Source organism: Beta vulgaris, chromosome 9, assembly GCF_026745355.1.
Source record: "Beta vulgaris subsp. vulgaris cultivar EL10 chromosome 9, EL10.2, whole genome shotgun sequence".
Taxonomy (NCBI): domain Eukaryota; kingdom Viridiplantae; phylum Streptophyta; class Magnoliopsida; order Caryophyllales; family Amaranthaceae; genus Beta; species Beta vulgaris.
In genome coordinates this window covers 3,673,325-3,734,272 of record NC_079210.1, presented here as the reverse complement: position 1 = coordinate 3,734,272, position 60,948 = coordinate 3,673,325, and the positions used below count along the sequence as shown (strand labels likewise).

Below are 60,948 nucleotides of genomic sequence, written 5' to 3'. Positions count from 1 at the left end.
TAATACTTGATACCTAATTTTGGGAAAGGAAGGAAATAATAAATTTATGGGCAAAAAATAAAGATTGAAATATTGAAAGCACAAAGCAGGGGTAATAAGTCATAAATGAAGAAGCCGAAAAAGTTGGTTCGTATGAGTACATACCTGATTTTGGGGAAAGAAGGAAATAATAAATTTATGGAAAAAAAATAAAAAAGAAGAGGAGGATGAGGAAGTTAACAGATGTAGAAGTAGAATTGTAGAAGTGAAAATGACAAAGAGAATGGGTAAAGTAGCTGCCAGTTAGGTCTAATTACGCAACTAGTGTACAACTTCCTTTAGAAGCTTGGTACAAAAAAAAACTAATTTAATATTTACCATGATTTGATTCCTTACCTCATATCAAAAAAACTATTTCTATCTATCCTACTTTACCACCAAAGCAAGATTTTTATTAACATAAAGCCCAAACTAATAAGATTTAACTTAAAATCCTGCAGGAGCCACTTTAAAAATATATAGGCTGTGAAGTTGGGCTACAGGGGCCGACCCCCGCCAGCCCCCTTGTAAGCTTTGCTCCTGGTGGAAAATAGGTTTACTCAATAAAATCCGATATAAGGTAGTGCTCCGTTTGCAACAAAAAAATAGTGCATCTTATGAGATAATTGTTGACATATTATGATCTTTTCATTTTATTTTGTCATTTCATATCTTTAAATTATGAATTCATGATAACTAAACTAGAAAGAAGAATTTCTCACGATCCCCATATTTTTCTCTTTCATGCATTCCTAACCATTAATTCATGAAATAAACATCCATTTCTTTTAAAAATTAAAAAGGATTCTACTCATTTTTGACAAACTTTTTTTTATATAAGTTAGTTTTCCAAAAAAAGTTAATTAAGTATTATAAATATAGTTTCTAACAATGTTTTAAAAACTAAAATTCAGAGAAGCCAGTTCTATTAAAAAAATAAAAGAATTACAAACTAAGAAGCCCAGTAGGCCTCTCAAACCTCTTTCATCAGCCCACCACCTCCACAACCCAAGTCTACAAGCTGCATATCTCCGATAACTCCGTAAAACCCTCATCAATTCTGAAAATTAGGGTTTTAGCAAAACCCTAAAAATCACATAGCGACTCCATTAGAGCAGAGCTCAAAACTCAGAAATTTACAGATGGGTAAGAAGAGAAAGCACACGGAAACCCTAGATGCAGCTGCAGCAGAAGCAGCAAAGAAAAACGATTTCGCACCAGAGAGGCCAAATAGAACGTTAACTGGTTGGAAAAACAAACCTCAGGAGGAGAATGTAGAGGAGAAAGAAAATGGTGAACATTTTTTCCGTAACAAAGAGAAGGTTCTTATAACTTGTTCTCGTCGAATTAACTTCAGGTTCTCTATAATTACTTCAATTGGATTGTGTTTTGTTTGTTTCTCAAATTTGTAGACATTGATTATATTTAGTTGGAAGTTGATTGATTCTGGAATTTTGTTTTAGGTATCGACATTTGATGTTGAACATAGCGTCGCTTTTGCCGCACTCTAAGAGAGATAATAAGGTTGAATCGAAGGAGAGTAAAGGTGCCACTTTGAATGAGCTTGTTGAGCTTAAGAATTGCTCTTCCTGCTTGTTTTTTGAGGTACTATTAGTTTTTATTATTATTGCTATTAAATACTGCTTGTATAGTTCATTTGTATGTATCGAATATCGATACATGGTAAGGTTTTGATTTGAATTCTAAGGTTGTCCATGTTCTGGGAAATGATTTCCATTGGGTGAATTTCATCCAGGATGTAAGGGATTCAATTATAATCAAATTATGTGCGTGGCTTGACTTAATGTTGGCCAAGCATACATTAAAAGAAAAAGAAAGAGTTGCATTATAATCAAATTATGTGTGTGGCGTGACTTAATGTTGGCCAAGCATACATTAAAAGAAAAAGAAAGAGTTGCAAACTCCTGTTGTTGCATCACTCCTAACTACTGAGGGCATGATTGGATTGCGTGTGATGCATTAAGGGGTTAACGAATAATTAAAGAGACAGAAGTTTGGTTTAGGTTGTGATAGAAGGATATGTGTAGTGATAATGCAAAGAGGGGGTATGAAAGGGAATTATTACGATACATTGTCTTAGGGGGATGGTGGATACTAATCATACCATTACCCCAAAATGAGGGTATCTTTACATAATTCTACGACCTCTATTGACTACAACTCTCTTTATTATTCCTTTTGATTACCCCCGTAACACAATTCTCTTGATTTAGCATGCTCAAAAAGTAGATGAGTTCATTGCATGTAAAAAAATCATATGTACAATTGTTTGAACTGTCTTCTTGATTCACTTACATGTATCACTTACAATTGTTTTCGCCATCTATTCCAGTGCAGGAAACATAAGGATCTTTACTTATGGATGGCCAAGAGCCCAAATGGTCCATCTGTTAAATTTTTGGTTAATGCAGGTAATTGTTACCAATAGATTTTTTAATATGCTTGTAAGATTGCATTACTCGTACAGTTATTACAGTCTGTTGCCTCTCACCATCTGCATGTTGGTTCTCTCTGTCTTCTTTGCTGTTGTGTTAGTAGAAAATACGTTGTCTTATGGTTGGGATAATTCTAATGAATTATTATCATTTTCTCTGTGCAGTGCATACGATGGAAGAATTAAAGCTCACTGGGAATCATTTGAAAGGTTCACGTCCTTTACTAACATTCTCAGCTAATTTTGACAAGGAACCACGCTGGAAGCTTTTGAAGGAGTTGTTGTTGCAGGTACCTTGATTTCTTTATCCCATTTGCGATTTCTGTTAAATTTTGCCTGGCAATGGAAATACAATGTTTTACACTTATTCCACGTATATGAACTTTTTGTTGATTTTTGGTTCCGTGACCTTCATTATTTTTATGTCCTTGTTGTGAGTAAAACCTTTTCTTATATATTATCCCCACTAACACTCTGTATAACATTATGCATTTGTAACAAATAATAAGTCCTATAGAATTGAGACTCCAATCATGTAGTTGTTTCATGGTCATTATGTGTATGTCCTTGTTTTTGTGAGTACAACCTTTTCTTATATATTATCCCCACTAACACTATGTATAACGTTGTGCATTGTAACAAATTAAAAATTCTACAGAATTCGGACTCCAATTATGTAGTTGTTTTATGGCCTTGTTTAGCATGCCCAAAGTCCATATTGTTGAGAGTTTCTTCGTATATGTGCACTTATTTTGAGTGGTATTTCAGGCGTGTTTGTATCATTGTATGTGCGAGATTTTTTTTTGTCTCGGTTGGTAGAGTTATATTACTTGTGGTTCGATTTCTTTCTTTATCCGACTAGTCTTGTGATCAATATTTACCAGCTGTTTTATTGGTAATTTTCATTATTGTAATGATGATACACATGCTTATAGTTGCATGTTCTTTGATGCCATATCATGATATCACTTGATTTCTGCCTCTCTTTTTTTACCCAGATATTCCAGATTCCAAAGGATCACAGGAAATCAAAGCCTTTTCATGATCATGTATTTGCCTTTACAATCCTTGATGACCATATTTGGTTTAGAAACTACCAGGTTGGTTATTTATTTCTGTGTGATGACTACTGTACATCTTGGTGAAGCTTTAATGGATCATATGCTAACATTATAAAAAGAGCACAAACAATTCCTTTAATGCATGCCCTAGTGGTTGTAACTATTAGCGTGAATTTATGGTTGATGACACTTGCTGCATCGTATTACTTAGTAAAGTGATAGGAATCTGTTTCTCACCTCTTTTGCATTGCTGGTCATTGTCTGGGCGATGGTGTTTTTTTTTTTTTGATTGTTTGTCCTTTTTTATTGGCCTTATCAATTTGGAGACCTCCTCCGACCTTTCAAGTTGCCGGAAGTTCCGTTGCTCGTCTTGTTTGGTTTGTTCATTTTAGTTTTTTGGGAGTATCAAGTGTCTCTCATGTTGATTCATGCTTGCTTTGTTTCTGAATGATTAAAGCTGATTATGTGCAATGCTGGTTGTCTTTGTATTCCCTGCATTGAATGACTTCATTGGGATGAAGAGGGTATCATTGTGTATCATTGTAACTCCTTCGCTGCAACTGTGTTAGTCAGACATGTTGAGATAATGTACTTCCTCTTTTTTTTTTTTACTTGCAACACTTTTTTAAAAGGGAGATCATTAATTACTTGCAACACTTTCTACTTTTGCTTTTCCTTTCTCTCTATCTCTCTCCAATCACATGGGGCCCTCTCTTTTTTCCTCTCTACCTCTCTCCTACCCAAATTTTGCATTGGAGTTGATGAAAAAAAAAGTGTTGCAAGTAAAAAAAAAAACGGAGGAAGTATCACAATTCACATGTAAACCAATCTTACAAAAGATATATACCAGAGTATGAGACAGTCTGATCCTTTAGGATGGAGAAATAACCCTCCAGTATTACTCACTCTGCGTGACTGTTTTCCTGGCTGATCAGCCTCCATTAGAAGTGCTTTTATAAGACAATGTCCAGACTCCAGATATAGGCTTGGATGAGAAAGCCCAAATTTGCGAGTTAAAAACACGCAAAACAAACAGTCAAGACATTTGGTTGTCCAGGGGTGAAGTGTAAATGTCTCAAGAGTATTTTATTTTTTTCACTGATTGGCACTGTCAGCTTGTTGGCTGTCCTCTCTCTAGAATTGAAGCATATCTTTAGTCCATTTCACTTCCCTCTTTTTTGAACCTTTGATATTTCAGAGATTTTGATACTATATGCTGCTTTGTTTTTTGGATTATTTGATTTTAGTAATGCAACCTTTTGGCCGTAATGAATAAGCTAATTTATTTTTGAATAATGCAACCTTTGAACCCAAAGTTTTTGGAGTAGGCTAAATGACCGGTTACTTGAACAATTGGTAATTTAATTTATATTTACCATTTCACCAGTCCCCAACACTTTTAACCATTCACCTAACCATTCTTACAACCAAAACCCACCACCCCATCCCTAAAACCAGCAAAACCCACCCACCCCATCCCGAAAACCACTGAAACCCACTCACCCCATCCTGAAACCACCTAAACTCACCCACCCAACCCTAAAATCACCGAAACCCCACCCACCCATCCCAGAGTTCGTGCGTTGGTTCGTTGTGTATAGTGGTTCGCGTTTCGTGGGATGTTTCGTGTTTTGTGGGGTGGTGCTGTTGGTGATGATGATGATGGGGTGGTTTCGTGAGGGTGGTTCATGAAACGAGGAGGTGAGTGAGTTTTGGTGAAAGAGAGAAGAAGGTGGTGATGGTGGGGGTTGTGGAGGAGGTGAAGGTGGGAAGAGGGAGAGCATCATGGCAGCCACTGCCAAGGAGGAGGCATTTTTTTTTTGGTCATTTTGATTTTTGAATTTTAATTTAGGAACCAATTAATAGTTACACACGTGTCCCTTTTTACTCGTTGAATAAGTTGCATCCGGTTTTTACCCATTCAAATAATCTTTTGTTAAACATTGTATTATTCAGGAATAATTTAAAGGTTAGTTTATTCGTTGCGAATGGCTAAAAGGTTGCATTATTAAAATCAAATTTTTTTTTCTTTTTATTAAATGGCTTTTTTTAATTTGATTTCTATCTACTAGCCTAAATAACCAGAGTATGAACTCTTGAAAGAATGGAAACAGTCAAGAATGAAGGTGCTAAAATATTTTTTACTTTTATATTGAGGCTATCCAACTATCCATTTAATTTTGTGTGTGTGCGGAGCTCACTGATCTTTTTTTTGCCAAGTCAATCAATTCTCTTTACGAATTGGCACAATATTTTTTCTCAAAAAACTTACCATTAGCTACTAGAAGCAGTTTCCGAGCGATATCTATAACTTGAAATTAAAATGTTGAGTGTTCCCTGTATGGCTGTCTCCTTTTAATGGGAATGCTTCTGTAATTAGATGCTTGAATTGCACTGGTATCAAGCCCTTATTCCTTAGGCCAACTATTGTGGAGCTGTGACATATCTGTTCCCCCCCCCCCCCCTCTTTATAGTATTAGCCCATGATTTTTATATTCTTTATGGAGACTGTGAGCTGACTGTTACTTGGGTGGGTGTGGTGTATTGCATGGCTTGTAAATGATGTCTCCTTTCATTTGTAGACCTCTGACATCATGAGCTTTCAGGATTCTGGAAGTGTTCTACTTGTATTTCTGTATGGTAGCTAATAATAGCAAATCTTGTCATGCACTCACAAATTCCGATAGCAGCCTCTTTCATGAAGATTGAGGTTTGTGGGTGTTCTATAAGTGAATTGAAAATAAGCTACTTCAATGACAAAGTGACAATACTTTCTGGTGTCTGAAGTATGTCTCAGTGTCTGAGTTAATCTTGATAAATACTTGAATAGCTTATGTGGGTTAGCTAGGTGTGCTTCAAATGTAGCAATGTATTTTTTTCCATTGTGGATTTTGGTCTTGAACTGGTAGTTTAACTATACTTTTCTATTTCTTAACAGGTAACTGTTCCACATAATGAACCAACGAAAATGGACAGAGGCGGCTTGGACAAGATGACCCTTACAGAGGTTGGAATTCTTTTTACTTCGCCTATTGGATACTCTCTTTTCGTGACAGTGTGATTGATTTGGCTCTCTCAACTGGTAGGTCGGCCCAAGGTTCTGTTTGAATCCCATCAAAATTTTTGGTGGAAGCTTTGGTGGTCCAACTTTGTATGAGAATCCCTTTTATATTTCACCAAATCAGGTAAAGTTTTACCTTTTCTTTTAATTGAAAGTATAGTTTTTTTTTACTGTACTTGCATTTCATTATAGATCAAGCAAATAAATGAACTCTTGGATGCCTCCAGTTAATATTCTTTTTTCCGTTCATGTGCGTGTAGATACGATCTTTGCAGAAGAAACAGAAGGCTGGCAGATATGCTAAGAAAGTTAAAGCAAAGACTAAGAGAAAGATGCATGAACTATCAAACCCAATGGAGCGTGATGAGCTAGCAGATATGTGGAAAGAATGATGAGTGATATGCTACATATAAGTTTTTGCTATGGTCTTAGATTAACAAGGATTATGTTATATAGTTGGAAATTCATATTCTGTTGTACTTCCAATAGAAGGATGGACTGGGAATTTTTTTTCCAAATACAGTATATGAGCTGAGGTGCAGGAGGGGAAATTCAGTTGAGTAAGCTTGTGCAAATTCTGTACCGAGTTTCACTTCTTTTTGTAGCAAATATTTCAAGTTTTGTGCAGCAAGTGATGGCTTATTTTTGCTGTTATTCATAACTGAAACTGTAACACAACCTGCGGTATCTGAACCTCATTTTCGCATACAGAAAGTGTGGGAGGTAGCTGTAACTCATGAATTAAGCAAAGACATGATGGCTTATTTCATGTTTTTGATGTACTTCATATCCTAAGAGTTGCTTATTACTCCCTTGCCAAAATCATAACATATTCCATGTTATCTGGAGTCTGGACAGCTGGACTTCTCATTCTCACACGGAACGTGTGGGAACAGGGAAGTTAGCTGAACTTTGTGAATTGGGCAACAACACAACTTGGTTCGAAATGCGTGAATCAGCTAGTTCTCTTGGTCGATGTAGGATCTCAGTGAAGAAGCTGAGTAAAGATGGTTGTGAATATCTATGAAGTGTGGAAGAGTTTCAAGAAAATGATCACTCGGTCTCGATTAAGGCGGAAGAGTTCTGCTGATGATCAAGCTCCAACGGAGCAAGAAGTTGTGGTAATGGGTCATATAGTTTGCTGCGATGATCTCTTCAATAGAATTGTAAAGCGAAATGTGAAAGAAGCAGATGCCTGCAACTCTCTTCTAACTGCTCATATTGCTGCCCAGAAGCACTTCTGTTACAGGCCTAATATCTTCATTTGAAATATGGTCTTGGATCAGGTTTTTCTGCCAGTAGCTTCTCTCTTATTTCTTTGGCTGAGCAAAAAGTATAAATTAAAAATAATGAGAACCTCATTTTCACTTTACAAGTTATCAGTTTCTTCAATAAAGAAGCTATTATCTTAAATAAAATTTCCTTGATCAACTGCATACATTTTATGACCCTGCTGATGTAATTTTTTATTTTAACTGTTAGGTTTGTAGTTTAATAAATTGGTAGATCTAAAATCCACCTCGAATCCATAAGGTATGGGGTTTAGAAATCCAAAGGGGAGATGGGTATGACTCATACCAATATGATAGTACCTCTAGGTATTAAATAAAAAAAAAATCCCAAATAAAGGTATCAAGTTTCAAACCTATACTATTATTTCAATTCTGATTCAATATTCATACCACTTTATGAAACAAACTCACCCTAATAGAGTAGTTTTAAGGTAATAGAGTTTCAACGAATGTTTGTTTAACCCGTATGATAAAACCTATCGACAATTCAAGAATAGTTGTTTAACCTTGACGAATTACTAATTATAAGTTAACGATAAATGTAATACCACGTGTTGTGATGTTATAGCCTTGTAGGGGAATGCCACCCTCTCATTCTCGAAATGCTCTTATTTCCATTCCCACGAGAAATTATTCGACAAAAATAATTATTGTTGCTAGTTGCTATTCGTTTTATAGTTTGTTCGCGCTCAGATATTAGTTATTAGAGATTAGTTGGGGAATCAGGAAAAAAGATAAATCTTTAAGTATAGTCTATCTTTTAGAATTACATATACTATCACTATCTTAAAAAGCTAATTTTACATAAGATAGCCCAAGCCCACCTTCAACCTTGGATTAATTGGTTGTAGAGTGTGGGTTGAAGACCCTCCATCTTGCATCTTTGAGCTTTGTTTAACAATAAATGTGAAGTTCAACGATAATGTTAAATGTGGATCTGAGCCGTATCCATCACAAGGAGAGAGAGTTCACTCACAAGATAAAGAGGGTTTCACCTTAAAACTATATGACGATAAGGAGACTAAGAGAGAAAAACTTTTGCATTATAAAATGAACTCATCTATCTTCTTTTACGAAGATGGGACACTCATATGTATTATGTATTATAAATCACAACTTCAACAAAGAAGTGTACGACTCAAGTAAATGATGCGCCATATTCAAGAAGAATGCAGGTTAAATGCAACAACGAATACTTCAACGATAATTTATGAAGATTATACTGCTTATATAGCTATATCATCCAAGTAAATGATGCATCAAAGGAGATAGACTTAACATTTATCACCAAAACTATTCTTTACACATAATCACCAATTTGAAAAAATATAGTATAAACCACAAAAGTACACAAAAGTGATTACTCCCTCCATTCCTAAAATACTGATCTACTTTCCTTTTCAATTAATCCTTAAATTTTTTAAAATCTTTATTATATAAGGCAACACATGGGGGACACCAAAAAAAAGAAAAAGAAAAAAAAGAAAAAAATTAGAGACATAACTAACTCTCTCATTTGAATGAAAAAAAGGGGGAAAGTATGACATTTAAAGTAAACATCAATTTTTTGAAAAAACAAAATGTAAAGACAGTTTTTCTACTCCGTAAAAAAAAAAAAGACGGTTTTTCTACCCAATTAATTTTATTTTCTACTTCACATGCTATCGCACGCATTGTGTGCATATAAGACTAATTTATTACTCCCTCCGTCCCTTAATAGAGTGCCCATTTCTCCAATGCACGTTTGCCAATGCACGTTTTGTATCGTTAATATTTTTAATTTCATATTAGTAAAAATTATAAAAGTTTGATTTTCTTAATGTACGTAATGAGACGAATCAAACAAGACCCCACATGACTATGTTTTTTCTTATATATTGGAAATATTTTTTGAGGGCTTTCTTTACCTTTGAATAGTGTCCAAAAAAGAAATGGGCACTCTATTAAGGAACGGAGGGAGTACAAAGGTAACATGATCCACACAATATCTCGCAAATATAACTATCTACTCAATTTCACTCAATGAAACACTTAATAATGAAGTAACAAAATGATAATGGAACCATCCTTGAATGAGTGAAGTATACGCAACAATCTGAATTCTCACATACATATCTTAGGTAGGTAGTTGAAGACTTTTTTCATTTTTTTCTCAAGGGGCATACCAATTTAGATTATTCAGTTTCAACTTTGAAGCATGTGTGGAACAAAGCCTCCACGTGTCATCCCTGTTGAGTGTTCAACAGATTGTGCTCTTAATCTTTTTATGGACCCCACTTCTTCTCCAATCGTAGAGGAGATTCTCACGAATCTTATTTTTTTATTCTCTTTCTTCAAATATTTCATCTTTCTTTCTTCTTCACAACTTTCCTTTATATTTTCCCAGATTTAATACTACTTGTATTCTTTGTACATATTTATGTAGCAAAAAACCCATTAAAGAATCAAGTAAAGAACTTTACTTTTTTTCATTTTTCAACTTTTTCTGATTGGTGTAAATTAGAGAGTGACACCCAAAAATTATAAAAAATAACCCAGAAAAATGAGAGCTTTGAATTTTGGGTTTGAGCTTGTTGATCTTCATAATTCATGGCCATCATTAAATCAAACCCAGATATCAAATTTTTCTTACTTGAATAATAATGCTCATTTTCTCTCTCCTGTCTCTGCGGCATTTCGTCGAACATGTGGTGTGCGTAAATGTGTTGCACCCTGTAGATCGGCAAATAAGTCGCCGGAGATCCGGCGACCGGTAGAAAGGTTGTTTTCTGGTAATGGGTTGTCATCAAATTCGGTTATTTTTACTCAAACAAGTCTTATTTCAGCAAATGAGAGGATGGGAGAATCAGCTTCAGAGTTGGAATTGTTTCTTGAATTGGTACCTTTTAGGATGAGAGATTGTTTGGCTTGTCATGATGAAATTGAGGATTTGATTGAAGTTGTTCTTGATTTTGGTCGGAAACCGCTTGCTCGGTTTCCGACTGGTGATTGGGTGATCTCTCAGGAGCCTGTTAAGCGTGAGGATTTGCAGCATGCCATTTCTAAGGTAGTTTTATTGTTTTGTAATTTGTGTGTATATATTGTTTTTAGTTGGTCATAATTCATAAATGTGAGTAATGTGATTGTTTTTTTAGTTACTAGATGAGTCTTAGTTCTTCATTAGCTGTCAGTAAATGAGTTAAATTGGTAAACATTAGATAATTTGATGATTTCATGTTGAATTATAAAGGACATTATATGGAATATGATTTACACCAAGGATATCATTGTATAAGCTCTGAAATATATGGTTTTGTTGTTCATTTAATGCGACTGAAACTTTTCTGTTATTGGCTATAATGTCATGCTCTTGTTTGATTGCAATTAGATATGAAAGTCTTTAATCTCTGGCATTGTTTGGTATGGTGGAAATATGATTGAATTTTATGAGTAAGCTGCATTGTTCAGGTGGGTGATTTTTCAGATGACAATCGATCAGGTATCGATCGTTCACTGCATCGTATAAGTGCCATTCGGAATCGTAAGATGCAAATAATTGGGCTTACTTGTCGGGTGGGTAGAGCGGTTTCTGGAAGTGCTGAGATCATCCGTGATTTGATTGAGGGGGGAGGATCAATTTTGGTTATAGGACCTCCTGGAGTTGGCAAAACCACCTTGATCAGGTAGTTCCTTTTTTAAATGTTTCTATGGTTTGTGACTCGTTATCAGAATTTGTTAGAGATAAAGTAAGATACTAAAGATATGATAAATATCTGTAGTATCCTACTTTATCTCTAACATAACAGAATTACTTATTGTCTGATATCAATGCTTAGAGATATGAATGTTCTGCTTTAGAAATTGGAAGCTTCCTCTGCCTTGGTTTATCATTGGAGGTCATTCCCTCCTACTGTGTGTGGTTATGTGATTGCAATTTGTGTGCATAAATATGATAATGTAATGGATCATGCAACTATCAATTATTTGTGATGAAATGTAGTGGTTGATTGCAATACAAGTTCCTATGAAATTGTACTACTTGTAGGTCATTTTGTCTATAAATTTCAAACATAACATTGTGAGAAAACTTTCTTGCAGAGAGATCGCAAGAATGCTGGCAGATGAGCACAACAAACGGGTGGTAATTGTCGACACATCGAATGAGATTGGAGGTGATGGTGATGTCCCACATTCGGGTATAGGTCGTGCAAGGAGGATGCAAGTGCCCAATGTCAATATGCAGCATAATGTGGGTGTTAAATAGCTCAATACTTTATACCTAGCCAAGAATTTACATTGTTCAACTTTTGTTCTTAAACTTTCTCATTCTGAACTTGTATAGGTGATGATTGAAGCTGTCGAAAATCACATGCCTGAGACAATTATAATTGACGAAATTGGAACAGAGCTTGAAGCTTTGGCTGCCAGCACCATTGCTCAAAGGGGAGTTCAACTTGTTGGAACGGCACATGGTATGACCATAGATAACATAATGAAAAATCCTTCTCTTCAGCTGCTCGTTGGTGGCATAGAGGTGTGTTTCTAAATTTCTTCTCCCTATTGTTGAGCATTATGTAGTTTTAGTTTAATGAACTTCGACATTCATTCTGCTGTTTTTGAATTCTGTACCTCTTTTTTTGACTTGAAGAGCGTCACCTTGGGCGATGAAGAAGCAAGGCGAAGAAAAGTGCAGAAGACAGTTCTTGAGAGAAAAGGTCCTCCCACATTTACATGTGCTGTTGAAATGATATCTAGAACTGAATGTCGTGTCCATCACCGATTAGATGCTACTGTGGATGCAATACTTTCAGGTATAGTACATTCTTTCCGGACCAGTTTGACATCAAAGCAGATGCTGGAGATGCCTTTTTATATTTTATTTCTGTAACAGGAAAATCTCCTTTGTTTGAAATCCGTCACATGGATCCTGAGGTGAAAAGCTCAGATGATTTGGCCAAGATCTCAGAGAAGCAGCAGCAGAAAGACACTGATTTCGTTAAGCTTGCTAATGAAAGTACTACTGAAACAGAGTCAGAGGATGAAGACATGGCTGTAGCACATCATGCCAAGAGGAGAAGCATGAAAGCTCCAAGGAGGAGCAGTGCTCCAATGTGTGTGTACACTTACAAGGTAAGATAATATATTAGAGATAATTACTTTTTTGCATTATATATATACCTTTGACACTAAACGTGAACATATATATAATAGTTGGGTTATCATTCTTCGTTGAGGAAAGGAAGCAGGATCATCCTCTTGCCTTTTGATCTTGAAAATTTTGTTGCATCCCCTACCAGAAGATTAGTCCAATTTTCACTAATAAACATGATGCATTTATTTATTGGATTGATGATAATATTTTGTGTTTGAGTGAATGTGTTGTTCTTACCTTTTTCATGATGGTAGTTGGAGCATGAAGCCATGAATAATGGCCTATATAAACAGAGGAAATCATGTAATACCGTACTTACATCAGTTCTCCATGTTTTAGATATTGGAAGCTGATTTACTGCAAGTAGCAGAGGTAATGGGACTTGAGGATGTAATAGATGCTACAGATGATATTGGAACAGCAGATGCAATCTTAGCCTCGAGTTCAGAGATGAAGCTGAACCCATGGATCCGTGGTGTCGCCAAATTTCACCAAGTTCCCATATTTGTTATCAAGGTAGTTTTTCTTATTTGACCACTAAAGTAACCAAAATCTCGTTTCCAGCAATTTATCTTAAAAGCTCCTCATTGCATCACTGCAGTCAAATACCATGGCACAAATGGTGAAGGCAATTCGCATGATTCTTGGGGTGGAATCTTTTGGCCCAATGTCAAAGCTTCCTTCAAAAGATGTGCTTGACATTGAGATTGAAGACGACGCACCTGAAAGGAAACCCACGTTGGAAGAGCTTGATGCTTTAGAGGTACTTCCACTTCTTTCAAAAATCAAATCTTTCAATGGTTTTCCTAGTTGATGAATTTGGGATCTAGTTTGATTGTTTGACTATTGCGCAGAGGAGGATTTTGGTAGACTAGTATATTCAGATAATAAAATCTGGGTGTCTTAAGTGCCCAATAAAATAGGAACAAATCTTGGTATCTTTGTTGCTACTCAATGACTTCATTTCAAAAGTCCCCTTGATTAAGTTCCAATAATTAATGGACCACGTTAAACTAGATAGTTCGAGTTTCAACCTTTGTGACTCCAGGATGCATCAAGCAGTAATTGCGTCAGTTCGTGTTACGCCTTGTGATGGTTGGTGGTAAAAATGAGAGTAATGATGATTTTTTTTTGTGATTTTGTAAGCAAATTTCCAGGTCCACCTTTAACCCCTTAACATATATTTTTCTACATCAAATTTTATTACCATCCATTACCATCGTGGAAGGTGGTATACATGTCTGGAGATAAGAGTTTCCATCCCCATACACATTGACATGAACTTTTCTAACGAATCTCACTATATAATTCACCATTAGCATCATTTCTACCAAAAAGGCCATTACTTCATTGATTTTAAATGTTAGTGTAATTTGCACATTCTAGCCTTGGTTTTCCTTTGGTTATTGCATCTACACAAATTACCAGAATATGGTCTAATTTTAACATAAAATTAGACAAATCCAATCCTACATTCTCCTAACAAGCCCATTCAATCTCACTCTAACCCAATGCTATCTTTAGACATCTCGCGCCAACCTAGTTGTCTCCTCTCTTCTCCGCCCTTTGTTTCCCTTTGAATTTGGAACTAGAGCAGATAAAAAATAACCTGACAGTCTTACCGAACAGGTTAGACTAAGGCTCCGTTTGGTAGGGCCTAAAACATTTTCAGTGTAAAATGATTTTCATGGAAAACAATTTATAATGGAAAACACAATTCTAAAATTAGTTTTCCGTTGTTTGGTTTCAGGTAAGGAAAATGACGAAATGAATGGAAAATGAAAGGGAAAGTAAGGAGGTAGTGAGAAAAATGTACTACCCCAAGGGAAAATGGTTTTACACTCTTTTGCCAACCAAACAATGTAAAATTGAAAATGGAGGAAAATAGTTTTCCGGAAAAACGTTTTACGCTCTACCAAACGGAGCCTAAGTACTAAATGGATTAAAGTAGCCACTAAATGGATTAAAAAATGTGATACTGACTGAATTAAAGTGGACACTAAATAAATCAAACTACTAGTCATTGGGCTTGGGCGGTTGCCTTTTTTAAATTAATAGTAGGCGGTCTCTTACAAGGCCAACTGTTGCACCTATTACTTCTAGGGAATTTTCATTGAAGTTTTTGCCCTCTTTGATATTGTCAATAGGAAGTTCGACTTGCAATCGAGTACATTGTAATTCCGGGCGGGGAGGCAGTAGAACTTCTTCCTCGACGTTCAGATATAGTTGCCCGACAACTTAAGCTTGTGGAAAGTTATCAGCTGGCTGCAGAAAACTCAGGTACCGAACTGAACCCCAGGTTACAGATTCTTCCGTCTAAATTAAAGAAGACGACATCATCGAAACACTCCAAGTATGTTTCATCTAACGATATAATAAGCTCAAAATCACTAATTGGTGGCAAAGAAGGCACCACAATTGGCCGGTTGCCCCTCCTGCCTGAATAGAGGAATTATTTACATTTCTGAACTATAGGGCAAAACCTGTATCATATGTATCCTGTACAGTGATGTAAATATGAATTATCACTCATCATTGTTATTTATCAACCATATTCCGATATTTCTCAGTATCAATGAAATTGTAATTATTATTTCACCCATGAACTCTTGTGATTACTATGGCTGCATTGTCAAGAAGAATCTGACAGTTTCTCCCCCAGAAGACAAACACAAGAATAAGGTGCCTAGCATAGTAGCATTGTAATATATTCCTCATGGATTAGGCTAAATACCAAAAATGTTTGTCATTAGACAAGAGGGATGAAACGCATTTTATCATTGGTCTACTGTAGGGCCCCACTCTCTTTTTTCTTTCTTTTTTGTTGTTTGCTTTCTAATTATACTCTTCCATTGGAATGCCGAGTTGAGCGGCTTGCGATCAACTCATAAATCATAATCAATTAGATAAAAGTTTAATACGACTCGAACGCGAATTTGACTCGATGCCCGAACTGCAAATTTTGTATACTTTCAAGATTATATATTTGGAAAATTTCCATTCAATTTACAACCTTGTTATACCAAGCCAATTTTATAGCATCAAGACTCGTTTGATTTCATCACGCATCAGTATGTTTATAGTATTCTGCTGTTTTTCCTCTTACTCTGGGATCCTTAAAAATTGATGAAGTAATAATTGGCAATATGCCAATATCATGTCCTGTGATAAAGCTTTTTTTTTTGCCGCCATTCTTATACAAAGCATCTATAGCAGACCACAAAATGTATAGAATGATCAAATACAATCCAAATGTCATCCCCTCCTCTAGTTAAGAGTCATCTTGTTTCCTCAGGAAATCAATGAGAGGATCATAAACAAATTTCTTAGCATTCATAGCCAGGACATAATCAGCATGCGCGTAATCTTCTATAAACTGAAGGTAAAGCTTGTCTTTGTCATGGTTTTTAAGGTTATCCAGAAGGAATTTAACATCGTCAACATCAGCAAGCTCATCCCTTCCTCCGTGAGCAATAAACAGCGGGAGGTTGTTGGGGATGTCTGTCAGGTCATATACTGGTGGCTTAGCCTGCCCGTAACGTTCCATGTTCATAGTCACGTCTAGATAATCATACCTTGCTATTGTTCCGTCTCTCGCCACTGTTAGCAGCATATTCATACATAAGAATTAGTATTATCATTTCAATATTGCCTATGATGCATATAATGATTTATGCTGTAGTTGTGAGACTTTCAATCAATGAAATAATTTATTTTGCAGCAAAAAAAGGCTATGATGTGCGACCAAAATAAAGAACAGAACTTACGACCCACTCAAGATTGATGCAATAGCTTGGTCAAAACTCGCCTTTTAGCAACTTTTTCTTGACTTAGAACCAAAATTTCCCTATAGTCTCAACAAGCCAACTTGAGTCATTATAAACTTGATTCAAACAACTTGAAGAGTGAATCCCAGTCCAAAACCTTGCTCTACATTTATATAGATAATGTAGTTGAAGCAACTAGATGGAACTAATACTAAAACATATCCCTGATATCATTAAGAGCATGAAAGCATTAAAGTTCATCAAGAGGCACATACTTTGTGAAAAATGGATCATGTTTTTGGTGGCGGTTGGCTGAGGTTCATGCTTCAGAAACGTAGAAACCGTTGATGTGCTCAGGCAACAATTTGCACCTACAATATATTTAATTTATGTAATGCATATTATTGATGTGGACAACAAATATCACCATCAGCTAGCTCACATTCATTATATAGATAACTTATGATACCAGTAAAAGATGTCAAAAAATCAGTGCAGTCAATTCCCTGCTTCCTGCATATATCCTTTAGAAGCTTCATTACAGCCTCTCTGTTCAATCAGCTCCAGAAAAGAAAACATTTCAGTGAATTTGATACAGGATTTCAGGTTAAGTCAGACATCCAGAATATGCATATATATTTTTAGGATGATTAGACAGAATTGCAGAAATAATTATTCACTACTAAATTGAGAAATCCCGAAGCATATATCTTACCCACGGGGTACAAATTCATGCAGTCCGGACCAGTACAGAATCTGCAGAGAAGAGAAAGATACTACAGTAAGTTTTCAGTAATAAACTAATAACCGATAAGAAAAGGGAAAAGTTAAGGATATAATGTCTTTACTTCAGTGACGAAGTTTTCAGCAGCACTCTTAGCTAGTGGGGAAGTCATTCGACTAAGATAAGCTATTGGACAAAGCAAGCCGGCTGATCTCACCATGTTCAACAACTTCTTCTGGGAAAACGCAGTCAGGGCTATTAATGTTCCCTGTAGATCATAGACTGCTTTAAAAAAAATCCTGAGCTTTATATGGAAAATGAGGGGAAAAAAGAATAGTGCAATAACCATGATTGCTTAAGAATACTTGACGGTACTACCTATACCAACAAGGTGCACCTTCTTAAGCGTGCTCGCAGGGTTTGCACAAGCGAAGACAAAATGCGCTAGAAGGATGTGGTGGTTTGTGGCGTCAGTTTCTGGTTCTAAATGCGCATTTGATGACAACTTGCAGGTCATAAGGGATTAGGGTGTTACAGACAGTGATTTACAACACAATGTAGTAAAATTCACCTGTGAATGCCCGACATAATGCAGCTTCTGCTCACCAGATTGATCATATACATATTGGACTATTGCTAGAAGATCATATGCCATAAGCTCATCCCATGACCAATCCCAATATGCCTACAAAATGATTGAAGCATTAAGAGAGGAAAAAGAGCGACGTACGAAATCATAAAGAAAGATAAATTGTGAGATTTTGTGAATAGGAAAGAGAGAGAACCGAGTCATTAGAGCTCAATGTGATGTGGCCGAGGCTATATGTGGTGCCACGAGAGTTGGCAATCCAAACATCAAAACCGCTGTCTGCTAAAATGAATGCCAAGGATTGGTCTGGAGGGTTAAGGAGCCATGTAACTCCATCCTACATCCGAATCAAAAATATGATTTAGTCAAAAACTAACCAATTAATGCCACAAGTGAAAGTTAAGCTGATCATGCTCCCTTATGGGCTCTGCACAAGCCCCAAACATGTAAACTTTAGCCCAGGACGAGCAGCCAAAATAGCCTAAAGCTGCATTTATCAGGCCGAAACCCAAAGATGCCCTGAATAATGAAGACGAAATACACTGCCCAAACCCAGCCCAGTCGACCACACAGTTTTGATCGGCTTGAGAACATAAAACTTTGCTGTGGGTGAGGTCTGAGCAGGTGCAAATTTATAAAGTATTTGACCTCAAAGTCGAGCCAACAAATGCCATTTGGAGAACAGACATGCTTCTGATATTCGTGTCCCACATGGGTGTGATATTGGCCCAAAATTGAGTAAAGTGGCCGTACAAATGTCTATAAACCAACCATTAGAACACCATGCTGCAAAAGGACTGGTGACCTGCTGTCTCGAGTCGCATCACCTGTCAAGCCTGATGGAATTCTCTGTAAGCTGAGAATATAACCATCTTTGGTTGTCACCTGAAACTCTCCAACAACAGCAATTATTGGTTAATTATCTAAAACTAATGACAAGCGTGTATAATCTAGGAAGAAAGAGTTATGCATATTAACTGTGTGTTCCTCGCAAACATAGCCCCGTGACTCTACCAGCAATTTGCAGATTCCCGCATCAGAAGATGGAGCTAATGCTAGCAATTGATCGCGAGTCTCAGTGACAATCAGCGTTCTTGTTGCTCTAACAGTATTGTTTTGAAAGAAGAAAGAAACTAGGACTAGTAAGCTTAGAATGCCAGTCATTCTGTTTGATGTAAAGAAAACTAACAGCCAGTATATATCATTGAATTTCTGCTGGTAAGAAAGGCATAAACTAAAAGCAACAGTATCCGGCATGTGATATATAAAACAATATGGCACTTTTGTCCATAAGTGAAATGGTGGACCCAATTTCTGAACCCAATTGAATAACATGGTATGAGGAGAATCAAAAGAGCTCCCACCTTTCAACCAAGAGTTTGAAATAGCTCTTTCAACCTCATGGGCCGGGATGCTGGGTGATAATCTTGTAGCTTCCTTCTTAAGAGGGCCATCCAATCGTTACGGAGACCCTGTACGACTACCATTAAATGGAATTATAGTCAGTAAACATGGACTACTATAATAAAAACAATGTTGGAAAAGGAAAATAGAAGGCGGTAAAGGATTGTAAAAGATTCGAACTCCTAACTTCTCAGTTACTAAAAAGAATGTCAACAATACACACTATTTCCTTAACCACTCACACACATACAACTTCACACGTGCTTACCATAACATGATTAATACATATCAAACTTAATTTAGAGGTCTCTCATTTTTTCGAGGCCTTGTGCCGAGGCCTAGGATGGACATGCTTATGGTCGGGCTTGCTTCTTAATAGAGATGCCCAGCCACCCGGGTTTCCTATAGATTGGGACGCCTGTGTAGTGTTACATTAAAAGTTTGGCCATCTCATCCGCGCAAATATTATAATGATTACATAGACACTGCGTTATACTTCCTCCGTTTCTTTTTAAGTGACTAACTTCTCCCAAAAACAATTTACTTGTTATTATACGATTTATATGGGGGAGGAGATAGATTGAACTATCCATCTCAAAGATGAGAGTAACATAACCCTGGACACCCATCTTCCGCTAACCTTACTGGGGATGTGCTCTTTGATTCCTGTTAATTACCAAATAATCAGAAAACATTGCATGAGAGAAATTTGGACTTAAACTTCTGCCACATTATTCTTTTTTGCAGTACAATGTATTAAGAGCATTTTCTTGTTTTATGAAGCATGTGAAACAGCCAACAATTTTAGCCAATAAAAACAATAAAAATGTACACTTTGAAGAGTACAAATTACTCCGAAAATTTCCCACCTCTTCTAGTTTCTCAGAGGCAAGAAAAGCTAAAAAAGGACATCATCCAAATTCCGGAAAGAGTCCAACATTCCAAGATCAAAATATCAGATGAACAAGTAATCTCATGGCGAAGATGTTCACAATCACATTAGAGGAAATGTATTATGAGAATTGATACCCATTATAATACAAACATATATCAAGATGTCTGATATCTCATACTTCCTTTGTTTTAGAATATTCGCAACCAAACTCATTGGACACAATCATTGACACACAATTCTTACAGGCGGTTTAATTATCGATATATCTTCTCTAATATTCTCCTAACATTGCATGTTAAGGACCTTACTTGCGAATCTTATAAAATGGAAGAAGTATATGCATATCATCTTTCACACCATTGTCGTGTCGTGTCATAAATGTATCAAACAACCAATTCTAAACACACATTATAGAAAGGCCAGAATGGGGGGTTGCAGGTAAGAAGAAAAAACAGAAAGAAGATAAACAGGATATGAAGGGGAAAAGATACAAACAAGCGGTACAAGTTGATAAATGTATTAATTCTTCAATTAGATTACAAAATTTGTATAGGCAGGATGAACTCTTATGTAACACATGCCTATGAGCAGGTACAATTCTTAGCAAGAATTTCGCGTGTCTATACTAGGGGCTGTTCTATGGTTTGATTCTTTCTGTATTACTTCCGAACTTATAGTTGAACCTTTGGATGATTTGTTCCTCAGTAATGGTATTCTAATGGACGAGAGATTTGGCCTTTTAATGAATTGCAATCTCCATCCTCTGGGTTTGACTTGTCCTAGTAACTTCATCTGTTCCCTCTTGAATTTCCTATTTGCATACCATTTTCCACCTCTCCATCCCAATGTATACCTGCCTCAGCAAAAGAATCATAAGAAACCAGAAAATAATGTTTAAGCAAATTAGCAAACATGGCAACAGATAATATTTTGAATGTGGACCTACAAAAGATGACTGGAAACTAAATCATTGCACATGAATCAAAGTGGGAGGTGGCCAGAATCAGTTAGCATGTTGCACGTCGGAACATGTATGGTATGCATCGGTTATAGGGAAGGGGGTCATACTGGAAGTACATCAAAGTGGGAGTTCCTTTAGTTCTTAGCTTGGGAGTGTATAAAATCAATTGAAATACTTGATATCTATCTTCAATAAACTCCGTAATGTATGAAAATCATCATCTTCCTCCCTTTAATTTTTCTGCCCAAATTCCCGGTTCATTACAATGTATCTCTATGATATTCCAATTGCTAGCAAAAATGAGAAATGTTTATGGCTACAGCAAGCATACGTGGAACTCAAGATTCCTTAACATAAAAAATATTCCAAAGAATGATGGCAGAAGAATCTCTAACAACCGAATTATCAGCTTCAAAGGGTTTTGCAACCTTCAAGGCTCAAGCATGAATTAATAAAATAGGAAAATTTGTCAGAAACCCCCTTTTATAATCACTTTTTCGTGAGAAACCACCTTTTGAAAAAAATTGGTTTATTAGCCACCTTATTAATTCTTTTTTTTTTGAAAGCCACCACTTGTCGGAATCCAGTGGTTGACCTCGATTTTCCGGCATTGACCATCAAATTTTCGCCATCTTTTTCCAGATTTTCGCCATTTCTTCCACCTTCATACTTTTCCCTTCTTCTGCTAGCATCTTCCTCCCTCAAATTTTTCTTTTAGGATCAGTTTAGGATCGATTTTTTGATTTCAGAATGATCAGTTTAGAAATGAAGAGTGTGAACAAAATGATTTGTTGTTACAATGGGTTCCGAGGAAGAGATTTAGGTGCTCAAGAGAGAAAGAAAAAGAGAGATGAAGGAAGATAATGGGTTCGGGGGGAAAATCAGGGAAAAAAAAGGAAGAAAGAAGGGTGTTATGACATCATGTGCCATGGACGTGATGGTCAACGCCGGAGATCGTCAGTCAATGCCCATTTTCCGGCAACAGGTGGCTTCCAACAGAAAAAAGAACTAAAAAGGTGGCTAATTAACCAATTTTTTAAAAGGTGGTTTCTCACAAAAAAGTGGTTATAAAAGGTGGTTTCTGACAAATTTTCCAACAAAATACATAGAGAAATTGCACGAGATACCCTGGAATTCTACCATATTCACAAGATACCCTTCGCAATGGAGAGTTCAAGAAGCCATCTGTTTAATTATCTCCCTTGCCACCTAACGAATACATCAAATCTTTTGAGATGTTTTTCGTGCCCGATCTTGCTTATAATAAGAAATCTTAGTGATAGAATATTTTGAGAAAGATATAGTTTCTTGATTTGACATGATTCAAGAACCATGATTTGGAGTTCCAACTTCCAGACAAGAGTAGGTAAAATTTCTTTAAACTTGAACAATTTAAAGTTGTTCTAAAACTAGCAAAGTATGCTGCTTTTTGATCTGAGAATATTAAGAAGAAATGAAAGAGGAAAGACAAGCCTTACGATATGGGAGAAGCTAAAGAAGCAGAGTTTAGTTCCAAGCTCGCTAACCAAGAGACATACCTAAAGTCCACAACTTTGAGGCAAGGAAATATGTCCATGAAGTAGTACAACAAAGAGTTCCCAACCAGGATAGAGGAAAACGATGAAAGGAAGGTAGCTCGTTTTATGGGCGGATGAAGCTTAGACGTTGCTGAAAATGGTCAAACTACAACGTTATCTTAAATGAGGCTTCCATAGTCGCTAGCAGCGAAGTTTGAATAGAAAAAGGGGAAGACTACCAGTAAGACGTTCTCAAAGCCAACAAATTCAATTTATAGCTAACTCATATACATCTGGAATTAAGGCAAATGAACACATAAGGACAATTTTAAGGAGCTTGATATAGGGAAGAAGGTGAACAATGGTAAAGCACCAGTTCTGAAGACGAATGCTACAAGTCCCAAGGTATCAAGCAGATTGTCAGCTCAAAAGTTCTTTCCAATAGAGATGTTGATGCGCATGCGACTGGTTCTTAAATTTACAGAAAATTTCCAGCCAAAGCAGAAAAAGCATGTTTCCTTTTGTAATTGAGATAGAATATATAGGGATTTTGCTACAAGCCGATCAACCCTTCTAATATTTGGATTTTGAGCTAATCACTTTTCAAGATTAAAGTTTAAAACCTTATGCTCTAGAACTAAAAGGCAGATAATTTTTTTTTTGGTGAACAAAAATCCCTTCTGTTTCAAAAGGTTAAGAGAAAATATCTATCTTAGATGAAATACTATTTAAGTGTTCTTTTAAAACCAAGACCTATATATATTTCAAAAACTGATTAAAGAACCCTTCTTTTTTTCAAGAAAATCAAATTTTCACAAAGTTTGATCAAAAGGAAGCAATCAATTACAAGGCTTACATGGGCCAAGCACGCAAGAGATGACATCCAAATGTTAAGATGAGGAGATGAGAGGACAGTTTAAGGAATTGAAGATAAGGTAGACCAAGATAAGTCGGCTGAGGTGAATTTAAGCAAAATTGGCTATATAGACCCCTTGGAAGACATGGCTACAAGTTGAGGACATTTGACGCACCCTCAAGATTCATCTTAGTTCATTCTAAATAGGGGGCTCTTTTCAGTCTAAATGCTTTTGCAGGGAGCCCCCCCTCCCTCACTCATCTACCAACTATTTACTCGTGTGTGTGTTTATTATCGACGCTATTAACTAGGCTCTTCCACTGGATTTTACTTTGTGGTAGACTGACTAGTACCATATACATTATGCCCTTTCCTTAGCCCTCACTTCTCTTTATTATCTAATAATACAATGAGGCTATTGGTACTAGAACTACTACAGCTGTCTTCTGCCACTACCAATATGTAAAAAATTGCTTTGCCTAAATTGCTTGCTAACTTTCAGTTGGTTCCACATGGATATTGCGAAAGGGGTTATGGTGGTTTCTTAAACCACTCTCCTGGTCTCTGTCAGTCTGTCCAACTAACAAGTATCTTAACTTCCTAAGGGTGATAGAGACAACACACCTGTGATGCGATTCAGTTCAGACTTTCAGACAAAGAACGAGCATTGAATTTCACAGGTCGTAAAGTTATAGAATATGCTCTGAAGAAGACCAGAATGCTGATTTCAAGATAGTCGATATGGAGCACAAGATAACGAATGAAAATCTTGAACCGTATTGGAGAATGAAGTGGCTAGAATTTGACCATTCTTCCTCAGATGTCAGAAAAGCCCCATTTCAGGATACACTCAACAAGGGTACACTGATATTTCAGGATTGCACTGTCCTAGAAGAGCCCTCATTCTCCAACACAACATATTGACCCATGAACGTCAGAGATGACTAACATATGGTAAAAAACTGCAAGAAGCACTGTAGACACATAATCGTGTCTGGCCAAATTAGCCAACAAGCATACACAATGAAGAATATATACATGTTACTTTGAGATCAACTACTCCACATATGATGTCATCAAACAAACAACATCGTCATTGCATTATTAACTAGCAAAAGAAGAGTCGACAGTGAAATGACCCTGATGCAGATAGAGACAACGAAAGGAGGAAAAACAGAGATGGTTCAGCGAAGAGATACATTCATTAGCCTGGAGATGTACGATAGCGTTTAGAATTCCACAACAACAGCAATTTTCTTTCAAAAGCCAAAAAGTTGTCTCGGTTGCCAAGAGGCCCAAGACGATAACCTATCAATCTCTACAAACCCTCAATCCTTCCATATTGTGTCTGTATAAATTTCTTTGTTGGGGAACGAAGGGGTGTTATTCATGTGTCCATTTGTTTTTATGTCAGTATGAGCAACATGACCCAGAAAAAAGGAAATCACAATTTCAATTCTTCCCAAAGCAATGAATTAGTAGTAGTAGACAACATACCCAATAACTAGAGTTGTCCCAGCAGTGGCAGCACAAGCTGCAGTGCTATAACTTCCTGAACCTACAATCTTTTTAATTTCCTCTCGTTCAAATTGGTAGGTGCTTTTCATCTGCCACAAGGAGATCAAATTGGTGAAACCCAAAGAGAAGTAGCATACTTAAAATAGATCAGATTTGGCACAAGTAGATGCACAAATCGAATTCAGCAAAAAGTCTATTGCTAACAAACAGAAAAGCCTTTTCTTTTTCACTTCCGATATCTATGAAAATGGGAAGCCTTGTACTGGGAGTTCCACGTATTACAGCGATAAAACACAATTCACACCTTCAGTCGACTTGCCCTTAAGAGAAGAGGGGGGAGGGGTGCTCATGATCAGAGACGGATGAATAGTTACAGCGACGTCAATAATGAGGACATTAAAGTGCAAACCTATATACCAAAACTAAAGGCAGTCAAGCTCCTTGTCAGATATCCCGTGTCAAGTTTCCTAAATTAAGAGCAAAATGATGTCTTTCTCTCCAAAGTTCAACCATACACTACAGAAAAAAGAATGAAAGCTACTCCTATTAATTTTTCAACTAAACATTCTCAGTCTCATGGCCTCAAAAAATTATTACCTAACCTAAGGAACTAGAAATTAGTCAGTTGCTGTATGGCTACCATTTCGGCAGAAGTGTCAAAAAAAAGGCATGCCTTTCAATAGCAATGGACATTTTAGAGAAAGCAATTAGCTCCTTCAAAGTCGAAAAATTGGATAGATTGGAAAGATAGATAGAATGACAGATACCCCCATTGAGTAGCATCTTTCACAAAATTTTCAGGTGAAGAAGTTGTTAATGTGTTAAAATAGGTACTAATATACAATATTTGAAAAGGAAGAACTTTAAAAATCAATACGCACGCATATATATATGCATGAACCATAAATAAAGATAAATACCGCGTGTTCAATTGAATCAAGTCTTCTATCAACTCTTGTATCATGAAGATGACGAAAAGTGTATCCTGCATTATCATAGCAAGTTTCAAGGTAAAAACACATTGCACACCTCTAAGAAATACATTGTACAAAATATCTTACTTTTGTAAGTAAAACAAGTCTTTCAAATAAATCAGAAAGCACAGTTAAAGAGGAAAAGAGATCATCTTAAAGAGGCTAACTACATGATTCATCAGCTAGATTGCAAGATCAGAAAAAGGCATGCCCCACAAAATGATTGCAGGTTGCAGCATTACTTCATAAGGATGCTACTCGTACCTGAAAGAAAAGGCATAGGATGAGAAACTCCCCTCCCCCCCACCCCCACGACAATGCCATACAATAATAACACATGGTCATGGTGTTTCTTTTCCTTATTTTTCCCCAGGCCAATTTAACATCGTAACCTCCTTTTAAGCAGTAAGTTCCCCATTACCCCTATAGGACATATTCAGTACAATGCTCTCACCCCAAAGAGGAGCTTCCACAATCAGTAGGCCACTTCATAGCGTAAGCATAATGATGAGGCAACCTCACAGTCGTCATGACACAACCCACATGTCAAGACAGAGATTCCAAGTAGGCAACCTTTGCTGGAGCATACCATCAATACCAACCTTTCCAAGAGTGTGACCGATGGAAAGGGTGTCCCAATCTCCTGTTAGTGACGATATTGTGCAAATATATATATCACATGGATTAATCATTCTAGAATAAAAATGCAGAAATCAGGGCTCTCATGTAGATGGAAAATATCTAAAAGAAGCTCATGGTCGAGCTATTCCCTCTCCAAACATCCTCTCACAGTCTAAGTGTCTAACCCATCAACCATTCACAGTAAACCTGCCAAGCAATGACGAAAAGAGAAGGTTTAAGTCACAAAATGTCCAAGGGTTGGCATGTTTTTGCATTTAAAAGATATACTAGTTTGTGTTTTCGGTCCATTTTGTTGGAGGCCATACCTGCCTATAGAAAACACTAAAACAACTTAACCCCCCAGTGAAACATCATCAAGCACGAGCCACCCCTATTCCAAGCCCTAATCTGTTATTGATCTGCACATCTGATCCCAGCTGACGAAGTCATCCATTTTTTCCTTTGCCTAATACTAGACCATAAGAATTTTCTTATCAATAATAAAAAAAAAAAGGATTGGCCAACCAAAAGTTCCATAGAGCATAAGGATAGTCCATCCTTCTGCTATGAATCAATATTACTGGAAGGGGAATATTAGGTAGTACAATTAGTAGTATCTTGAAGAGGACGATAAGAAAGTTAGTTATAGGAATAATGCTATAAATAAGAGAAGATTGAAAAGGGATTAGTATGTTGAACATTGGTGCAGAGTGATTAGTGGTCTTAGCTTGGGAGAGTGTCATTCCTCAATCATATCTTACTTGTTTTCTTCTTAAACATTGTTCTTCTTCCCTTAATCTCTCAGCTCTATTTGTATCACTAATGTTAACTCATAGCAAATTATACAGGATCCCACGAGAACCTCCCCAAAAGCTAGCCTAAAGGGAGGAGAGCATATAATCCTATATAAATCCCACATTAGCCCTCCGTATGACCGATGAGGGACTCAAGTCCCATACCTTGCAAAGGTACTGTAATATACCACCCCTCTTCAGCAGGGAAAAAAAATGTGGCTAAGGTAATGGTCATGTTTTAGCGGGAATGGCTCGCAATGGAAAAATAGAACATTTTGCGGCCGTCGGCGGTGTGAATCTTTTAGAAAAATTCACATAAGTGGGTTTTAAAGCTTGTTTTTTCATTTATAGTACCATATTATGTTGAAATACACTATTTGGGATACTTCTCACACAAAAATAATTATTAAAATAATTATTAAATACGCTATATAAGAAAATGTTTGTATTTTGTAGCATCATAATTGAAGTAACTATAGAAAAAGATATTGTTAAAGAGAAATTAACAATTCATATAACAACTACCTTATGGAAAAATAAAATACTTAAACAAAGAAGGGTGTATGCTATGTTGCTGAGACTGGGGTGCCCATGTCCGACACGGATAAGTGTCCGACTCGGCTATTTTTTTGGAATTTTTTCTATTTTTTAGCCCAAAATAAAGTGTCCAAGTGTCCCACCCATGACACGGGTACTTGAGGTGAAATGAAGAGTCCGAGCAACATAGGATGTATGTCTCTTACCTATTCATGAAAGTTGAGATGGTTCCTTATTTTTGCAAATAAAAGCCACTTAGGCATGAAGAGAAATATAACTTAAGAAGAGGGAAGTGAAAAAAGGATAAAGCAAGGAAAATTATAGAAATGCATATTAGAATTGCCAAGAACAATACCTCCAATTCCACCAGAAAGGAGAAAAAGAGGAAGAGGAAGAGGCAGTGGAGTGCAAGAGAGAGAAAGACGGGTAGTCGTGGTGTAGGTGGTGGCGTGGTGCAGCATCTCCATAGTCCACCCAGGCTTTTTTTTGTTCATCTTTGGGTAAGTGTGATGTTGTGGTGGGATGAGAAATTTAGGGAGGGGAAATGACGTGGGAATGAGAAACAATTGGGTGGGAGTTTTTTTGGTGAAAGAAGGTAGACTTTAGGAAAACATGGAGGGAAAATTAGGCTCCCAAACGTGTAAATGTAGAGATTAATTTTTTTTTTCTTTCTTTTTTCCTTTTTATTTTTTGGATTAACATATTAAGAAACTTTGTACCATTAGTTAGCAAGCATAAAATGTAACTTATTTTTGTAAGGAAAATAGATTATTATAAGTAGTATAGTACAAAAATTAAACAGATTATTAACTATTACATGTCATATATTGTAAAATAATAAATCATACACCACACTAATAGATATGATCATATGATTACCACCAAATGAATGACGATGGGAATCTTCATTATTATCATCTCTAGTCGACTCACCAAAAATAGATGAAGCCATTCCCGTGTTCCCCATTTCATATGTATTAGTCATTTAGTTGGTTTACTTGGCTAACTCCAATTACTAGAGTTTGTAGAGTAATCATAACGTAGATTTCCAGAAATTGATGGTCCCGTGGTTGATAATTTGAACGTGATCACAATATTGAACTCCAAGCTCAGCGTCTTCATAATTAGTAGGTGCATTGGGCATGCTCCATTTCCAATTGTCTTCCCAATTTCCTTCAGGTTTTTCATGGTACGGTTGGGAAGAGTAATATGCGATTGTACTCCATCGCATCTCCCCAATTTGGTGTAAGGGTATGTTTGTTGAATTATATTATCCCGAAACACTGTTACTTGAATCACCCCTCATGAAATTTTTCGAGTTATTGTTTACACTTTATACGAACCTTCATCATCCACACGACTCTTTCCCTGATTTGGGCGTCCTTCATACAATTTAGTTGGTTGAGAACGATGCGTCTGAAACACTTGATCCTACTTGTCCATGTGGATTCTGATTATATCCATAATCGTCCTCAAATCCACCCCTACCATCATCATCACTCGGGGTTGTTAATGCAGATATACCCGATGGGGAGAATTGTCGGTTGGTGTCATAGTTTACAGTTGGAGATATATCCAAACTCTTATTTCTGGATCATCATCATCAATTTCGATTGTATTATCTTTATCATCACCAAAGTTCATCCACTCCAAATCGTCGTATTGAAAGATAGGTTGCTCTCGTTCTTCCATCCATGAATTAAGTGGATCATCCTCAAAAATATCATCCAAATTGATTGGATTGAAGCTTGAATTGATTTCTTCCTGACTTCTCCGTTTGCATGTGTCTTTTTCAATTTCATATTATAATGGAGGTAAATTATCATATGAAGTCTCTTATAGTGGAATCGATTCTTTGCCTTGGTATGGACTTAGTCCACATGCTCCAATTTCTATCACAATTTGAAGCTAACGTAGTTTGACTTAACACTCCAACAACTATGCGACTTTGTTTAGGAGCACTTTCACCAAAAGTCATCCACCATTCAGCTACAAAATATAATTTATTTTATAAATTTTTGTTACATTTAACTTATTATAGATTGATGAAAGGGCATATAGACACATCTGCCAAGGTGTGGGGTGAAAGAGGTATGACAATAATGTCCGGTGGATGGACTGGTCCAACCAGAATGCACATTTTGAAGTTTCTTATGTATTCTCCTCGTGGCACAATATTTCACAAATCAATTAGTGCCACCAATGTGACGTAAAACAAACTCTAAATGCAATTTCTGGACAATGCATCACCATAGACTTTAGCAATTTCTGATTTAGTGGCGAATCTAGAAAATTCAAATTGGGGGTGCAAAAATAAATTTTAACTTGATCTCATAATTAGTGAAAGAAAAAGTTGGTCTCTACATTTGTGAAAAATGAAGTTTGTCAAAATTATATTAGAATAGGTCTTCTTCAAAGATTAAAAAAAAGTTGTTTGGTATATTTTATTTATATTTTTGCTTAGTATTTCTCCAAATATGACATTGAAAGATTTGCGATGTTTTTTCTCCCTCCTTTAATACACAAGTGTCAACCCAATGAATAGACTTCAAGTGCTTTACATCCTCACTAATCAATCACGTGGTACACCAAGATTACTACTCAGAAAAGGGGAAAAAATTACTTTTACATCATTCCTACTTTTTTCCGACTTCCGCGTGAAGTAAATTTGCATGATATCCTAACACTTGCTTTCATGGCTCATATCTTTTAAGAATGAGGGTGTAAGAAATGGGCTTTGTTATCTTTAAAATTGGACTACACCTAGAAACTTGGTCAAAATTTTAGAAAACGGGGATGAACTTGCTCCCTATGAGAGCCAAATACATCCGCCCATGGTTCTGAAGTCTGAACAACCGATCCCCAAAACATTGATGATGGGACGATCAACGAATGAAACTTTCAGTTGAATTGCAATTGGTTAACTCATCATAGTGTGTCCAGACTTCCCAAAAGAATACAGACGGTAGAAATATACTGGAGGTCTGAGATGGATTTGCCATAAATCAATTTACGTCTATTTTTCTGACCCTGGAGCTAGCAAAGATAAGGAACACTCTGACTAATATACGATATACCCTGCTTCAGGTACAAAAACAGCAATTATTTGAACCATCTGTCCCTCTCCTAGTTCCAGATCCTCGAGAGTTGAGACACAATATCTTCAGGCAGTAGTATGGCATAGCATGTTACACGATCAAACCAGTGCTATACTCTCCATATCTTCACCAATGCCATTGGACCACTATCACCTGGTGGACTACAAGCCTTTATATTGATGGTTCCCATCTCTGATCTATCCTTTCGAACCAAAGGGCATTCACGCAAAGATAATTCAAGTTCCAAGAAAACTATACCTAAAAACTTGGAACTATTTGAACTTACATGCTCAATAGTTAATAGTTAAAGGATCCAGTTGCTGTCAAGTTGACATATACCTACTTGCCTTACTCTTTTACTCCCCATCCTCCGGTCTCTAATTGTATACACCATTCTGGCATTCTCTATTCAGGGATGTCTCCACATGTATGCCCCACAACAAATACAGCTATATGGTCCCCTCTCCCAAATTTACTCTCTTTTTATATGGTCTCACCATTTTACATTTTCATCAATTCTCGACGACCAATCCGTGCAAACTCTCATAGATCACACAGATAGGTACAGAGGGATTAAATAGTTATATTCATACGTTTCAAGAACAATCATTTTTTTCTGCATTTAATCAAACACTAGCAAAAATTGCAGTCATTAATTATGGTCTTGAAATTAAACAACAAATAACAAAAGCATCCAAACTTAACTAAAAAAAAGGACATCAAAAAGAAAAGTTACTCACCAATCCATGCAGTAGCAACTGATGCAATAGAAGTACCAACAGTAAACACCACCTTGTGCCTCTCAAATGTATCCTACAACCCAATTAAGAAAAACAATCATGCCAAAATGAACAGCACAAAAGAAAACCATCAAAATTAAACCAACAAAAGGGAAATCATATGAAATGAAATAGTAAAAAATTAAGCCCAGTTGAAATATAACCCTTTAAAACCCTAAAAAAAGGAAATTGGGTAGAATTTCAGAGATTGTGAAAATTACTTTGGTTGAGTAATAGGTATCTTGAATTGCACACCATGAATTTGAAGCTCGTTTCTTCAACTCTGGCATGCGCGCAGACCTATAAATTGAGGTCTTAATTGTTCGAAGTCGGTGCAAATTCTGCATATAGCTTACGAAAATTAGCAGCAACAACTATGTGATAAAGGAGAAGATCAAAGATTAGTAAGATGAACTGATGAAGGAAATTGCTGTTTCTTTCTTGAGGGAGGAGGAGTTTCACGAGGAGCTTTGCCAACTCAGTTTTTTTATTGTGAAAGGACTTTGCCTAACTCAGTTCTATACATCTATTTTTTGGATATAAAAAAATTTATCAGAAATAATCATTTAAAATACAAGTTTTGCCATAAACAATATTTTTAAAAACTTTGGGGAAAAAAAGTCTTAAAATTCTTTTGCGAGAAACAACTTCTTTATGTGATATTGACGAAGTATTTTCCAGCGTTGAATTTAATAAAATCGAACATGTGCAAGGTACGTGACCAACAACTATTATGTTTCAACCTTATTTCTTTCCATTATCATAACATTATTGATGGAGTCAACGCTGGAAAATTATTGATCAATGTCAAAAAATGGAGTTGAAAGTAAGAGATGCAGGTCACGTACCCTAGTAACCCTACACATTTTTATTTTCTATGAGTCAACGCAGGAAAACGGTTAAGGTTGTTCTTTCTAAAAAAAAGTTTTTTTTAACATCTTGATATTGCTAGATTATTAAAGAAAGTTGTTTCTTGAAAAAAAAATATTATATTTCATCATTAAAGTAGTATATTGGAAGTTTGGAACCAAAAACATAGTTTTGATAATATACTTATAATTAGGTCATATGTTAGATATAAATATATTACCTTTTGTAGTAAACATTGGTTTTGTTCAATATACTACCAAAAAATGTTTTCAAGCACTATGATTTAGGTAAGGGTGTTATAAATATCCGATCCGATTTTTCGGATATCCGACCCGTTTTTTCGTTTTCGGATCGGATACGGATCGAAAATCTTCATTTATAGGTATCCGAAAATATCATAAACATGAGAATTTTTCGGATATTCGATCCGAATATCTGAAATATCCATTTTCAAGGTCGGATATCCGAAACTTATTTTATAAACTTTTCCTTTGAAAAAATTATTTTTTTAGTTTTCGGATATCCCATCCGAAATTTCGAATATCCGATTTTTTTGAATCGGAATCGGGTCACATTTTTCCCAATCCGAAATTTTCGAATATACGAAATAAACACCCTAGATTTAGGTATTTCTCATTTGCAAGGAGAGTCAAAGAAATGCTAAATCTTGAAGCAATGCATATATTGGGGGCTAGTTGTAAATAATTTTAAAAAATGCTTTTACAAATCAATAAATGTTGTATATTGAATTAAAAATGTTGTGATGTAATCTATAGGTGTTGTATTTCAAACACTAATGTTGTAACTTGGAGAACAAATGTTATATATGTCATAAACCTATTTCCTTATCTAGTCATATATTGTCCTCTCATGAATGTTGTATATATATATTTTTTTTAATCAGAAAAAAAAACACTAGGGGGGATCCCAAGAAATGGGCCACCCTAAAGCATCCTTTCGAATGATTACAGAGAAATTGAGATCAGGCAACTCGAACCAGTAAGTCAAATTTGAACACGAATGACCACGATGCGCCAGCCAGTCCGCTGCAGCATTCCCTTCCCTAACACCATGATTGATACGAACCTGAGAGAACTGCTTGAGATCTTCCCCTGCATCCAAAATAAGGGAGTGAATAGCCCAAGGAATCTTCCAAATACGCTTAATAGCTTGAATAACACAAAGATTATCCCCTTCTATAATGATATTATCTAGACCCAACATGCGGGCCCCCCTAATCCCTTCTCGTAAGGCCCAAGCTTCAGCTACCAGGATAGAATGAGAGGGGGCAATCGAATTAGCACCACAGAGCTTGATGACCCCAAACTCATCTCGAATAATAAAACCAAAAGAAGCCGACCCATCTTTTAATTTAGACCCATCAAAATTAAGCTTACAAAAACCCACTGGGGGGGGGGGATCCAACTAATATTCTTCCGCGGAAGCTTAGGCTGAAAAGAGCCTTCTCCAGATGAGCCAACAGAATCCAACACAAGCGGAACATCCTTAAGTCTCGAATGGTAATTAAAAATCATAACACTCAGTTTTCTAGGGGAAAAAGATTCATTCCTGAAAGAAATGCCATTCCTAGCATACCAAATGAACCACCAAGCGATAAAAATCTTTGCTATTTCGTCCTTCGACCGGAATTTAACCAAATTATCAAGAAAGGAACCAAAGGGAGCACCTGCTATTATTAAAGGGAGAGAGGGCCAACCTGTAACACCCCAAAACTTTGGTTCTAAAACTTTATAAAATATTCACTTTTCATTAAAATATCTGACCAAACCTTTAGGGTATTACCGCCGCATCTATTGTTCAAAATAAATGCAAGGCTAATTATTAGAAATAAAAATTTTACTCACAAACCAAAGTATCAAAATAAACCAAACTAAGTTGTCTACTTTATACCAAAACAAAACTAAACAATCTCAAATGGCAGTACTGTAGTGTTTATTAAACTAGGTGAACTTAAAAACTATAAATTCACTCATTCCTGCAACGTAGTCCCTTTCACCAACCTGCACAATATAAATAGGAAAAGAGCAAAGAAAAAAAAAAACACAAAAATTAGCGAAAGCTAAGTAATTACAACTCCATCCCGTAAAATAATAGTAATAATAGTTATATTTTGAAAATAATTTTTATAACATACATACAAATATAATACAATGCAGACAAGTATAACATAATACAGACAAGTATATAATATGATTAACCATTTCAATTATTCAAGTTTATATGAGTCATACACAACAATTTTATTTATTAGAAGGGAATCGAACTTCAGTAGGCCGGGACTAATCCCAGTAACCACCTACTTCAACATGGGTCGTCACCCAATAAATTAAGAGCAATGGCCAATATCGTTTTGCAGAGCGTCCCTAGTGTGCACACCCTCACTAATCTAATGGGTATCCGCAATGCGCACCAATAGTATTAGGAGGAAGACAATAAAGAGTTGTAACATAATAAAATCAAGTACTGTTCATCACCTATGGAGGATCCAAATCCACAGGATAATTCCCTCAATAATGTTTCCACTTTACGTGATTAATAGATTTTAATAGTTATGGCACATCAAAAATCCCATTAACATTAACATGAACGTATTTAGTTCAAATAATATTTTTCACAACTTAGCCACTTAATAAAATTATAATAATCAACGTCCATAATTTACAGTAACCAATATATCCATCATTAGAGCCTCATAGAGTCACAAAATATATATCAACTTATAATACCGTTCGTTACATCATCAACACACTAGTTATACCCATTAAGTACATTATCACTATTAGTATAATTTTAATACGATGGTATAAGTAGGTACATTAAAAATCCAATTTCATAACAACAATACCAGTAGATACATATATATTATACGCAGGGATAATAGTACTATAGTAATAATAATAATAATAATAATAATAATAATAATAATAATAATAATAATAATAATAATAATAATAATAATTTTAGTCATAGAAAGTACTATACTATTCCTGTCACATAATATACATCTAATATAAACGTAGAATCACACAACCACATGTATTACACATAGCACATACAATTCCTAACAGGATTCTAGTTGTTGATGGACATTGTGAATTACCTCGAACGCGTCCCAAATATCGCAATATCAACTAAAAGTCACCTTCTACGAAGTTTCCGTCTACAACAAATAATAACACCTAAAGTCAGTCACTTGATATAATATCCCAAAAAAAATAAGACTAAAGTTTAAAACTTTATTTAACATAAATAATCAAAATCACGAAATATGTGTTTGATGTCTCTTTATTTTTTTTTCTTAGCTAAAGAAAATAGGAAAACTAAACTTGCAGGCACAAGTTATGATGAACAACCTTTTCAATTCTTTTTCCTTTAATTGTCTCTTTTTTAAAAACTACATAAATTAAAAATACTCATTGATTGTGACAGCAAGTCACAATCCAACTTGCTGTACAAAACAAATCAACCTTTCCGTTTGTTTTTAAAAAAATACAACACTATTTTCTTTTGTTAGCAAACTTGCTGTAAACACACGCTAGAAACCAGAGGGAAAACAAGGAAAGAAGAAAGAAAGAAGAAAAGAAGAAAAGAAGAAGAAGAAAGAAGAAAATTAGAAGAAGATCGGCACCAGACTCCGGCCAAGTCGTCGGAGTCGCGGTGTCGGGTTTAAATTTTTTTTTTTTTCTGGTTGAAACCTTCGAAATACTACAATGGTAATTCTAGATCTGAAATTTAAAACTTACCAAAAAGATGAAGAAAGTGAATTACGCGAGAATTTTTTTTTGGGTGTATGGGGATATATATATATGTATGTAAATCTAGGGTTTTACTAAAAGATAAGTATTTAAAAAAAAATTCAGAATTTTCTTTTCTCTCCATCTTTCTTTTTTGAACGAAAAAAAAAAATCTGATTTAAAAAAAATCTGATTTAAAAAAAATCTGATTACGAATTTTTTTTATTTTTATTTTAAAAAGATAAAAATATGATATAATAAATAAAACAGTTTCATAAAAATCTGATTTGTTATAACAAAATAAATTTATAAAATAGTTACAAAAATTTGGGATATTACACAGCCAAACCTAGACCCTAATAATTCAAAAACATCAACACAAAAAGGGCAACTACTGAAAAGATGAAGAAGATCCTCCGAGTGGTGATTACAAAAACCACACTCCAGAGGAACGAACACGTGACTCATTTCAAGTCGTTTTTTAGTAGGAAGGCCATTATTGCAAATTTTCCAAATAAAGAACTTGATCTTGGGAGGAACAGACAGCTTCCAAATCCACTGAAAGGGGGCTTCAGGGGGGGAAGAGGCTTCCTGAGACCCCACACCCTGAAGCAGAACCACCCCCGATTTAACCGAATAACACCCATCTACTGATAAACCCCAAATCAGTTTATCTTCTAGACCATATTTAGGAATAAAAATACTCAAAATCGCTTGAACTACCTCAGCTGAGACAAGCTCATATAACCGCAAACAATCCCATTGCGAAACATGATTGATGACCTGCGCCACCACCAGGGACTCAGTGCCCACAATAACTGGGCAAACCGAACTAATCGGATACTGAAACACCCAATTATCATACCAGAACGAGATTTTATCACCCCTCCCCACCACCCATCTAAGCCCTTTCTTAAACGAATTTCTCAACAACATTAACTTTCTCCATTGCCATGAAGCATTAGCTTTAACTTTATACTCAAACAAACTTGACTCCTTTAAGTACTTCTTAGCCACTAATTGAACCCACAAATTATCAGGGCAAACCAAGATCTTCCAAAGTAACTTAAACTGGAGTGCTAAATTCATACATTTCGCTTTTCTGAACCCTAACCCCCCATACTTCTTTGGTTTACAGATTTTGTCCCAACCTATAAGGTTTGGAGATTTAGAACCTGGCGGTTTGTTCCAAAAGAAATTCCGATAACTCTTATCCAGGGACTCCAGAATGTGAGTAGGCAAAGAAAAGCATTGCATTTGGTAATTGGCCTTCGTAGCGAGATTAGATTGAATTAAAATCGCCCGGCCTGCTAAGGAAAGAGAATTAGCTTTCCATTTAGACAGTTGGGATTGAATCTTTTCCTGAATTTCCCCAAACGTTTTATTAGTAACCTTACTATCAATAATAAGGCACCCCAGATATGAGCCAAGTGACCTAGCTTCTCCCATTTGGAGAAGAGTCGCAAAGGAGGTAGACAGAGCTGGGTCAGTATTAGGAGAGCACTGATATGCCGATTTATTATAATTAACTAACTGCCTCGACATCCTGCAATAATTATCTAAAATTTCCCTTATCACAAAGCAACTACTTGGAGTGGCTTTAGCAAAGATCATTGTGTCATCCGCAAAAGTTAAAAAAGGAATTTTGACACGGGAATGACCTAAAGAAACACCTACTAATTTTGCGCCCGAAATACTAGTAGCATATAACTGTCTAGCTAAGATATCTGCACATAATATAAAAATATACGGAGATAGCGGATCTCCCTGGCGAATTCCCCTAGATGGGGTGAATACATCTCCAGGGATGCCATTAACAAGGACCGAAAAAGAGACGGAAGTAATACATTCCTTTAGCCAACCAATCCATCGGTCGCAAAAGCCTAGATTCCGGAACACAACAAATATAAAGTTCCACTCTAGCCTGTCGTAAGCTTTTTCCATATCTAACTTGATAGCTAACCACCCTTGCCTACCCGACTTTTTTCTAAACGAGTGGAAAACCTCGTGAGCAAGTAAAACATTGTCCTGAATCAATCTCTCAGGGACAAAAGCACCCTGGAGGGGATGGATAATTTTCCCGAGAACAGTCTTTAGCCTAGAAGCCATAATTTTTGCAATGATCTTGTAAATCGTTGAGCATAAACTAATAGGACGGAACTGGTTTGGAGTAGAAGGGCTAGTGACTTTAGGAATTAGTGTGACGAAAGTATGGTTAATTTCTTTTAAGAGAACTCCAGAGTGGAAAAAAGCTCTAACCGCATTGAAAACTGAATTACCTACTAGAGACCAATATTTTTGGAAGAAAAAAGGCGGGAACCCGTCCGGCCCTGGGGCTTTATCGGGAGCTAGATCAAAAACAGCTACTTTGACCTCATCAAAACTAACATCCGAACATAGAAAAGTATTGTCCTCATAAGAAATAATAGGCTCTAAAAGATTGAAGTCTTCATTTTCATCAAAGCTACACATTGAATTAGATGTGAATCTTTGAATAAAAGTACTAGTAAAACAATTTTCGACTTGCTTAGGATCGACAACAGTAGCCCCATTCTCATCCTCAATCGAGGCAATAAAATTTCTATTTCGCCTAATAGACGCACATGCATGATAATATTTAGTATTAGAATCACTCAATTTCAAATGATTAGATTTTGCTTTGGTCTTCCAATATATTTCTTGAAATTCTAAAAGATTAGCCTGTTTACATAAGAACTTATTCTGTTTTGCAGCTAGGTACGGACAACATGGATCCTCTACTAACTTTTCTTGGATAGCCTTTAGTTTTTTTTCAACGACATTAAGTTGACGAAAAATGTTACCAAATCTAGTCGCAACCCAATTCTTAGATTTTTCTTTAAGGAGTTTACATTTTTACTTAAACAAAACATATAAGATCCATGAAACCTTGTAGACCATGCTTTCTTTATAATTATTTCGAAATCTTTTCTTGATGTCCAGATCTTATCAAACCTGAACGGGGGGGTTTTCCTACCTTGAAATGTATCTAAATTAAGCGAAATCTGACAGTGATCAGATGTTGTGAAAATATGGTGATTTAGCTTTACATTAGGGAATAAATTGAGAAAATCAATATTAGCTACACCTTTATCAATTCTTTCCATTATATTTCCGGGGCCACTTCGTTTTTTCCTCCATGTGAAGGCGTGACCCTGGAATGGGAGCTCAATACAATCTGACTCCGAGAATAATCTATTCATTAAATTCAAACGTGCAAATGAGAAATTTGCACCACCAAGCTTATCATTACTACTACTTAACTCATTAAAATCTCCTAATACAACATACGGTCCAGAGATTAGGTTAATAACACTAATTAGCTCATCCCAAAATTGGATTTTAAGATTATTGTTTGGAGGAGCATAGATAAAAATTAGCTTAAATGAACATGGCAAGGCTAAAATATTAACATCACATACTATAAAGCGATCATATTTAGCTGAGATCGAAAGTAAAAAAGGATTGCTAGCAACATCCTTCCAAAATAACCACATACCTCCTGCCAAACCAAAAGAAGGGAGGAAGTCATGATGGTGAAACCCACAAAACCTAACCATGGACTCCACCGGAGGAGACGAGGATTTGGTTTCACACAACATCATGACATGCACATTATTTTTTTACAAAAAACTTAACTTCCTCCTTTAACTGAGGTCTATTACCCCCTCTTACATTCCAAAAGCTTATATTCATAAAATGGCAGGAAATAAAAGTAACAAAGACTAAGACCTAACCCTCTTCAGGTTGGAAGTAGATGATTCTTCATCAGAATCCATCTTCCTTCTCTTGGAGGAGCTGGAAGCAGAAGCAGTTTCCTTAGCCCTAGCCCCTTCAACTCCCATCCCCTCAATCTGTTTAATGATTGAGGTCTCAGAGTGAATAGAATGGAAGGAACCCTCTGGTTGGGAAAGATAATCTCCCATAACTTCATCATGAACATTTTCTTCTAAAATATAGGTATCATCAACAAGGCCTGACTGGACAGCATCCTCACCATACACATCGTTATCATCTTCCAGAAATTCATCAGCCTCAGTAATGAACCCACATTCCAGGAGCTCAGTTGGATAAATAACTCTCAAAGGGACAGGGGATTGAATAACCTCCTCACTGACAGAGGGAGGGAGGAGGGGCTTAGAGCTAGGAGACACATAATCATTACAATCATGGTGCTTAGTTTGACCATGCTCAACAAGAACAAGAGGAGGAGGGATAACAGAATTCATCTCAATATCACAATCATCATCAGAGGACTCTACATCAATCACTGGGTGAGCAATCATCACCCCTTTACCTTTTCCACCAGAACTGGGTAAAGAGATAGCAGCAACAGAAGGATGGGACTTAGGCACAGGTTCTCTGATAGAAATACCAGCACCAGCTTGAACCTCTTGTTTCTTACCTGTGAAAGACTTTCCAGGGAACTTTTTCTTAGCAGCAGTTTTCTTAGAAGAGAAGTTAGCAACATATTGAGGTCGCACAATGTGTCTAGGCCTAGCCTCCACCACCAAAGCTTGCTCAGCAGTGGTAAGAGGCTTAGCTTGCCTAGTAGCACCTTGTAGGAACTCAGCAAGCCACTGTTTCTTTGGATGTTTCAACAACATCACTTTAATTTCTTTAGGAGGAGGAGATAATATGAGACAGTCATCAATAACATGATCATCACACCCACAAAATGAGCATCCAATTGAAAAATCTTCATACCAAATAACATAACCACACTTAACCCCACCAGCTCTAGTAACCTCAGCATATTCCAGCAAAGGCTCAGTAATATCCACTCTAATGCAAGCACGAGCAAATCTTACCTTATGCTTAAGAATAGAACGAGAGTCCAGCCTAATCAGGGATCCAATATTGTTAGCAGCTAACAAATTAGCTACAAAGTCAAAGTTCAATAACTCAACAGGAAATCTAGGGATTCTAACCCACAAATCCACATATTTGATCTCCTCAACATATGGATCAAAATGAGGTTTCCAAGGGTAGATCACAAAGAGCTCCCCTTGAACATGCCAAGGTCTATCAGCCCAAACAAGATATAGATCACCAGGATTCACAAATTTAATCATAACCCAGTTATTCCCCATATCCAGGTACTCTACATCACCCTTACAAAACTGCCAGTCAGCTTTAGTTCTAAACATGATTGTTCTTAGGTCAACAGTGGCACCCAACATTTTCCCAACCAAACAAGTTTTAGTTAGGTCATCAATATCTTGTTTAACTTGGGACAAATCATCTAATACAATGGACTCAGACAAAGAAGGAGGACCTGGGGGATCACTTACTAACTTAGCTATATTGCTATGAGATGGAGAGAGATGGAGAGCCTGAGCACCACCATCAACATCCAAGAGCTGACCTTGCTCCTCTTGCAGCAAGATATCCTTGAATGATTGCATTCTCACAAAAAACCAGCAAACAAGAGTTATCTTTCTTATCACTTTAGAAAATACTGAGAAAGAGATAGTTAGATAAAAAGAAATATGAAAGAACTGAGAGAATTGTGACTGAAACCACCACAACACTTGCCTTTTATATAAGCAAAAAATATCGGAAAACCAAAAAACTAGATTAAGAAGCCTTACCTGAACAGTGACTTTTCCAATCGCATTTAATGCGAATTCTAGAGTAATGGATAAAAATCCAATACAATCAAGCAACCATACTGAAAAAACCCCAAAAACTTCCCACAACCCACAAATAATGATGAAAACAGCTCCAAACCCATTAATAAACGCATTCAATGCAGCAGCAGAGAACAGCGCCAACACTTCACTCACCTGACAGACCCTAAGCCTAAGCCCTAATTTGTACTTGAAACCCCTAAATTTCCGCCCCCTCAGCCAAAAAAGAAGGCAAATTAAGAGGGATTTAAGCAAACAATCCCAATTTACTGCAATTACCGTCTGAATAACACGCCAACTACAAATTTTACATGATTGCAAAGCTAATTTAGGCGCAGACCTATTCCTAATTAAATTAGGACTAGAATGGAATCCAACTACACGCAATAACTCTCTCTGATGGGAAAAGAGAATTAGAAGAGTAATAATGAACCACAAGACAAAGGTAACTTCGAATGTTTGGAAATGAAAGGAATAATTGAGATGAAGACGATTTTCTAGGGTTTTTTGGGCAATTTTCGAATTGCTAGGGTTTCTTTTAGGACTGTTTGGCTGAGGCTTTGGGTCAGAGACTCTCTCTCTACCTTTCTCTCTCATCTTTTTTAGTCCACTCATGAATGTTGTATATAAATATACAAATGTCTTTTATTTTTATAAACATTGTATATGGATATATTATATGTATGAGAGTAATGCATATCAGTTTGAGATCGGGTAGGCTCGAAAGTCATATTAGATTTACGAGTAATATATCTCAAATATCTATAGTGGTAAACTTTTATCGTTATGTTATTTTTTACAGATCTGCTACTTTACATGCATATACGAAAATTTTAGATAGATGTCTTTGTTAGATTGATGTTCTTAATTAAACATCTTCTTGATTGTATCTGACAATCTCCTAACCAATTGACGCAAAATTTTACTAATTCACCTAATTCACTATTTAACAAAGAAATCTCCTTGATTCTAGCCAAAAGTTTCTTTGACATATACACGTGTGCACATACCAAAAAAAAACTCATGTATTCAAAAGAGGGATATATTCAAATGAAATGGAGTACATTAAAAGAAAACCAATGGGTCCTCTCAAAAAAAAAAAAAAAAAAAAACAATGATATACCCTGGAAGTATATAAATGTTATTTTCACATAAAATTGCCTCACGTTATCTTTTGCTAGCTTTTAGGTCTTTATATTTTTAAATTTTCAATCTCTTTTTAATCGATACAAATCTATTAATAGGCGTTATGAAGCAAGTTACAAGCCATGTGTATTGTTCCTTTATTTGTTTCATTCCATGTCATCAACATATATTAAATAATTAAAAACACGTTTCGTACAATTGGAGTATTGGACATAAGACTTGATTGGACATATGACTTGAATGGACTTGGTAAAGGTAGTGGATTATTACACTAACTAAAATCAGTTTTGCTCACTAACATCGACTTTTAAAAGCTGTTAAGCTCAATAGAATAGAAAAGAAAAAGAAGATAATAAACAATGAGATTAGCTATCGTTTTTACTTCGAATTACTAAGTCGTTATAGTTAGTTACGTATTAGTTGATAATATTATCAAGGACGTAGCACTGAAGTACTTACTTAATCGTTTAGGTCCCAATTTCATAAGCGGAACGTTTGGTTAAGACAGCGAAAAATTCTCCGTTACAAGGTACGCACGCGTACCAGTTTACTTGCAAGTACTAGTATCATGATTAGGTTGTGATTTATTCTATCGGAACCTAGAATCATGATAGGAAACGTTTTAATTTGATTGTTGAGATTGTTTGGTAACATGTTTATGATTGGAAATCGATATGTGGCATAGAAATGTGTAATTCTATCGTATTATGAACATGAGCGTTGTATTCGTATTATCTGATCCATGGTATAACAAGAGTGTTACAAGAGAAAAGATTTGAGTACTGTAATTAAAAGAACATGTTAAATGATTCTATGTTATTGTGATATGAATGGACAGTATTAAGAATGAACTATGGCAATAAATTAAACTTGTAATTGGACTCCCTACAAGTGATGAACAATGGGGGGAGTGTGGGACTTGTTCTACACTCTTACGTAGGTCTACTGTGACGACAGTAGTGTCCTTATAAATTTTGATAACTCAAGTAAGCGGAACGTTCCGTACGATCTTGGGAGTATGCATACTAAGCTGATGGGTGTGAGACGGAACGAAACCGTATTTACATTTCATCTAATAGACCAAATTGTCTTTTAAGGATTAAGTAGCCCGTATGATTCTAGTAAGATGATGGTGCCCGTTCGCTGCCAACTAAATAAAGAGTAAAGAATGTAACGTTATTGTAGTATCATGTTTAGGATTGTTCATTATTGCTTTGTTATGTTTTTATGCATTCAATGTTTTATTATGTACTCAGCATAGCTGTTTGTGTGTGTTATTATATGTTTGTTGACCTGTGATGAACCATTAATGCTACAATGGGGAGCAGACTAGGTGCACTGGTGTTGCTGCATGAAACTGAGAATTCGGGGGTAGTCCTTAGTCTTGGACTTCATAGCTTTTGAATTAAGTATGACAAGAATATTAGGATTTATTTAGTTAGTTGTATTTTGAAAAAATAGGGTCGTTGATGATTCCTGAGTTGTAGTTACATTTTTATTTCTGCTGCATTTCAATTTTCGAGACAATGATTTGAGTTAACATTCTTTCTTATTAAGCCTTGCGTTTTATCGCGACAGTAACACTCCCAAAGTCGATGCAACGTAGTCGTAGACGTGTATGGATTTTGGGGGTGTTACAAATACCCTTCCAAAAGGGTATTGAGTCACACGGGAATGTGACTCTTTCAGGGTACAGGGAACATGACCACATAATTCCATGTGACAGGAGGTCACTGGCTTTGGTCCTATTGCGAGATCATAATCTCGCTAGTACTTGGTTACCCCCGCTTGTGAAATCATCCCTCCCCGCCCACTTCTTTCATCAGGGTTCTGGCGATCGTCATCCACCAGAAGAAGAGTTTCATTACAGTTATCTATCAATTCAGACCTCCAAATCGAGCAGTTTTATCCTAATTTAAGCTCTTTATGTTTTGTAGTTGTTGTGTAAGAGCAATTATAGCTCATTTTAGTTTTTTTTTTTTTATGTTTGTTTGATTATATTAGCCTTAGATTGTACTTTCATTTTAAATTAATGAACACTTCTTGGATGTCAAAAAAAAAGGTTAAGACACTTTCATAAAGACAACCTAAAAATAATCAGCGTAAGACTTCCCTTAATTAAAACCATGTGAATACACGCCTAAGGATAGCTAAAACTTTCCTAAGTTAAACATGAACAGAATTATAATATAAGCTTTCTAAACTATACTCCTAATCTCTATTATATAAGGGAAGGGGGGAACTATAGTATCCCCGAATGAATAGACTATTTTATCCCCCTTTCTTTTCTAAATTACAAATTCACTTACAAACGAAGGGGGCTACAAACAAAAATACCGGAAATAAAATTATAACAATCACTCATAAGTCAACTAAAATCAGAGAATTGCATAATTTACAATATACAAATCACTCAAATGAGGAAGCTTTACGAAATTAAAAGAAAAAAAATCACTTACAAAATACAACCAATACACTACAACGTCAATACATACTCACAAAAATTTGACTTGAAATCAATGTGTCCACTTTCTTCACAATATATGAAGTAGTGTACTTAATTCAAAAATCAACTAATAAATTATAAAACTGGAAATCATAAATAAATTCAATAAAATTTCTATTTTGTTCATAGAATTTAACTTTGAAAAGTAAAAAAAAAAAAAAAGGACTGGTGAGAGACTTAAGGGATAGAGACTAAATCAATCAAAATTGCAACTAAAAACAATTATACTTCGTATGTCTAATGTTCAAATTTTGACTCTTACTTATGTCGAAGAAAATTGAATTTTTGTCTCGAAAAAAATCGAAGCGCGCATCGCGTGCAAAAAAATGCTAGTAGAATATAAAGGAAACAAGCTCCTTGGTGCCCAAATAAATAACAAAACAACTTATGAACCGAGATAAATTACCAAAATTCGGCCCTTACAATTAAAAGCAACACCAAGATACCTTCAATTATAAGATGATTCAAGTCCAATTATTAAAAAGATTAACTAATTTAATTATCTTGATATGCTTTTTTGCATTTATATCAACTCTTCTCGTATTCCATGGATATGATTGTTATTTTTCTATATATATTCGAGAATGCGGCTACTTGTGAAATTTTGATTTTTGGATCCATAGTACCTTCGAAGACGATGTTTGTTTGTTTTTGTTAGATCTGTTTTCGTAATAAATGTTGTATGATTTTGATTAATCAACTAGTTATTAGGCCCGGGTTATGTCCCGGGTACGAAAATTTTCATTTATTAATATAATACTTTAGTGAAAGTATTGGGTCAGACCGTCTGACCCAATATTCTCGTCAGACGGGCTGAGCCCAGTACTATACAATTTTATGAAACAAACCTTAGGAATTCCTTTGATGCAAAGATCAGAGAGAACGCGATTAATAGCGTCGAGGTTTCCATATCCACCAGCAACAGGAGCAAAACACAAGGACGAAGAATTCGTCGCCATTAAAAGACGAATTGCAGAGAAGATGAAGATGAAGGAATGAAGAGGATGAAAATGTGCAAAGGATGAAGAATAACATAAATAAGCAATACGGTATTTTTGCAACTAAAAGCTCGTGACCGACGAATTGGTTATGGATAAACTTAAGAAAAGGATCCGTGTGTCAAATTGGTTATGGAATTTCAGTTGCAAAAACTCCTATTTATTAATCTCACATCACCACTCCACAGTACCTTTTGATTGATAACATAAATCTGCAGTAGCAAAAACTCCAGAATTTAAACTTTGCTATGGGATTTCAGTTGCTATGGGATTTGAATGAGGAGGTTCCCATTTATTCTTTCATTTGATATTTTCCATTTTCAGTTGGACTTTGTTTTGTTTCAGTTGGACTTTGTTTTGTTTCAGTTGGACTTTAATTTGTTTTCTTTCAGTTGGACTTTGTTTTCTTTCAGTTGGAGTTTGTTTTCTTTCAGTTGGACTTTATTTTCTTTCAGTTGGAATTTGTTTTCTTTCAGTTGGACTTTGTTTTCTTTCAGTTGGACTACCTGAAAAAGAATGAAGACTACCTGAAAAAAAATGAAGACTACCTGAAAAAGAATAAAGACCAACTGAAACCCAAAGTAAGTCTAACTGAAGTACAAAAACCAATTGAAAAAAAAAGAAGACTAACTGAAAACAAAATGAAGACTACCTGAAACAAAATGAAGACTACCTGAAAAAAAATGAAGACTACCTGAAAAAAAATTAAGACTAACTGAAAAAAATTTGGAACCACCTGAAAGTCGTCCGACCAAAGATTATGGTCGGACGAGTCTGACACAATACGTTCTCAATACTTTATGGTATTAACTTAAATACAACTTAGCCTAGTGTTAAAACTTTAGTATATGTACTTGAGGTCTTGGGATCAAACCCTATACTACGCAATTTCTAAATTTTTTTTATTGTACATGCATGGATTACATGAACTAAAACTCCTTAGGGAGAGCGCCACGTGGCATAGTTTCTTGTTTATGCACGCCTTTTAGTATATTTGTATAGATTTAGTGTCTCCAATGACATCCTTTAAAAAAATGGTTCCCCTTTCATTTAAGAAAGATTACAAAACATTACTACTGTCATTGGTTTCCGTAATACTATGACAAAACTAGTTATTAGGTCCGGGTGATGCTTCGAGTTATTAATATTTTCATGTTAAAAAGTAGCATCTAATGTTGTATAATTCACTGGTTAGAACTTTATTATTGTATTAACTTGAGATCATGTGGTCAAATCTCATAAGGGGCATAACTAGTGGTGTCAAAACAGGTTCTCAAACAGGTTATGGTTATACCCACAGCTAACCAGGTCAGACCCGGACAGGTCAGGATTTTGATTGTCAGTTCCCCAGGTCATGATTGGTCAGGTTTTGTTCAACTGGGTCGAACACATTTGAATCATTGGATTCCCGGCTGCCAAAGGTCTCAGCGTTCCATTTACAAATCGATCCATTCCCGGATATGATCACCTATTGACATTTTTTTGCCGAGTTTGCGCAGGTCGTATTTAGGTTTCATGTATGGTTGCGTTAAGTCAAATGTACTCGGGTTGAATTAGTAATGACCTTAGTTCGATCATTATGAAACATCGGGGTCCATTCGATATTGAAAGTCAATTCAACTTCGGGTAACTCCTGCTCGGGCCATCTTGATTTTGTTTTGTATTTTGTAAACGAATCATATTAATAAAAGTATTAAGATCGACATATATATACATATGTTTATGTTTGATAAATATATGGATGACAACAAAAAACCAATAAAAACACTATAATGATTACCATGATGCTTAGTGTATTCTCTTAGTCAACTCTTATTTCGAATAATCAACTGCGTAAAATCACTTTAATAAGTAAAAGAGTAGACGACTCTTCATATATTTTAATATTATATATTTACAACAACGATTCATATGAGGCTTAAGTGATCATAACGAGAGTTCATATGTTATACGATAATAATAATAATAAACATAACAACAGTTTATATAAATGATAGCAAACATAATAGCCATAAAGTCAATAGTTGAGTAGATAGTAACTTGTTAACAATCATATGTTAACTTAGCATTTAGTCAGTTACTCACATAGACTTATATCGACTCAGCAACTCACTGGCTTGTTCCTAGATAATTGAAGAAGTTGTTACTATATATATAAGATTAATGAATGTATCAATATAGATTATAAGCTAAATCAAGAGAATAGTACACTATTTTATCTAATTCAAGATAACAGTACACTATTTTAGATAGTAGTCTTCATGTTAAAAGCATTTTGAAACTAAAACATGTATTTTCGGACGAGATCAATGAATGTATCATTGTAAGTCGATAATCAAAGTCAATGTAACATTACATATAAGTTCACTTTAATAAATATAATTATACTATTACTTAATTGAGTAATAGACTGATGACAGTTGTATAAGTAACGCCATAAGTATGGAGTCTAATTAAAATTTAGAAACTCAATTCACAACTCTAATTAAATAATAATAATAATAATAATAATATGCTAATTAATAAATGATAGTTATGGCTTAAATACTAATCATAAAAAATTTCAATAAAAATAACCAAAATTTCAAATTAAAGTTAGTAAGTTACTAAACCAAGACAATAATTAGTAAGATTATAACTTATAATGAAATAATAATACTTAAACACTAATCATAATAATTTCAATAAAAATAACCAAAATTTCATATTAATAAAATAATGAAAAATTTGTCAGAAACCACCTTTTATAATCACTTTTTTGTGAGAAACCACCTTTTAAAAAAAATTGGTTAATTGGTTCTTTTCCTTTTTTGGAAGCCACCACTTGCCGGAATCCGGCGTTGACCTTGATTTTCCGGCGTTGACCATCAGATTTTCGCCATTTTTTTTTTCCAGATTTTCGCCATTTCTTCCACCTAAGATGTCAGGGGATGCGAGGGAGGGGATGGACTTAGGTTTGGGAGGGTGGGGATGGTCGTGGGGGTGTTTTCCGGCGGGTTGTGGAGGAGGGGGTTGTCGGGGATGCGAGGGGGAGGGGGGTTGCCGGGGATGCGAGGGGGGAGGTGGGAGAAAGATAAAGGGGGGAAAATGGCAAAAATCTGATGGTCAACGCCGGAAAATCAAGGTCAACGCCGGATTCCGGCAAGTGGTGGCTTCCAACAAAAAAAAGAACCAAAAAGGTGGCTAATTAACCAAATTTTTTTAAAAGGTGGTTTCTCACAAAAAAGTGATTATAAAAGGTGGTTTCTGACAAATTTTCCTAAAATAATTGACTAATTATTAAAGTTTGAAGTTACTAAACCAAGACAAGAATTTGTAAGATTATAAAAAATATAAGATTGTCAATCATGTGATAAGTCATCAATCCATGTGCTAGATCATTCTCTTTTCCTATTGGCCAAAGACTAATGTCATGGATCATGAATTCGAACCCTTGATTTGAGAAGGATCAAAATCCAACCGTCAATCTCTCAAAGACTCAAACCCATCTCCCATTTATGATTTCCCTTCTCTCTTCCATCTCTCCTTTCTAAAACCCTAATCCCTATTCCTCTCTCATCCAACCACCATTTATTCCTTCTGTCATTCTCTTTCCTCAGCCTACCACCCCTTCAACCACCCCACGACACTACCCCCTCCAACTCCATCCCTCGTCGATCTTCGCTCGTCGTCGTCGGTCTTCACTCGTCGTCGTTGGTCTCCGCTCGTCGCTCGTCGCTCGATTCCGGCCAGATCTAGTTTTCGTTCAAGATTTTTTTTCCGTTTTTCAGTTTAATTTGTTAATTTTTGTGTTGATTAATTATGTTTTTGTATAATATCATTCAATTTCGTCCCAAGATTTATTGACTTTTGTGTAATTTCATATAATTCCACATTTATTCTTTTTGTGTGACTTCTATGTAATTTCACTAAATCATGATTTTTTGTATAATTTATTATAATTGCAGATTTTTTATGAGCTCATATGTTGTTGTTTAGTATAGTGTTACAAGAATTTGAGAAATTATTTGGTAGAATATTAAAACTGTATAATTTGGTAGAAAAAATGGTAGCTTAATGAGGAAATTTTAGTAGAATATTAAAATGGGATAATAAATTTGGAGTATAGGATTTAATAAGATATTTTTAAATATTATTTGAGAATGGGGACATTAGGTAATTATAGAAAATATAAAGAAGTACATGATATTTAAAGTTTATCTCTTAAATTAAATGTAATTTATTTTATTTATTTAATTAATTATTAAATGTAAGAAAATTCATAAATTTATATATTTAAATGATTTTATAGATATAAAATAAAATTGAATTTTAGTAATATCTGGTTGAGTACGGTGGGGTTCGAGTTTGAATGCATGTCTGTCTGGTCAGGTCAGCATATAATCTTGCCAGGTGCCAGTCAGGTTTGGGTAATCCCAGGTCAGGTTTGGAGACTGATCCTCATAGGTCGAACCAGCCAGGTTCAAGTCAGGTCAGAATCAGGTTTACCCAGCAATCAAATCTATTTTTGACACCACTAAGCATAACATGTATGTTGAGGACATGGAACAAAACAATTGAAGGGATACGGTCACATGATGTGTACACTTGCTTAAAACGCATTTTAATATATTATTACAAAATAAGAATCGAAGGATACTCCGCCAAAGCGATAATAAGTAATTGAAACATATATACGAGATTCATATCAACTAATCTACAATTTGACATATAATAAAACTATCACAGCAATATTGATGTCAAAGGAAATGATTAAATTCAAGAAATGTTTCCTCCTCAAGTTCAACGACATCAGCACAAAACAATAAACTAAAAGTAACATTTAACAATAAATATTCAAAAACTTCTTAAATTGATGATAAAATGAACACTTAAATTACATTCAACTTAATTTTTTTTGATCCATCTTAGCCACGAAGGCAGTACAAAGAAGGGGAAGGGGGATTCGAACCTCTGACCTATAGTTCACAGCACCTCAATTCTTAACTACTAGGCCAAGACATTCTTGATCAATTACATTCAACTTAATAACTGGCAGACAAAATGTAAAATAAGACTAGTCAAATTATTCTAGCTTGGAGACACATTTGGGAGCCTAATGGTTGGAGCTCCCATCTCCCAACCTCATGGTCGGGAGTTCGATTCTCACCAATCACTGGATACAAATTCCCAGTTTCCAGTTTCTGGAAGTTTCATTATAGATTGGAATTCCCTTCTTATCCCCTAATTCATGAGGGTCGAGCCTATTTGGACCAGAAAATCACGAAATAAAATAAAAAAATTATTCTAGCTTGAGGGGGGAGATAAGGGAACCAAGCCATGGCATGGCTATGAAATGATCATGTATGACATTATTAGGCAAACCATGAATGTCTATCTTTTTACACTTTTCAGTATGTAAATCATAACGAATAAAATTCTTTATAGGTTTCCCTACACCTATTAAAATTTCCCGTCGATCCTTTGAGTAGGCATAAGGCAAGACAATTGATGCAACATCCGCCAAAAAACATATACGACTACGACCACCAGTGTTACCTACAAGTACATCCCTTAGCAATACGCGGCTCAACATAGTCCATGATTCTTTTACGCCATACTCTTTCATAATCCATATATCTATATAAAAACATTCCCAAGGTAAACTTATTACCAAATGTAGATTTTCCGATATGTCAGCCAATTTCCATTCCTCGGTAGGATCAAAATAAAGATCAGGCAAAGGTACCTCATAATACTCTTCAGTTTCAAGGTTTAAACATGAGATAGTTTTATTTCTTCCCCAAAAATCTTCAGCAATATCATAACACAACCAATTTAATGCCTTATTAGAGAAAATCATGCTTCTTGATACGACCGAATCATTACCATTATTAAGACTAGGCCAAACTTTATGCACTTCAGGAAAAGGCTTAATGAATTTCCATGAATTTTTCTTCAAACTATAAACATAAAACTCAATTGTATTGTAAGAAACATTGTAAGCACTAAACTTATATGGTTTGTGAACTAATTTTACGATCTTATAATCGTTGTTAGTTGAATCATAACCAAACCCCATGCTATGAAAGTCATTTTTATAGGGTGATGAGTGATGTATGTGTTTAAAGTCGTACGTGACTGGGTTATAGAACCAAAATTCATCACCATCGTTACGTTTTTGGAAGCAAAGTAAGCCATTACATGAGCCAACTATGTTTTTAACACGTTTGCTACCAAAATTTTGAGGCCGATAACGAGTTGGTTCCTTTAAATTCTCAGGAAAGTGAAAATCAAAAGACGAAAGATTAAACGACATACCATTGTAACCACATAGGATGATAGAATTTGATACATTTTTGTTTAGAAATTGGTGTACATAGGAGTTGTTGAAATTTAGGCTATTGATTACTTCACGCCAACTTTTGCATACACGACGACAACGTAGAAGATCTTCTAGTGGTAGCCTTAAGAGGATATTTGATTCGATATCCCATGGAAGGTTTGTAGGATTATTATTTGTTGTTTCCTCCTCATCTTGCATTGTTAAAATTAGGGTTTCTCACTATACGTTTGCTATGTTGTTTATGATGTGATCTTAATACCTAGTAATATTGTGCTGCCATTATTAGGTTATATATACAATAATAACTAACATAAGCCTACATATGTGGTGGTTGAGTGGCTATCTCTCGATATGAGTCACCAAATAGATCTAGAAAGTCTAGTTCTAACAGAATGCTATATTTTGGGAAATTGTGTTCTTAAGGATGCATTTTTTTGGCTTTAAAAAACAGTTTTGAATAGACTTGGCAATCGAACCGGATTCGGACCGGGTCAATTCAGATCAGACCGTTTTCGGATCAAGTTATATTCGGACCGAACGATTTCGGATCGGGCCGAATTTCGGATTATGTTTCGGATCATCATCGGATCGGGATGCTTTTCGGATCGGATGATGGATTGTCTCATCTTTACTATGTATGGAGTTGTTAGTCCTTTGGTCTGATGGTTTCTTTTACTATAAGCTTTTGTTATGTATATATGAAACTGTCACTCTTCATGCTTTGTAAAGGTATACATAACTAATTTACATAGTCAGAACTTGTGCCAAAGAGTACTTGTGATAATTTTAAAACGGGCCAATTTCGGGGACTTCGGATCAAAGCCTAATGGAAGCCAATAATTTCTTACTGCTTTGAGATCGGGTTACCATTAGATCGGATTAATTTCGGATCGGGCAAAGATCATATCAGATCATTCGGATTTCAGATGAGTTTCGAGTCAAGATTATTTCGACCGGATTCGGACCAACGTTTGGATCATCTGGTTCGGACCCGGATTAGACCACAGATTGAATATTTCGGACCAGATTTTCGAATCAGGAGCAACTTTGCCAAGTTTAGTTTTGAGTCTAATAACTTTAGGTAAGTTCAAAGATAAGTTTACTTCAGTTTATATAAAGTCTAATACTTTTTTTTTTTTGAGAAGATATAAAGTCTAATACTTTATGAAATATTTTTTTGTCAAATTCCAATAAATTCAAACAAAATCGGGGGAATTCAGGTGGAAACAATGCACCCTAATTCGAATATCTCTAATATTTTAATGTCCTACATATGATCATTTCAATGAATATGAAAATTATTTGATATTAGCAATAACCATATATATATATATATATATATATATATATATATATATATATATATATATATATATAGTCTTCAGATAATTTTATATGTAATCATAATAGAAAGGAATGCTTAGATAATATGAATAGTAGTTTATAATACGGAAAGATTAAATATTTTAGTAATCTATAATGTTGATCAATTATTGACTTCACTAGTTACTTCTTACAATTATATTTTTCAAAAAAAATAACTATAATATCTTTTTCAGAAAAGAAATTTGTTATTTATAAATAATAAAAGTGACCCATGCATAATACGAGCCATGAGTCTAGTATGAACCTATATAACTAGTACTAGGGGGAAAAAAATCAAGATTTTAGAAATTTGGTGATCATGGTATTCACTTCATTGCTAAGTCTGCTCTCAAGCGGAGCTTCATGCTTGCCTTCATTGTCTCATATTGGCTTGTTCTGAAGGGTTTTCTTCAGTGCATATCTTAACTGATTCTATTGCTATTAATATATTATCAAGCCCATTCAATCTAAACGTAGGACCTGTTCTCTTCGGCATAAAACAGTTGAATTGAATTGAATTGAACTGAACTAAAATGAATAGTGATATGTGAGAGTAAAAGTACTGTCCAGAACTGAACTGAAATGAAAATAAGCTGTGTAGAACAGGCCCGTAAGACTAATATATTATATGTCCCTACGATGAACAGTTCAACATATCCTCTCTTTGGGTCAGTTATACCATATTTGCAGGATTTTTAAGATGTAATCCTTAGTTTTTGCTTCTTAGTTGTAGATGTAGCTCTTAACAAAAAAAAATAATTTACGACTACGTTCATACATTTCTTGCACTTATATGTTTATACTCCGAAAATCCATCTTTCATTCCATGCTTTTCACTAAAGCCACAAGTCTCGCAACAGTATATAAACACTCCATATAGGTTTGCAAGGTCAGAAAGATGATGACAAGAAGGCATGCACAAGAATTGCATACATACAGAGTAGGACTCTTGAGTAAACATGGGCAAAAAGGATGCCAAAAAATCACCCCCTTCGACGAAGAGAGGGAAATTGGCCGAGAAATGTAGAGCAGAGTTAGTCTGATTGATCCAGAGGAACTTTAGAGGAAGGGGCATCGACAGCAACCGCAGCATTCGGCTGATCATCATGAACTTCTTCATGTGGATCTTCCACGGAGTTTTTCACAGATTTGGTACGATTCTTATCTGAAATAACGGTATCAGGTTTCTGAATCCAGTCAGTGATCTTTGTTGATTTCGAGTTAGAAGTTTCAGTTGAGTTGGAAATGACCATATTCCTTGCTTTAGGAAACAAGCCTACATCCACCAACGGTACAGGAGGCATGCCAAGAGAATAGCTGACATACATTGGGTGATCGTATTTGCAAGTTGGACCATATTTGCAGAAGCCATACGAGTTGAAGTAACTACAGTGATCTTTCCCCTGTTAAAACAAATTACTTTCAGAAGATGCAAAGACGACACATTTACATGATTCAGATCTTCATAGTGTAAAAAGAGAACAAAAAAAATTTACCGGTCTAAAGGGGAGACCGTGTGGACCTAAATTATAAGCGATCCTTTCCTTCGGATGGTGAAATTTACAATTCGAACCATATTTACAACTGCCAGTGCTCATGAAAAACCTGCATTCTGGCTGATCAGGTCTCTCAGGAAGATTATAATAGGCCTGCATCACCAAGTCGCTTGGTCCTCCAGTAACTTGACTCGTAGAATTATGAACATAATTTGGTAGTATCATATTGGAAGAAGATATAGTTCTCAAGTTCCCCTGCTGAAATCATTAAACAGACAATAAAAATGAAAGAACTTTTATTTTTATTAGTACATTTTAATCTAATTACATAGCCTACAACATGTAGATGTACAAACGAGCCATTTCAGAAAGTGTTGGGGGGGGGGGGGGGGAGCTTAAGAGTTAAGAGTCAACTCCCAAGGCGAAAAAGTAAAATTTTAGATATCTAGATGTGAAATAAGAGAATGATAGGCTCCACTTCAAGTGAATTTACATTTGCCTCCATGGGCTCATGTTTCCAAACATATAGATACTTCCTCCGTTTTTTTTACTTGCAACACTTTCCTAAAAGGGAAATAATTAATTACTTGCAACACTTTCTACTTTTACTTTTCCTTTCTCTCTATCTCTCTCCAATCACATGGGGCCCTCTGCCCCTCTCTTTCTTTCCTCTCTATCTCTCTCCTACCCAAATTTTGCATTGGAGTTGATGAAAAAAAAAAGTGTTGCAAGTAAAAAAAAAACGGAGAAAGTATGTAAATGTGAAATAGGAGAGTGGTGGGCTCCATTTCAAGTAAAGTTTTACATACTTGCCTCCACGGACTCGTGTTTCCAAACATTTAGATATCTAGCCATTCTCCTCCCAGATGAGTGCTTAACTCAACTATATTACATGATTTACATCAGATACTCTGTTTGTTCTTCCAACCAACTCTAGAGCCCACCAAAAGAACATTCAACTCATGGAAGGTTCAAAGAATTTAGAAAGCAAAGATGGATACATGTACCAAAGTAAAAGGAGGCAGTTCTTAGGCCCACCAACAAGCAATAATGTCAGGTAGCACAGAATTCCTTGCCATTTCTCAGGTCACACTCAAATAACCCACGACTGAGTTGAGAGAACTATATAACGATGTTTTTTCCAAAAATAAAAAATCTCAAATTAGTAGAGTACATAATGAAACATGTTACTAGTGTTTAGAACTCTAGTATCACTAACAATAGCACAAAATGACATGATTCTAGCTTCAGGAACAACTAAGAACTTGGGTTTGCTTTCTCGGGTTAGGGAAAGAACCCATAAAACCAAACAAGTTAAGCCATAGTGAAAACGCCTTGACGACAAGGACGCAAGGTAAAAACAAAGTAGTGTACATTGTAAACTTCACATCATGCAAGACCACATAGCAAAGTTTGTTTCACCCAATTAGAACAACGAGGAGACCACAACATGTAATGTGCCATCAATATAATAATATGTCACTAGGAAGAAATCAATGGTGCTTCTAAACATGCAAGCATCATGCTCAAGGAAATTGAAGGAATCGCATCTAAGTCAGCCGATAATTTGGAAAAATTCTTAACTGCACTTATAAACCGGGTATTTTCTAAATTAGTTGAAGTAATAGAAGGAACAGTTGGGTCAAAGAAATAGCAGACATAGATTCATGCAAAATTTATGACCCGAGATAAAAAGAGGTAAATGAAAGTCCCAATGTTCAGTATAAAGAAACGGTAACCTTAGCTCCTCTATATTCCATCATGGTCATAATTTCAATCGATAACATAACTAGGACAAGTTTTTTCAAGGTCAATAAGTCTAGCAAAACTGGCACGTAGCAGATTATTAACACCGGATATGAGCATCATTTATGGATCAGCAAAAATGCAAGGACTAAGAGCATGCATATCCACATGTGCTGCTTCAAAAAGAAAGCAGATATCACTATTAAAAAAGAATTCAAGCATATGGTTGGAAAACGGAAGACAAAACAGAAGGGAATTCTTTATCAAACAATCTAGCCTCAACTACAAGGAATGGCATATTGAGCCGAGACAGACAGAATTGAACAAGTCCTAATTAATAGAAACAAGTCATTGAAGCTCCTAGACGAAGTAATCCTAGATATCAAGAAAAGGAAAAACTTACACACCATATAATTATTCCAGTTTTGGGCAGTAAGAGAACTTTGCAAAGGCGGGAAGACAAAAGGCATATATGTCTGAGGACCAGGAACGCAAGAAGATGCTACATATGATGACCTTGACAGTTGCCAAGGTGGAAGCGGGCCTACATAAGGAATGCCAGTTGAAGGTAAAGTAGATCCCATTGTCCCTATAGCAGCAGCTCCAGGTATAGGTAAATCACTCTCAAGCGACGCAGGTTGGGGATGATCAAACTTGCATGCTGGTCCGAACTTGCAAGCGTAAGTACGCATATAATGAGGGCAAGGCTTCTCCTCCTGCAGAGAAAAGGCAATCATCACTGTAATTTTTTTTTTTTCAAAAAGAAAACTAAAAGGCCATGTCACTAGCATACATGCAATGCTTACATAGCTAGAGAAGGGGAGAAAATGGAATTGAAGAGAGACACACCTTGCGTATTGGTAAACCTAAAGTATTTAAAGCAACCTGTCCAGCACCACGCCTATCCAGAGGGTGATGGTATTTACATGAAGAGCCATATTTGCAAGTCGCCGTTTTCATATAATACTGCAAAGTTTTACCAATCAATTTGATCTTATAAGGATACACAATAAGATACAGTCACAGATTCCAGAGGCTCCAACCAAGTATTCAACATCTATTAACATGACTTAAACTCTATTAACTCTTCACTTGAACAAAAGAAGAATGACCAAAAGGTAAACAATATGACACTTTCTTTACTCTTTCTATTGTTAAGCTGCAGATTTATATTTTAAGTTGATGCAATAGGAGATAAGCAACCGATGGAGAGACATATATCACTTCGCAAAATAAGGTGGAGATATTAGTATCACACACAACCATAGAAGTGTTCGCTAATTTCACTTAGTTGAGACTAAACAAAACCACATAGAAAGATCCCACTACAAGCAAGGTCAGATATCTTCATCTTTGCTGCTTCTCTTTCAGATTTAAACAAACATGTAAATCATGGACCTCCATTTTCAAACAGCTCAAACAAACAAAAAAACATCAGACAAAAGCAAGCAGAGTTGAGAGCAAAAAACAGCTCAGTTACTACTTATGAAATTTGCATTCAAGACCGTGAACATTAAAACAAGCCAAAAAGGAAAGTAATGCCTAAAAATCTCCAAAAAGATTCATTAGGAAACGGATACCTATGCCTTCTTGGGTTGACAAGTCCAATTTCTACAGGTATGCAATGCATGAAAGTATACTTTTTATGGGAAAAAAGCGATACAATAAACTCTATACCAATCTACAACAAAAATTGATTTTGTGAAAAATCTAATAGGATCTCATTCAAGTACTCATATTCAAAAATAATTCACATACCTATGATATTACATGTTGTTTATTTCCGCACCATGAGCAAAAAATCATCAGTTGATGACTGATGTCTAAATTTTCTATCTTACTAACAAGGAAACAGCACTATAATCATTGATAAAAGTGAGCACCTTTAGAGGTAAAAAGAAGAATATTGATTTCAAATAAAAACCAGCTTTGAAGGATTAACTTAGGATTAAAGAAATATTGGCGTATAAAGAGCTCAAAACGATAAATGCTAAATCACAAAGATAAATTTGATGATGACAAGTTCCATTTTGACAAAATTTACCAAGGACCACTTCCCAAAAAAAGGACTTTTCATGTCAATTTGTTTATTTTAGTAACTGAAAATATGATGTTTAGAGATTAATTTGCTATTCAAATTTCAAAGTAAGTTAAGCAAATACCACTATAATTGTAACAATTAAAAACCAAATCCTCCAATTTCATGCAAAATGTTCATTTATATAACATACTATATCACATAAATTACACAAGAGACTGAGAGAGGGTGGGAGAACGAACGAGTAAATCGAGTTTCCACATATCATGGGTTGGTTGGATAAAATTATCATTCTAAGTGCTTGTTTGGTTGAATTTAGGAAGTGCAAAATCCTTGGAATTTTATTTTCCCATGTAATTGTATTTCCTTGGAATTGCTAAATGTTGTTTGGTTATTCATGGGAAATTCTATAAAATTCTATAAAATTCTATAAAATAGAATTGTTAGGTTGACATTTTTTGGTTGTTTGGTTATTCATGGGAACTTTACCTAGTTTCCACATTTTTTGATATTGTTTGGTTGACAAATTCTATAAAATTCTACTTCCCATGAATTTGTCAACCAAACAATATCAAAAAATTCCAATTCATAGGAATTTTAACTCCCTACGCTAAACAATGTCAACCAAACAAGCACTAAGTAACATTTTTTTTCTTCTTTGGATATGCCATAGAAAATACAAGAAAGTTTCTTGTGGGTAGTGGGAATACTACCTCTATTTTTTTTAATCTACATGATTTGAATTTCACATTTGCCAACACAAAACTTTGACCATAATAATATTTCTAACTATCAACAAGTAAGAGTTATAAAAAGTTGATATTATAATTTTATAAAGATATAGGACGAGTTAAACAAGATCATACAGTACTCCCGGGTCAGTACAATATAGGTTTGGACAAAGCCCAAGTTAGAACAATTGGACTCCAAACTATATTTAAGCAAGTCTTTAGAAAGTTCAAAAAAACAACAATGTAACTCAAATCCTAAATTGCACTTT

General features: G+C 35.6%; 5 protein-coding genes and 1 long non-coding RNA gene across 11 annotated transcripts in view; 2 read left to right on the top strand and 4 right to left on the bottom strand.

The window, feature by feature from the left end:
• The first annotated feature begins 994 nt into the window (after positions 1 to 994).
• Positions 995 to 7,256, top strand: LOC104902729 (ribosome biogenesis protein BRX1 homolog 1). The gene is made up of 8 exons (XM_010690623.3): positions 995 to 1,375; positions 1,482 to 1,623; positions 2,372 to 2,450; positions 2,639 to 2,763; positions 3,472 to 3,573; positions 6,473 to 6,541; positions 6,621 to 6,719; positions 6,856 to 7,256. Exons 1-8 carry the CDS (start codon positions 1,161 to 1,163, stop codon positions 6,985 to 6,987), a joined length of 963 nt encoding a protein of 320 aa, XP_010688925.1. The 5' UTR covers positions 995 to 1,160; the 3' UTR covers positions 6,988 to 7,256.
• Positions 7,257 to 10,109: 2,853 nt separating this feature from the next.
• LOC104902728 (hypothetical protein) lies at positions 10,110 to 15,616 on the top strand. Its single transcript, XM_010690622.4, has 9 exons — positions 10,110 to 10,933; positions 11,335 to 11,549; positions 11,965 to 12,115; positions 12,209 to 12,400; positions 12,515 to 12,677; positions 12,758 to 12,996; positions 13,358 to 13,534; positions 13,620 to 13,781; positions 15,166 to 15,616. The coding sequence occupies exons 1-9, from the start codon at positions 10,430 to 10,432 to the stop codon at positions 15,463 to 15,465; spliced, it is 2,103 nt and encodes a 700-aa protein (XP_010688924.1). The 5' UTR covers positions 10,110 to 10,429; the 3' UTR covers positions 15,466 to 15,616.
• Positions 15,617 to 16,092: 476 nt separating this feature from the next.
• Positions 16,093 to 32,547, bottom strand: LOC104902727 (triacylglycerol lipase 2). Of its 2 annotated transcripts, XM_019251734.3 has the most exons (13): positions 32,274 to 32,547; positions 32,014 to 32,086; positions 26,170 to 26,234; positions 25,229 to 25,338; positions 21,147 to 21,250; positions 18,870 to 18,997; positions 18,295 to 18,435; positions 18,081 to 18,194; positions 17,634 to 17,777; positions 17,501 to 17,541; positions 17,255 to 17,334; positions 17,061 to 17,156; positions 16,093 to 16,618 (listed from the first exon to the last, which is right to left on the bottom strand). In XM_019251734.3, exons 1-13 carry the CDS (start codon positions 32,397 to 32,399, stop codon positions 16,290 to 16,292), a joined length of 1,551 nt encoding a protein of 516 aa, XP_019107279.1. In that variant the 5' UTR covers positions 32,400 to 32,547; the 3' UTR covers positions 16,093 to 16,289. The 2 variants fall into 2 exon arrangements, with proteins under 2 accessions (XP_019107279.1, XP_010688923.1); XM_010690621.3 differs by lacking the exons at positions 21,147 to 21,250; positions 25,229 to 25,338; positions 26,170 to 26,234; positions 32,014 to 32,086; positions 32,274 to 32,547 and adding an exon at positions 19,077 to 19,370 and having other exon boundaries at positions 18,870 to 18,983.
• A 2,214-nt stretch (positions 32,548 to 34,761) lies between these two features.
• On the bottom strand, positions 34,762 to 36,159 carry LOC130590134 (uncharacterized). The gene is made up of 2 exons (XR_008967808.1): positions 36,044 to 36,159; positions 34,762 to 34,943 (listed from the first exon to the last, which is right to left on the bottom strand). It is a non-coding gene; the product is annotated as an uncharacterized LOC130590134 (long non-coding RNA).
• A 16,100-nt stretch (positions 36,160 to 52,259) lies between these two features.
• LOC125493833 (F-box/kelch-repeat protein At3g23880-like) lies at positions 52,260 to 53,501 on the bottom strand. The gene has a single exon (XM_048637358.1). It carries the CDS (start codon positions 53,499 to 53,501, stop codon positions 52,260 to 52,262), a length of 1,242 nt encoding a protein of 413 aa, XP_048493315.1.
• A 1,715-nt stretch (positions 53,502 to 55,216) lies between these two features.
• LOC104902725 (zinc finger CCCH domain-containing protein 3) overlaps positions 55,217 to 60,948 on the bottom strand; it is a 7,952-nt gene continuing 2,220 nt past the window's right edge. For 4 of the 5 annotated variants that reach the window (XM_048637417.2, XM_048637418.2, XM_010690617.4 and 1 more), the window contains exons 5-8: positions 58,760 to 58,876; positions 58,318 to 58,626; positions 56,165 to 56,422; positions 55,217 to 56,071 (exon numbers count right to left, since the gene is read on the bottom strand). In XM_048637417.2, coding sequence (XP_048493374.1) covers positions 55,703 to 56,071; positions 56,165 to 56,422; positions 58,318 to 58,626; positions 58,760 to 58,876 — 1,053 coding nt within the window. In that variant the 3' untranslated portion in view covers positions 55,217 to 55,702. The remainder of the gene's footprint in view (positions 56,072 to 56,164; positions 56,423 to 58,317; positions 58,627 to 58,759; positions 58,877 to 60,948) is intronic. The other variant, XM_057392127.1, reaches the window with a different exon arrangement.

Excerpts from the sequence above, each read along its gene's own strand:
- LOC104902728 (XM_010690622.4), top strand. The coding sequence starts at position 10,430 with ATGAGAGCTTTGAATTTTGGGTTTGAGCTTGTTGATCTTCATAATTCA. Across the intron at positions 12,116-12,208 it reads ATGTCAATATGCAGCATAAT|GTGATGATTGAAGCTGTCGA; the intron begins GTGGGTGTTAAA and ends GAACTTGTATAG. Across the intron at positions 12,997-13,357 it reads TGTGTGTGTACACTTACAAG|ATATTGGAAGCTGATTTACT; the intron begins GTAAGATAATAT and ends TCCATGTTTTAG.
- LOC104902727 (XM_019251734.3), bottom strand. The coding sequence starts at position 32,399 with ATGCAGAATTTGCACCGACTTCGAACAATTAAGACCTCAATTTATAGG. Across the intron at positions 25,339-26,169 it reads TTGATTCAATTGAACACGCG|ATGAAAAGCACCTACCAATT; the intron begins GTATTTATCTTT and ends TCCTTGTGGCAG. Across the intron at positions 18,195-18,294 it reads CATTGAGCTCTAATGACTCG|GCATATTGGGATTGGTCATG; the intron begins GTTCTCTCTCTT and ends ATCATTTTGTAG.
- LOC104902729 (XM_010690623.3), top strand. The coding sequence starts at position 1,161 with ATGGGTAAGAAGAGAAAGCACACGGAAACCCTAGATGCAGCTGCAGCA. Across the intron at positions 2,451-2,638 it reads TAAATTTTTGGTTAATGCAG|TGCATACGATGGAAGAATTA; the intron begins GTAATTGTTACC and ends TTCTCTGTGCAG. Across the intron at positions 6,720-6,855 it reads TTTATATTTCACCAAATCAG|ATACGATCTTTGCAGAAGAA; the intron begins GTAAAGTTTTAC and ends ATGTGCGTGTAG.
- LOC125493833 (XM_048637358.1), bottom strand. The coding sequence starts at position 53,501 with ATGCAAGATGAGGAGGAAACAACAAATAATAATCCTACAAACCTTCCA.